Below are 61,081 nucleotides of genomic sequence, written 5' to 3' on the forward strand. Positions count from 1 at the left end.
AGAAAAGAAGGTACAATCAAAAACACGTATGATATGTGATGTATCCTTGCTAGGAGTACCTACCATAAAAATGTCATTAAAAAACAAGTTACTTATAAGTGAGATATCACACTATTTATGTTTACAGTTTTGGTCCCCCTGGTGGCCAAGTCAAGAATCAGACCGGACCGAAATTCAGTGTCAAAGGTCATCCGACCAAGGGGGTCCTGAATACATAGTTTTGAGTTCATAGCCCAAGCAGTTAAGAAACGTGCCACTGTTTTTGAAATAGGATACGACGGACGACGACGATGACGATGACGGACCACGGACACTGCGGTGTTGTTAGACTCACCGTATCGGTGAGCCAAAAATCAGCATCGGTCGGAATGGTTCAACCAAATTCTTATGTCAGGAAAACATCAGGACAATGGCCAATATTACTGCAGTTCATCAAACGTTATCAGCAAGTTGGTATTTTAATATACTATGGAAATGTTAGTCTACATGTGCAAGTTGTGGCAATATTTAGATTTTTTAGCATGCGAAATGTCCCCAAACCTCTTCGGCACATGCAGCTTGTTTTTAAAGGAATGGGTTTATTTTTCTCCTGTTTCTGAGCAAACAATACTTCTGAATGTTTTTGACGATCTCCAAATTTTGTTTGTACTCTTAGTTATAAAAAACATGATTTTCATAAATGTTCCCCCTCAAACCTTCACCTCATTAACAGGGTCACTGAAGGCAGTGAAGGCAGTGTTGCTTTGCCGTGATTTGTTGGGCAGAAACCTTGCAAACTACGCCTTTTCTTTCCCACTTTTCTAATTGTTCGAAGCTAACTTAGGAAAAGATGACGAATGTACGCACTGCCAGTGTATTTTTATGTGTTCAATCAATTACAAGTTACGTCATCTGCCGCCGAGGTTGCAGAAATGAAACATCTATATCTACAGCAAGACGTCACAGCGTAGATCCATTGCTCCATGCAGCGCCTTACTAGTGCATCGGTCCTCATGGAGAGGATCGACGCATGGAGGGCTGACTCACTCGGTTCAAATCGGAGTCAACATCGGAATAGCATGATAATTCGAGCAGATTTGGAATTTGTCCTTTTTTTGTGAAATTGGTCGATGGAATCAACTTTATAGAGGTGACTGGGCAGCCGACAGCTTGGGAATACTGCCCTTCAATTACTAATACCAACGATTTTCCGAACAAGCATATTTCGGCTAAAATTTAAATATTAGCTTCTTGTCTCCTCCAATAATGAACATTTTGGAATAGCTTTATAGTACAATTAGAGAAATATTGGCATCTGTTCAACAAGATAGCTGCCGAAACATGAGCATTAGTTGCAGCGAACATATGCCGAACAGGTTATATCGAGGGGAAGTTGCTGAAAACAATGCATAGGCCTATTCGTGAATGTGGCAGTTGTCTTTATGTCTATAAACACCTCGAGAGCTTTTTCAAGTAATAAAAGCTTATCAGCTATCCAGATCAGAGTCCAATATATTTACAGTAATATAGTAATATGTCTATAGTAAGAATAGTTCCTTATATGTAAATTGTCGATCAGACGAATGCTAAGCCAGCTATGTGCCAAAGTACAAACCAGGCACAAGACCAATGATACTGGGTCAAGGAAGTTTTGTTAATGCTTTCGACTCTTCCGTAGCATTCTTGTTCACCAAACAAGGAACAGTGCACGAAACTTTACAAGAATTAGTAGTTGTGGACCATATTCGATCTAAGCTTGATTGTACCAGAGAATGCTTGAGACAATTCATGACTAGTGAGGCAGAAAGGTGTCTCGGGTTCCTTTACGAAGTCAGAAGGACCAGTTGTGCGGTTTACCAAGTATCTGTGTCGATCTCATCTTTAAATAATTATGGAGCGACAACAACCAGGTATCAACGACAGGAATTTGCATGCACCTAAAGTAATAGAGCTCGCTATTTAAGGAACAAAGCAAGATATTACATTTTCATTGAAAACAAGTTGTTGTAAATCATCCGACCCATCTTCTCTGAAAATGGCATGACGATAGCACTGATAATAAGTGAGCTGCGAGCTAACGACTGAGATAAACAAAAGACAAGGTAGCTCATCAATGTGGTACAAATTAGTTACGTGACTGAAAAATCGAACCCACTTGTACAACTTCACATATTACCTATTACCCCTGAAAGTAAAAGCTCTGCCATGCAGTTACGGGGAGTGGTCTAGAATTGATTTTTTGTCGTTTGATAATTACCTCAAACAAAAGAGCTATCTCATGAACGAAGCAAATATCAAAATTGTGCCTACAACGAAAGTTGTTGCAAAGCATTGAATCCGCCTTCCTTGGAAATTACATCACAATAGCATTAATGATTAGCGAGCTGCGTGCTAACGAGGTAAAAAACAATGAAGCTCGTTATTATGCAAATTAGTAAGATAACTGAGAAAATAATCAAACGCACATGCACAATTTCAAAATACATGCATCACTTATCATTCCTGAAAGTTGCAGTGCTCGCCGCCAAGCGGTTGCGGAGGATTTGTCCGGTACAAATGTTTTTAATTTGATAACTGTGGGATAAAGCAAAACGGGGAACTTCACTTCCACATTGGGTATCAGGAATTCCGGGGCCTTCTAGCACGTGGCCTGCATAAGTATATAAGACATGCAAACGCATCGTTACCGAAGGCTTGGTATTCGATCTAACTCTTATTTTATTGTAAAACAGCGTAGTAAGTATAAACACAACAAACATTTAAGGAAAGTGGATGATTATTGGTTAAGAGGTAAAGTGGTCGGAGTTCTCACTAGCCAGTGGCGACCAGGTCCGGCGGATTGTAACCAAAAAAACTAGTTCTTCAATCTTGAGTGATTACCATGGATACAGATGGGCCTACTCTATCCTTTATTGCTACTTGTTCAAATGTAAATGTCCGAGGAATTTTGTGAAGGGGTGTCTGTGACGATTAGTCGAGGAAAATACCAGCTTCTTCTGTGCACTTACGCAGTGAGCAGGCCCCGCGTGCTATTTATAGCTCAACAGGTTGTTGACATAGACTGTGAGATTACACATGTTCTCAAGGTAAAATTTCGAGGGCAAAAAACTCAAACAAAAGCCGCAACGATAGCCTATATTTTTATAAAAGATTGAAATACATGTAGTTGTCATTTGGCTTTCTCAAGGTGATGAATAGATGTGTATGAAAAAAATGTTTGAAGGCAAAAAAACGTTATGGATGATCAGGTGATAAAACAACTCTTAAAAATCGGGCACCCATCCACAACCAGTGCACAGTTTCTTGTTCTTGCTGTGACATTGTTTTTGATCACAGACGTCTTGTCTTTCTAAGACGTCACATGGTAGGTTGGTGTGTGTCGCGTCACAGTATGGTGGATCATTGGTGTATTTACACGCACAGATTTGGAATAACGATTGTGATTTCTCAACTGTCCACTTCAGAGGTCTGATGCCGGTTCCCGTGTGAGAGCCTGGAGTAAGAAATATGCAGTTAGATATTAAGGAAGTACAAATTACATAATTGTGTGGTGGCCCAACGAATCGGCTAGGGGGGCAGATACCTCTTTACCTTTTTGGGCTCACCACTTTTCACACCAGAAAACAAATATCACAGTTTTGCCATGTAGCTATTGTACACCCCCGACCCCCCCCCCCCCCCGCCCACACAGATTTGCAACATAACATGCACATGTTGCATCACAAATGCGTGTTTGGTAAAGTAAATGGATGCTTCAGAAGTAGGTCATTCCATGATCCATGTTGATAAGAAAAAATGTGAAATGACAAAGTCAAGAAGAAATGTACCTTTCACGTATACCTCATTTATTTACAACAATAATGCATTCTGTTTCTGTTTCTGCTAACAGAGGAGTAACGGCGCTGGCTGCTGCTCGGGCCCTCCTCCCTCTATGATGCCTCTCAAAGTTCCTGCGGTTAGGACACCTAGCTCACGTTGGTTAAATAACCACTTGTCCCGTCCTCTTTCGTGTCTCCTCCGTCCGTCTCCATACGTCCATCCTCTCTCGACGAGTCGCTCTGTCGACCAGTAGGTGGTGGCTTCAGCTATCTCTTCCTCAATGAGGAGCGATTCCACGGTGGCGATGACGTCCGCCGGTGTCCGCGTTAGTTCGCCCAAGGTTTCTGCCATCCCTGCAAGCTTGTCGGCCCTCTCGTTATACATGTACTTGATTCCAGCGTGACCTGGGATGTAGGTTACCGTAATCGCAGCAGTGATGGTGTCCAGGCAGTCCTTCCATTCGACTTGTACCTGGCCCTTTTCCACGCGGCTGACCAGGCTCAGGGAGTCAGTGAGGATCGCAACCTTCTCACCAGGAGTAGAGTTGCGCTTCAGCCATACGAAAGCGTCACCGAATGCCTCACACTCCGATCGATAGCTGCTGGAACGTCCCTCCCTGGCAGTGGACCACTCGAAGTGTAGCTTATTGTCCCTCCAGACAGATCCAGCCCAGGCAGTGGTGTTGCCCCTCACGGAGCCGTCTGTGGCAATGATGGTCGTGAAGCCTTCCTCCTCTAGCCATGCCCTGACAAAACTGTGGTTGCAGTCACCAGTACTGTCGCGCCAGCTCCTGTCCCCAATCCTCATCACGCTGACGTTGTTGCCTCTGTGGCCTGTCCAGTTGATGAAATATACGTTCTCGATAGGGCATACATCCTCTGTGATTTCCCTGCCCGTGATGACCCAGGATTTTACAGTTTTAAGCCTCTGCCGGACGCGGATGTCTTCTCCGTCTTCAAGCTGTCTCCGTAGCGGGTGGGTTCCCGGGGCTATTGCTCGCAGGAACTCCCTTGCTGTTCGAGTTTTTTTGCTGCGTATCTAACTATTTACATTATCACTAGGACAGGGAGGACTTGCATAGAAAATACTAATGATTATTGATGATGATGATGATTCCACAGTATGGCCAAACAAATAATACATACGGGAAACTCTCACTTACCACATCGTTTTGTACAGGCCTAAAATTTTCTAAGTTTTTCTAAATGACCACAGACTCCTTCATGAGGACAGCCAGCGAAGGAGGCGTATGAGGCGGTCCCTGCAACTTGGAAACGGACTTTGGCCAGAGGTTGAAGGTACAATGGACGAATGGTTCAGGGACAGAGGGAACAAAGGATTTCCAGTGAGCGTACTCGACCTGAAGGACACCGGGAGAAGTGCATTCAGACAGTGGATTGACGATATGCCGGCAAATGATCGAACGAGAAGATCTGGAGAGGACGCGACCGCAACGACTCGATTTAAGGGCTACGGAACATTGGATGCAGCGATTCATGGAAAGGCACGTCAGATCGTTTCGCCGGTCAACACGAGATAAGAAGAAAATCCCAGACAATGCCGCCCAACTCGTCGCCCAGTTTCAGGCACTAATTCGCCATCAGATGCTTGAAAGGGACATTCCTCAATACCGCTTCCTCAATATGAATCAAACATTTGTGCGATATGACTTTCCTCCGACTTACACCATGGGACAAAAAGGCACACGTGATACTGACATCAGGACATCTAGGGGAAATCCGAAAGAAGGTTGCACCGTCACCCTGCTGATATCAAGTGATGGAAGGAAAGGCCTAGCGGAGGTGAACTTCCCAAGATTTGTGAGAGATGGAGCGGATATGGCAGAACCGAGGGAACACGCGCTGGCAAACGTACTGAAATACGAAAGAGTTAGTGGTTGAATGGGCTGAAACAGTGGTGACTGACTTCGTGCCTGATGGTGAAAACTTCTTGCTCGTCGTGGACCGATACCCTGGCAACCGTAACGAACGTTTTCTGGAAGCTGTTCAGGCCATCGGAGGAGAACATGAATTCGTTCCTGGTGGTTGTACGCCCCTTGCTGAAGCTCTTGACCTGACAATAATGTATGCGTTCAAATGCAGGCTAAGAGCCATCTGGAAAGCCTGGAAAATTGGTAACACTGATGAGAACGGACAATGTCCATTGATAACCCACGGTGAAGTTTTACGATTGGTTGGCCTTGCATGGGAGCGCATCGAGCCATAACCTATGAGTTTTTGTCAGAGCCTGAAGATGATGACTGAATTGACATGCACGAAGTAGAAATGCATTACAATCTATCGCGATTCAATCGGTGTTGTTCGTTTTGTAATGTTGATTCTACCCAATGCCCAACTAAAAAGAAGTGCAATATAGAATGTTCTCAATTAAGTTGCATTTAATTAAGGACATTCTTTATTGTTCTTTACGGATTTCCCTTCAGGAACAACTCAGTGAGTCATAGGGCCAGTATGATGACTGCATGATACAATCATTGCGTTCCTGAACATGATCTACGCAATGGACATGCCGTATAGAAGAGGCCACAACACCTTTCAACATGTTCAATAGAAAATTATTGCAAACGACCTGATGAGCATAATAAAGGCATATTGAAATGGTTATGGTTATCTCACTTTCAAAGGCACAAATTCGAACCTATGACAATAATCGTGGCAGTACATTACTTAGCAAGTTGTGTCACATTCGTGATATGACAGTAACAGCTCATCCACCAGAACATGGCTATTATGTCCTGTTTAATTCATCAGCATTCAAATGACTACACATATACAGAAATCGGGAAAAATCGGACTCAGAAAATTTGGCCTACGCGCATGAAACGATGTAGCAAGTGGGAGTTTCCCGTAAGAGCAAAATTTGATAATGATGATATTACAGTTATAACAAACAAATGTGTTCACGACTATGGCAAGCGAAGTGTCCAGTTATTTTAACAACTTATAGTTCTTCAATAAAACTTGGTTTTATGGCTGATAAACTAAGTTTATTTTGAAAACAACCTATATTTTCTCCTAATAAAACAGGTTGTTTTAATAAAACCTATGTTCTTTCCTAATTAACTAGGTTTATGTCCATAAAAGTGAAGTTTCGGAAAGAAACCAGGTTTTATGCCCTAAAAGTTTTTCACCCATCTGTAATAAACCTGGTTGTTTGAAAAAAATATTGGTTGGAATTCACCAAGGTGTCTTATCTGTCGTTTAAGTGCTGTACGCGAACAAATGTGGTAAAACGCACGATCATCGCGCTCTGAAAGTTAAACAGCTAGGCCAAAACATTTCTCACAGGCATACTTCGGTCATTTCCGAGAGCGTCATTGCCTATGATGGATGGAACACTCGCGTTATTTGAGCTTGTACAGGAAGGGGCAGCTGCAGAAGAGTAGTTGCCCCACCCTCGTGCAGAGAGGATTTACGAGGAACGGCTGGACCATGTGACAAAATTTAGCGACAAGAAATTCGTAAAACGGTACAGGATCTCGAAAGAAACTTTCAACTGGTTGCTTGGTGTGATAGAAAAGGACCTAATGCTGCAACAGAGAAGAATCATGCGCTAATCCCAGTCCAGCAATTATCAGTGGCGTTACGGTTCTATGCAAGAGCATCGTTCCAAATAGACATAGGCGACATGTGTGGAGTATCGCAGGCTACCGTCTGCCGGGCTATTCATCGTGTCACGGTTGCAATTTGTACCAGGAGAAGAGACTTCATGCACTTTCCAGTCACCCCTGAGGAACGGAGAGCTGCTGAAAGCGTCAATCAAATTGCTGGATTCCCTAGTGTTGTAGGTGCTATAGATGGAAGTCACATCGTAATCGCACATACTCGTGGCGACCGTGCATTACGTTACATGTGCCGAAAAGGCTGCTACAGCATCAACACTCAACTTACAGTTGACCATCAGCTGCTGTTCACCAACATTGTCGCTAGATAGTATTGCTCAGACCATGACTCGAGGATATTAGAAGAATCTGAGATATTTAGCAAATTTCGAACAGGAGAGTATCAAGGGATTTTGCTTGGTGATCCAGCTTACACGTGCCGGACATTCATGCTAACCCCAGTTCGCAACCCAAGGACACCAGCAGAACATCGTTGCATCAATGCTCGGAGGCGTACCAGGGGAGTTAGCGAGTGGGCATTTGGGATTTGGAAGAAGAGGTTCCCATGTGTGTCAAAGGGGATGTACATTTATATGCTGCGAGTTACGTATTTCCATTGCGCGGCTGAACGAACAATGGTTCGACATGCATTTATTGACCGATTAAACCAGCCTTGTCCACATGCGGATAAAAAATCGATCATCGTGTCTTCCGAATAGCTGTTCAGACGATCGTTTATCCGTCCGCGGACAACACTGTTGTATCCTCCGTGTATCAGATAGTCGGTCTTTAATTGCACGCACGGTAAATGCCTTGGTAAATTCCAACCATTTTTTTAAACAACCTAAATTTTCTTCTAATAAACTAAGTTTTATTGAATAAATGGACGTTGAGGTGAGAAAACTTACATTTCAGGTGATATAATACAGGTTTTGTGTTCAAAAACCAGTATTTTTATCATAAAATATAGGTTTATGGAAAAAAAATTTCTTTATGCGGAAAGAATATTGTGTTTTTTTAATAACTGGACAAACGGTGTGCGTATGGCAATCGGACTGTCCAGGTATTCAGACAGAAGGATGTTCTCGTCTCTAATCATCAGCCTTTCGTTTTGCCTGCGTATTGGATACAGGCAATGTGTGGCGTGACTTGGCCGGTGCTTCCTTGTTTTTTCTATCAAGTATTTCTTGCCTGGGGGAGCCGTGGAGGCGGGAGTTCCCAACCCTGAAACAAAGTGAAATTATTTTGAATATGTGTAATATGTGGGCATGAATTACAAAATGTAATTAGGAGGAAGAAGTAAAAATAGAGTGTTCTAAATGTCAATTTTAACTTACCGTCAGAGGACTTGCTCTTTCCTCAACAGCAGTCAGTATTGACACCGGCCGGAGTGGCCGAGCCTGTGATTACCAGCAGCAGCAGCAGCCCCTGTAACGAAGTATAATTAGATTGATTATTTATCAAAATAATGATGGCATGAATTACATAATGCAATAGAGAGGAGGAAGTAAAAATGGGAGTGTTCTAAATGTAAATTTCAACCTACCAGTCAGAGGAGGCAATCTTTCCTCAACAGCAGTTGGGGGAGCCCCCAGCGCAGCCAGTTTCATTGACACCGGCTGCCGTGGGCAAGCCGGAGAAGTAGCAGCAACACCTGAAATAAAGAACAATCAGATTAAATATGTGCCAAAATAATGCTGGCATAAGTTGACAAATTTAATTGTGATCGTAATTGAAAAGTAGGAAGGTTTTAAAAGTAAATGTTAACTCACCAGTGCTGGGGAGATTAGGGAGTGCTAGACTCCCAAACTTCTCGGGCAAAGTGCATTGCATCGGTATGGGCAACAGGGGTATCTGTCCAGGCCTTGGGTCTGCCCTGAGTTTCCGTGATTTGGGAATCTGCCCTCAACAAAATATAGGAACCAATACGTTGACATTGAAGATAAGAGCATAGAATTGAAAAGCTGCCCTCACCAGTCCTGCTTTTGTAATGCAGGGTCGAAAAGATCATTTGTTGGGGCAACTACCTTGTTGCCGGTTGAGCAGGGGTTGCCTTGGCAGTTGGTGTTTCCTGATTAACAGGCCCAATGGCCTTTGGTGTAGACCCTGCAAAAAAGTTATGTTGAGTAAAAAAAATTCAAGGGAAAAGCAGAATCAAGGTCACTGTGATTAGACAGCAAAGTCTAAATTTGATCAAAAATAATCGGTAAAAGAAATATAGACAAATATTTACTAATCTCTTGGAGGTGAGGCAGCAACGGACGAATATGTCATTTGTCTAAAAACCTCTTTGTTTTTCTCTCTCCGTTCTTAAAGATTGAAAAGATGTGAGAAATGGGTTTTATTTACTCTGGGCCTAATGTTGTGTCTGCAAAAAAGGCTTTGGGGTTTGAGGGTTTGAAGACACCTGAGTGCTCGTGGCAAGGATTCTGATCTGGTGATTAGGGCAAAATATATTCAAAATAGGTGCTCCTATGATGTGTAGGCCTATTATGTTCATCTATGATAAGCAGCGGAAATATGCCACTTGTTCATCAATGGTATGGCAGCCCTAGTGGTTCACCATTATATCTAATAGATGCTGCCCCCTGGCAATAAGTGGTGGAACTAACCAGTTGTTACACGTATGGTAATAGGCCTATAGGACATACTATAGTGGCGAGTGAAGGGAAGGGGATTAAGGGGCGAACAATAGTGAAAACAACAATGGACACTTTACCTTGGTGGTCTGCAGTGTGATGAAGTCGACTTACTGAATCCGATTACCAAACTGATGCCTTCTCCTTCGGTGGTTGGATATTTATACTGCGTGTGTAAAAAAACGTGTCACACTTCAAGGGTTAATAATTCCTTTATTGCACTGCACTAAAATAAAGTTTATACTCTCAACTCGGCTCTTTAAGACCAGGCCAGACACCTCTTGCCCGCCCATTACATATCAATATTCATTGGGATATTGTATGAAGAAGAACCAATGACAGGTCAGAGACAGCATAGGCCTGTAATGAGCAGTCATAACTGTGAGTCGCCATTGGTGTGTCATCAGGCCTAGCTCTTTGTTGTGTTTGTTAAGTTTCGTGTTAATTTCACCTACCTGTATGTGGTTAGGTCATACTGTTGACTATGAATTTTGATTTTGCTGTAATACAATAAATCCTCACTGGGTCTTTTTATTCCCCTTTATTAATGGTAGTCATAATGCATGAATTAGGAGATAGGCATAGTACAACATGGATGCAAATGACGAGGAAGTCGGTATTGCTGCACCTTTGCCGAAAAGGCGCAGGAGTTACAGTATCAAGGAGAAAATTGCGTATCTTCGTGATTTCTACACTGCATTAGATAATGGTACAGTAGCCGACCGACGGGAATTTGTGGAACACTACAGGATCCCTGAAGAGACATTCCGTAAATGGAATTTAGAGGAATTGGAACTTGCTCAGCGACCAAACAACGGCAATGCACGGAAGAAAAGAGCAAGGAATATCGGAACCTGGACAGAAGTTGAGGAACAAGTCCATGAATGGGTTTTGGACCAGAGGGAGAAACGCCTCCCTGTTGCTGTGCAGGACATTCAGGAGAAAGCGTTGGAGTTGTATGTAGCCTGGTGGGACGATCTCACCGAAGAGAGACAAAATGAAATTGTCCATTCAAAGCCTATTCTTCATGATTTCCGAGCCTCATCTGGATGGGTTAATGACTTCATGAAGAGAAAGAACATTTCATTTCGAAAGGCTAATAAGAACACCACAACTCTTCCCGCTGATGCTGCGGCTCGAGTCGAAATGTTTCGGAATGAAGCCACAGACACCATTGAAAGGATGGATATTGAATTTCGTTTCGTGTTCAATATGGATGAAACATTCTTTCTTTTTGACTGTCGCCCTCTTTATACATGTAACACCAAAGGTGCCCGGTCTGTTGATGTCAGGACGTCCAGGTCAAACACAAAGTTAGGCTGCACGGTTTCACTTTGCATCTCTGCCAGTGGGGGCAAGATGCCAGCTCATGTGACATTCCCTCGCCGAGGATTCGTTCGGAAGATTGCTGAACTGGAGAACCAGAACATCCCCGCTAATGTTAAAGTTACATCCTCCCAAACTGGATGGGTGAAAGAAGAGACGATTGGACACTGGTTAGATGAGGTATTTCAGTCTGATATTGATGCCGAACACTGCGATCTTTTTTTGCTTCTGGTCGACACATATCGGGTGCACAGAACCGAATACTTTGGATTGCGCACCACTGAGATGGGAGGTATCATTGACTTCATCCCAGCTGGCTGCACGTCACTCGTACAACCACTTGACGTTGCAGTCATGAAATCCTTCAAGAGTAACGCCAAAACGCAATGGAAGATGTGGAAAATAGAACACACAGATGACGATGGTGCGTGTCTACCAGTGCAACTACTGGATGTGGTGAACATTGTTAGCTATGCCTGGGAAGCCGTGGAACCCCGCGTAATTCTAAGCGGATTTGAAGCGTCATTCCGACCACGGGATATTGAGAACGGGCCTGCAGCACCAATGGGCGATGATAACGACGAGGAGGCGGAGGAAGAGGATGGACTTGACTTTGTAGACGTTGAAAACGAACTTGTGCAGGAGTAATTGCAACAGACCAACGTGCATTACTACATGTGTGAATTTCGAATAGAATAAAGCATATCATAAAGTTATACCAAGTCATTGTTATCTGTAAGCTCAATTTTTAACGAAACAAACTTTTCTGAAAAGAATACCATCAAACATTCATTTTGCAACACCCTGTCTAAACAAGTCAAACCCTGAGGTCAGCACATCCCAGGACACAGAAAGGTGATCATGTAGCGATGAATGGTCACAATAATGCATGTTGATTTCATGAAAGCCAAACCATGAAGTCGGTGACAGGCCTACTTGCCAATCATAACATTACCCATGCAAAAGCACAACTCCAGTTCTCTCAACCAATAAGGTCTGACACGGATTTCTATAGGCCTAATACCCCTGGCTGCGAATGAATAACCATGAAACTTGGTATTTGGTGGTATTTACCGGCCTGGTCTTATAGAGCCGAGTTGAGAGTATATAGGTCTGGTATTTATGTGCATATTCAGAACATTTTGTACAAAAAGCTTTGTTTTGTTTCTTTGTAATTTGTAATCTTCATTGTAAACTCATTTTATTGTAAACTCACAAAAATGTTTTGAACACAAATAAGTTTCAATAACAATTTCTTTTTGTTTACAATCTTTTCCTTTTCTAAAGTGCAGTGTGCAAAGTGCAGAGGTGCAAAGTGCAGAGGTGCAAAGTGCAGAGGTGCAAAGGTGCGAAAGTCAAGACACTGGTGATAAATCCTGTAGATGGCGCAGTGAGGTTAGGTGCTTTTTAGGCTGTACATAGCTGATGATGTCGTATCATGTGTTGTGAATTTAAAACGACCTCACATGACATCATACAGGATGCTTCACTAGCGTCAATTAACTGATTCAGTCAATGAAGGTATGGATCTCGCGAAACGAATGGCGGTGTCGTAGTCAATTCAAATCGTTGGTTTCTTTTCTGGTAAATCAGTTATGGACAAGTTTCCGAATTAAGGGGGGGGGGGGTACTGAGCGTTACAACAGATCTGAACAGATCTGGACAATAGATGGCATTTTCACAAACCGCGTCACAGGTCAATAATGGAATATATGAAATCATGAAACAAATTTGTGTGATGACGCAGTGAATCAGGCTCTGTTAATTTCCTACTGCTGCCACGTGCTTGCAAAGTGCACCATGATAGGCCTCTGCCAACCTACTATGACCCTCTGGTGCAAGGCAATGAACCGGTTTTTAAAATCAGCGCAAATGGCAGCGTATCTTCAGAGTGCCCTGCCCATTGGTATCACATCTATAGAGTAAGTCCCCTCCCACAATCACCACCAAGTCCCTGGAAATGATATCCCCTCGTTCTGCGTCTGACTCACCATCGCACCATGGTTGATTCTTGCTTAGGCCACACGCACACCACAATTTTGTTTCACCCTTTACCACACCTTTTACGGTACAGGGACCATACTGAAACGGGAAAAAAAACACCTGTTTCATGTCTTGATCACTGTTAAGTGTTTGTCTTCAGAACACACAGGACTCACCTTTTTTTGCTTGGTGCAGGGATGAACCTTCTATGTGTATGTCAAATTTCCGCCAGATCTGAATTCAAATATGGCCATATTTGCAATTTTGTTTTTTTCTAAGGGCAATCGGACCGACGACGAGATCAATTAAGGTTGATGGAAACCTCCCCCAATTACGAACAATTCGACCAATTTGACGACAGCTGCATCAGTACTGACTGCTTGAAGCTCAGACCTCAGAATGTGCGAATGTTTTCTCCAGGGATATCTGAAAGAGTTGGCGTGTGTCCAATTGCCCTTTGCACTAGAATGTAGACAAACTGCAAAAAACTATCGAGGATGTCTGCAATGACATTCAGGTAATCCAGACATTCTTGACAAGCTATCATCTGCATCAAGAGCCTTCGGTCACCGCCTTGAACACTGTATAGCAATCGGTCGAGACCACACGTTTTAAGAGACAGGTAAACCACAATGACCCCAAAATATAATACTCGGTAGTCATAACTCATTTTGCAATCAAACCATTACCAGAAAATTGGATGGATGTCAGTTACATGCTTCTAAAATTTGGTCCCTATCAGAGTAGCAGTTTAGAAGTAATTGGAAATAAAAAGTGGCAAAGGTTTTTTTAACACCTGGTATTTTTCATGCAATGCATGGTCAATAATAATGCTGCATAAAAAGCAACTTACCATTGCAACGGCAGGAAATAAATGGGTGTCATTCACATTTACTTCTTCTTTATCATCTGATGACATATTTGACCATATATGAGACAAATCGAAGAATCAGTTGATGCATAAAACTAGATTATTGCAGAGAAACAGAGCCAAAAATGGTTAACACACGCAACGTGGTCCTTCGAATGTCAATACGCATGCGCACAACGTCAACAAGTATGGCGTCCGCCGGCGACTGGTGTTTGATTGAGAGCGATCCAGGAGTATTTACAGAACTAATAAAAGGATTTGGTAAATAAAATTCATAAATTCACAATACACTGAACACAAGGGTTCCTAAAATATGCATGTTGATAGGGTTTCTTGTATCTTGTGGTTGGCAACCGTCGTTATACCCAATTTTCTTGAGTTGTCATCATTTTTCGCCATGTCCCCAAACTAACGTAGGCCTACTGATGCATGATGATCATGATGAACTATAGGCCTATCAACTATTAAGTCAACTATACCACAGAATGTTGTATCGTAGATTTGAGGCCAAAGGCCCTTTATAGATGGATATCTGCATACGTCACAGCTAATTTGTAAACATCATGTGCGTGCACTTTCGTATCTCTTCAACATCATGCATGGTTTACATGAAGAAAAGTTGTGACGTCTTGATGAGATTTCACTCGATGCTTAACCGATGATCAACGGCTGTTATTGTGACAAAATCTCGTCCAAGTTCTATTTTAAAATATCATGCATGTCACGAGATAGTGGGGAAAAACTCCTCGTATCCAAGTGAAACGAACAACGTCAACGATCGTGGACGCTGATATTGTTACGTCACACCATCCCCTCTGTTGAGATACGAGTATGTGCGCGCAGCCAATGGTAATGACGTCATTTATGTAAACAAAGATATCCATCATTAGGGACGATCGATGAAAATAACATGTAAATTTGGTTAAAAAAAGGTGATTTCTAACAAAAAAGTCCCCGAAAATGAGGTGTTCAATATAGATTAGGCACCCTTAGAAAGCCGAAAGGGGAGGTCATTGAGGATTGGTACGAGCACTGGCCCCCCTTAATTTTGCTGAGTGGGGGGGGGGGGGGGAGGATGTGATCTTTTTGAATCAACTCTTTTCTATCACTATCAGTAACTACAGGTCAGGTCGAACTCGCGAACCCAGGTGCACTCTCAATATCGAGTGTAAGGTACCAAGATGCAATTCGTGAAAAATACTCGGAAAAGCAAGTGTACTCGCTTTCTCGAGTGTGATATCCCGTGAGTCACTGCGCCGATCGTACTTGAAATACCAGGTATACTCGCGTTATCGAGTTGTTATTAAAGAACACCTGCGGGGCTAATCGTGCACTTGACTGATCGAGTTTGGAAAACCTTGCGATTTCGAGTATTTTATCCCACCATGCTTTGCAAGAGATAGTTACTTCCGCTCGATTCTCTTAGCAGACGACAAGCTCCGGTTAATTGGCGTGCCAACACTAACAGTGACTGGGGCCTGATGGGACGTTTTTAAGTTTCCGTTTCGAGTGTTTTTAATGCCTCAAACGTCTCAGGAGTTTGTTTTTTTAGCTCACCTCTTAGCAGAGGTGAGCTTATCCCATACCGTGGCGTCCGTCGTCCGTCGTCGTCGTCGTCGTCGTCGTCGTCGTCGTCGTCGTCGTCGTCGTCGTCGTCGTCGTCGTCGTCGTCGTCGTCGTCGTCGTCGTCCGTCGTCCGTTAGCAGGGCACGTTTCGTAACTGTTAGAGCTATTGAGTTGAAACTTAGTACACATGTACCCTTATGTAATGACACCTTGGAGACCAAGTTTCAGTCCGATTCGTTTCATTGTTTGGCCACCAGGGGGCCAAATGTTAAAAGTGAAAATATGCAATATCTCCCTTAATAGTAGTCGGGAAATTTTGAAAAAAATATGGTAGGTACTTCTAGCAAAGGTGCATCATATATCCTCCGGGTTTTTGATTTGACCTCCTTTTCAAGGTCACAGAGGTCAAATGGTGTAAATTGGCCGTTAGGATGTAATGATGGCACGTTTCTAAACTGCAATGACTATTGATACCAAATTTGGTACACATTTACCCCTTAGTCAGGTGATCTCAGGGACCGAAGTTTGGTCCAATATGATTCACCACTTGACCACCAGGGGGCAAAATCCAAAAACCTTAAAAATGTGATTATTCCTTAACTTCTTGCCCGATTGCCACCAATTTGATATCATGGGTACATCTAACCACCATACAGTATATGTCACACAGGTTTTTAATTTGACCTTCTTGTCAAGGTCACAGAGGTCAAATGACGTAAATTCACCGTCAGGACGTAACTATGGCACGTTTCTTAACTGCAATGACTATTGATCACAAATTAAGTACACATGTACCCCTTGGTCAGGTGATCTCAGGTACCGAAGTTTGGTGCGATCTGATTTGCCGTTTGGCCTCCAGGGAGGGGGCCAAATCCTAAATTCATCAAAATGCCATTATTCCTAGTAATGACTTGCCCGATTGGCACCAATTTTATATCATAGGTACATCTAATTCTAACAACCATTCAATGTATCACCCGGGTCTTCTTTAATTTGACCTACTTTTCAAGGTCACAGAGGTCGAATGTACTGTAAATTGGCCATTTTGGGGAAATTGTAATTGCTTGGACCTACATCAAACCTAACACTACATGACACAATACCATGCTCTTTATCCATCTTTCCTCCACATGAGGTGAGCACAATGGCCCTGGCCATTTCATTTCAATCAAAGACAACTATTGAACAACAATGTGTAACTTAATCTATTCATTTACTTGTATCATATATCTATACAGGATAAGTTATATTGTTAACCTGCTCCTCACCGGACTTAATCTCATTCAGTATCAACAAGTCATTACCGACTGCCCATTGTCTCGGCACCTGAAAGAAATAAACAACTGACTGAGACTCGAACCCGAAAATGCCTGAACATACATTTATTTCTGTACCGGTATGACACCATTTTTTTTCTGATGATTGCATGTGAAACACAGACTTAATTTTCAGCCTGCGAGTAATTCTATGATTGGAAACGTACTTTACTTCATGTTCTTGGTGGATGTGTTTTACACAAGATGACATCGTGATTCGAGAATCATCAAAGGAATAGTCAATTATGGTGCCGACAAAATGCACAGGGAATGCACGTCAGTGCATAATGCATTATCACATGTCCTTTGATGTCCGAACACGGTGCAAAAACAAACCATGTATCAAAATCTTCAACAAAGCCCACTCAAAACACTTTGTCCTTCTACTTTATACACACACAATGATTCGTATGCTAATAGACAACTTATTTGATATACTTTGTAGCCGTAAAAACACCTAAATATGGCGAAAAGACACGTTCTTCAAAGCAAAATATCTCGAGATTCCCACCGTCAATCCGAAATTCCCACGGTCAAAATTTCGCGTTCTGCGTCTTCTTTGTGCAGGTGGAAGTACGTCATCGGGGAATAAACCAATGAAAAGGGGGTTCACAAAGAAGATTCGGCGGCAAAACTTGCAAACCCAAGTGCAAATAATCAAACTGCGCATGCGCGAACTCGGAAAGTCGAGTGTAGATGGCGCCACCGCACAAGACCTGGGTTCTCGAGTTCGACCTGACCTGAACTAAGCAGTGCCATCAAAACTTGGGTGCAAAATTATGAATACCCCCAATAGGAATGATGCTGTGTGTACATTTACATATACATTGACAATGTTGGCTATTGTATGGGTTATCTCAAATCTATGCTACCTACAATGAAATCATATCAGGCCTATACAGTAGAACCTCTCTATTAAGGACACCCTTGGGACTGACAAGTGCTGTCCTTAATAGAGAGGTGTCCTGATTTAGAGGTCAAATTGAATGGAAACAACCAAATTCAGACCAAAACTAGTGTCCTTAATAGAGAGATTGTCCTTAATAGAGAGGTGTCAGCTAAGAGAGGTTCTACTGTATTTCTTAAATAATTCCAGGTGTGAAAGGTGTTCAAGTGGAGGAGCTGTGGAGTCTTGATTTGGACAACCTGAAAAACCTAAAGTGAGTTTTAAAATGAATTAAAATTTGGCTTTTCGTTGCACTGTCTTTGTGATGAAATCCTGGCAATTGAGGTTGGACAAGGCCTCAGTTTTTAAATACATGTACCTTGTTCTTGAATGTTGCATTTGCACTGCAAGCCTGGAGTGGAACATTGTCAAAATTAGTTTCAAAAGGGTATACAGCAATTTCTTCACAAAAATTGACTCTTTTGCTAGTTTTGTGAAAAGGGACCCACACCAAATTGAAATTTATTGCATTGCGGCTGTAAATTTCGAGCCTTGCATTTGATAATTTGTGACCCGTTCTAGCAAAACCAGTCGCATGTCGCACATAAGATGAGCCTAGATGACACCAGGCGATAATAGAAGAAATTTATGTCGTCAGATTTCACAAAAGGCAGACAATAGTGAAATGAACAAACAGTCCGTCTCAACCTGCCAAGCTCAGAGCGACATGTGACTGGTTTTGCTGGAACGGGTCACATTTTATACCATCATAATGATTGATCCCAACCGAGTGTATTCCGAAAATCCTCGAAAATAAATAATTCAAATTAAATCAAAAAATTTCACATTTTTGCTACAAACTGCAAAGGCCGATAAAAATAATTCTAGTCTTTTCACCTTCTCATCCCTGCAGACCTGTCCACGGTTTGATCTTCTTGTTCAAATGGAAAGCAGACGATGAGCCGCAGGGATCGATCGTACAGGACAGCCGTCTGGAAAAACTATTTTTTGCGAAACAGGTAGTGATCATCTCTGGTACCTTAAAATTTAAACCTCAGTCTTAAAGGCGGCCTACAGGCAAAACCTTGGGGAGCAAATTTGTGCTCTTCAGGTGACTTACATGTAAATGAAATCAGTACAAAAATAAAAAGGGACTTATGCATCAATTGCCTTGATACCGAGTGAGTGGAGGGAAGGGCATTTGTATTGCTCGTACGAGATTTGCTTTATGCGAGATAGACTTCACCAGAGATTGTTCTAAATTCCAGGTGATCAACAACGCGTGCGCAACACAGGCAATCCTCAGTATTTTGCTCAACTGTCAGCATCCAGACATCGAAATAGGGAAAACGCTATCGTCTTTTAAGGATTTCACACAGTCATTTGACCCTGCGGTAGGTACTGCTACTATAAATGTTAGTTTTTCCTCGGTGGCTTGTTTATTGTATTTATCAACATGCACAACTCCTGGGGCACGAAACGTTTGGTATTTATGCCCCTGATAAGAGCTCTGCTGGTCCTTTAGAATTTTTTTTTTTTTCCATTTCAGACTAAAGGGTTAACATTGAGTAATTCTGACACAATCAAAGAAGTTCATAACAGTTTTTCAAGGTTTGTAATGTTCTCAATTCATACATGTTGTATGTTAACCTTAAAACTGGGTCGCTCACAAGTGCTGTCCTTGAAAGAGAGGTGTTCGGATTACAGAGGTCATATTGTATAGAAGCTGGGTTGCCGCCAGGGTTCGTTTTGAGGTCGGGTCAAAGAAACCTGTTTTTCAAAATAATGTTATTGGCTTTTTTTTCACGTAAGACCTTATAAGCATTTCCAGCTGATTTTTATCACATAAGTCGTACGTAGTATTCATTTTTGTATTCATCAATGTGTAAATCATTTGATTAACCTCTTGACTACCGCCAACCGCTATCAAGCACACATGTTTACCCCCGACTGATTGAGCGATCGCTGTGATAAACCTTTTTTGTGTATTGTTTGGTATGATCTGGCTCGGCTCTACTGGTGTATAGTGACTCGGGCATGTCGTCTGCTACCCACCAACCTGAACTGAGTCGTATAGATGGGGCTGCGGTGACGGCCAAGACAGAGGTCACGTGGCTGCACAGTAATACCAAAAAGGCCCCGGTAAGGGATGGTTCGAACGGTTTTCATGATACGTTTCAGTGTCCTCAACTTCTTTCACTTAGTTTTAGCGGAGACTCTGACGTAGCAACCCTTTTGGGACCACAACTGCTCTTTCGAGTAGAGAAGCATCCGCTTAACCTCTAGACTACCAGGCAGTTCGAACCGTTCCATACCGGGGCCTTTCTTGGTATTATTGTGCAGTCACGTGCATCTTGCAAAACCTCTGTCTTGGCCGCCACCGCAGCCCCATCTATACGACTTGGTTCATGTTGGTGGGTAGCAGACGACATGCCCGAGTCACTATACACCAGTAGAGCCGCGCCAGATCACCAAACAATACACACAAAGGTCTATTATAGCTACCGCTGAAGCGGTCGGTGGTGAACACGTGTATTTGATTGTGACCTCTATAGCAGTCGGCGATAGTCAATAGGTTAAAAGAGGTTCCCCTTTATTAAGAAGATCGCTTATCATTTCAGACAGCAGATGTTTGAGTTCGATCAGAAACAGTCGGGAAAAGATGACGATGTGTTCCACTTTATCGGGTATATACCTATTGACGGGCGGTTATACGAGTTGGATGGTCTGAAGGATGGACCAGTCGACTTGGGTGCCATTGGTGACAAAGACTGGTTAGAGTTGATCAAGCCGATTATAGAACAGAGGATTCAAAAGTAAGTACCATACACAGAAATATGTAAGCCGATAGTTATTTTAATCGTGATATTTAAAGGCCTACTCCATTTGTTAAAAATTTTGAATTTGTAATTGAATTTAAAAATGTCCAATTGCTAAAATGCATACTGAATATAAATTTCAACATTGCCGTTGTGTAGGCTGATATACAAATACTATGAATACCAAGTTTAAACAAATTTGTATTCACAATAACTGCACTACGGCATTGTGTATTAGTGGATTTCTATTCAACTGGACCACAAGTAATTACGAACGGCGTACCCCTTTAACGGTGTCGTTTTTTTAGTTCCTACCTCGCCCTTAGATGGCGATGGTGTGGTTCCTTCATTAAGTGCAGGAGACTCGCCTGCCTAACGGGGGAGTATCAAAGCCACATAGATCTACACGGTTTGGCCATGAAGTTGCTGAAAATTTTCTAATTCTTTCAGATATAATGTAGATGAAATTCACTTCAACCTGATGGCGATAGTGTCGGATAGAAAGACAACGTACCAGAAACGCCTTGATTTGCTTAGTAAACAAGTTCAGGATAGCGGCATGGATACGAATGATGTCCATGCGGAGGTGACGCATCTCAAGATGATGATTCTGGAGGAGGAAAAGAAAATGCTCAGATATAAGGTGGGCAAGAATGATTTTATGATACAAAATTATCAACAATATCATCGACATTCCTGATGATATCGAGAACTAAAGATTAAAGGACATTTTCAGCTCTTGCGATGATACTTATGAACGGTATGCAAATGATGTCACAGTGGAAATGGCGGCGTTTGTAATTTGTGCAAGTTGCCTGGCAGGACATTGTCACCCGGGAAAATAACGTCGTGCCTATTTCATTTGCGGCCAAATGTTGCACCTGGTAAACATGGTTGAAAAACATCGATTTAACATAGTGTCAAACCCATTTGTGTACTTTTTATTACGGCCTTATTAGAGATAATCGTAAGAATATGTGGCCGCAAAACAAATTCAAGGTACAGGCCTGCCATTCAAAAATTATTAAAAACCCATTTTAAAGCCATTTTGGCCTTGGGTACTTGAAGAGTGAAGGAAGATTGTTGAGAGGGCTTGAAGGCCATTTGGAGGGCATCGACTGCCATGCCATTTGTTCGTAATTACTTGTGGTAAAGTTAAAAATAGAAATCAACCAATACACAATGCTGTAGTGCAGTTATCATGAATACGAATTTGTGGAAAATTGGTATTTATAGTATTTGTATATCAGCCTACACAACGGCAATGTTGAAAATTATAGTCAGCATGCATTAACGCAATTAAATGTATTCAAATTCAAATTTTTTTACGAACAGCGTAGGCCTATAATTCAAGCCCTGAATCTACTGTTACATATTGGTCACGAGACTAAATGAAAACTATAACAAAACTGTGAAAAGAAATGGCCACGGATATTTCTGTGTTTACGTATTTTTTCTTATTCTCACTCCAGACAGAGAATGTCCGGCGGCGACATAATTATCTTCCGTTCATCATGGAGCTACTAAAGATACTGGCCAAGGAAGAGAAGTTGGTTCCTCTCGTTGAAAAGGTAAGTCCGAGCATGTATGTACCAATCCAATTTATTCTCACTCTGTAGATTAGATATGTCCATTACTCGGTCCAAGGCAAACAGTGTCCTACAATGAAATAGTGCTGACAGTCACACTAAACATACATCATCTTTGTATCGCTCTTTTCAGCCTCCTGAAATCTCTTAAAGCGGTACGCCGTTCGTAATTACTTGTGGTCCAGTTGAATAGAAACCCACTAATACACAATGCCGTGGTGGAGTTGAATAGAAATCCACTAATACACAATGCCGTGGTGGAGTTATTATGAATATGAATGTGGTTAAACTTGGTATTCATAGTATTTGTATATTAGCCTACACAACGGCAATGTTGAAATTTATATTTTGTACGTATTTCCGCAATTGGACATTTTTAAATTTAATTACAAATTCAAAATATTTAACAAATGACGTAGGCCTTTAAGCCAGGGTGTGTGTGTTTGCGTGCCATACCAACTGGGTGCCAATTTTTTTTTTGTCTCAGTGACTCCATCTCTGGCCAGAGGTAGAGTCCATGCACTTGCAAGTGACTTCTTATGCTTGCTCTGGCATGGCCACTAGATGTTCTAAGTGTCATTCAAAGGACTTTTAAGTGCCAGGAATTTCCTTGAAAGCCACTCCAGTTCATCCAGAAATACTATCTTGCCTGCTCTGACGTTGTCCCCAGGATCGAACCTGGGCCCTATTGCATGGTAACCAGCATTGTTAACCACTAGGCTTTTAGGCTTCTTGAAAAACCTGTGGAAACCTGAATATCCTTTCTGTTTTGTTTGCAGTGCATAGAGAAGACAGAGGAAAAGAAGCAGAAGGAGGGGTCGACGGTGAAGTGATTGTAAGAGATGTAGCTGCTTCATTGGTCTGAGTGATATTTGTACGAGCTGGGTAGTGTGCTATAAGTCTGACTGTGTTCAGGGCCTATTGTTCGACTCGGCAGCTGATTATCACTTCTAAAAGCTCTACCGTACGGTAACAACCGCGAGAAGTGTAAAAAAGCTCAGATTTCAAATAAAACATCCCTACTTGCCGTTTTAATTTAGCACCATCACTGGGCAGATTACCCTCAAGAATAACCCTCAACAATCCCTGATTATCACCCTGACTAAAAGGGGTGTTTATTGCAGGTGGAATTTAAGTTGTTTGAGACTAATTGCAAAAAAAATTGGTGACAATCCAGTTCACTACTTTGGCTGGTATGTCTAATACTCAACGACGTATGGGCCTAAGGCCACACCAATTTAATTGTTAGTTTAACGGATGTTTTGTAATGAAAAGGTGGATGATGAGGGCAGAATGAAAATAAAAATAGAATTTTTTTCTGTTGCTATTTTGCTGGTGAACATTCAACAGTCCTCATGAAAACACCATATTAGGAATTATTATAGTTTTGAAAAGCAGAATTTAAGACATCATTTTCCTCCAATTGCAGTTGCTTCAACATAACAGTCTGTGTTAGTTGCATTTTCTTGTTATATTCTGATGGGATCACCTCATGCAAAAATAATTTTATTTGAAGAATGCACTTTGGGGCATGAGGGAGGATTAAAAAAATTATTGGTTTTCAGATTTTTATGCACGAGGGAAATCCGTTAAACTAACTATTTAATTGGTGTGGCCTAAGGAGTAAAGACAGTACCATTTCAAGCGATGTTATTGATATGAACGATTTTGGTAAATAAATGTACATTGTATAGCGTAAGAATTGTAGTATCGACGTATGACTATGAGAGCCAATGAGGAACCTGTGGAACTAAAAATCCAGATGGCAGCACCAGTACCAAAAGGTACACTTCCAGTGCATTTTCCATTAAAATCAAGTTTTGTTGATTTTCTCCCTAAAACTCCTCAAAATAGAATTAAGGACCAATAAAACAACATTTTTGGTGCCATTTCCCCATGTAGAGTAATTAAGGGATGACATACTCAATAATCATTGACTCGGGAAATGACTTTTTCATTACAACCATGGTCCACTTGCCTGCAGGGCCCCCTATTGGCAGGTTTTGTTGTGCAGGTTCCTCATTATTGTGCCAGACTTCCATTCTACAGCCCACGGATGTTGGTTGTATGTTGGAGGCTGGACGTCTTTAGGATGTGCAGTTCACGCAGATACAAGGGACAGCCACGTCCACTTATACAGTCGTGAAGAAACTCGCAGTGGATGGCCAACAACATTGTATTAATGTTTGGCGGTACTCTTCTGGCGGGTTGTAGCTGCCGCTCCCTGATTTGCCCCCTTGAGATCCCAAAACGGAAAAGTTCCAATACGAAATTGTTTTTAGTGACGTTTTATTTCGGTCAAACCACTTGGAATCTATAAAAGAGAGATGGTACAACATCACCGTGGAGAATCAACTGCACCCTCGCCGAACATAGTACAAATGGCATTATGATAAAAAGCCTTGATAAACTGTAGGCTTGATGGTGGCGCTATCTTGAAACACCTCATGTACAGGTCACGTGACCGCGCACCCTCGAACGTGTGTGGGGATTCCCATATGAATTCAGGGGGGCCACACACCTTAAAATACACATTTTGCCTAGAATAACGCTCTCAGAAGCAAGGGCCTCTATATACGTCATTAATACATCTTATAGCTCAGTTGGAGCTCATGCAAGTCGCTAAAAGGGAGAGTTTTACTATATACCCCCCCCCCCCCCACCACCACCACCGCCACCACCACCACCACTTCTCGCTCACCAACCCTATTAACAAAGAGCTCCCTATCCAGGCCTGAGCCAATCTCATATCGGCACAGTTGGAGCTCATGCAAGTCGCTAAATGGGAGAGTTTTACAACTTTTATTTGACCGAGACGACAGAACGGAACCTCGCCAAGACACATTCTTGAGACTCATTTGCAGGTCTGCACAAAAGGGCTGAATTTCTCATAAAATTAACAATGACATCATCATTGGACGGAGTAAACATGATCTGGGCAATATATTCTTCGGTTTGATTTAGTCTTTTTTTAATAGCGAACTTACCACTTTGGGGGCTATTATTCGACTTCTTCTTTTGGACAAATCGGAAAGCGACAGCCTTGTTCTAAATCTCAAATGGCGAAAGCACTGCGCATGCCCAGGCCAGCTTCCTCATTAGCCATCATCAGCCTCACTAGTTGCGACCCTCGAAGCCAACGGGCTTGTAATATTTAATAGTTGTATTGTATTGTATATGTACTGAGAAGTTTGTATTTGCACCTTGCACTGTATCCCGCCGAGCACTAGATCCGTAGATGGGGTTTATCGGGGCATATCAGTGGCGGTGGATTTGAACTCGGCTGGGCTTCTAGTGGGTTGTGCAGTGTGATCTATTGGAAATGCTGAGCAGATTATCTCGTACTTGCTCCCTTTAGTCTGGTGTAGGGTCACCAAAGAAGTTTTCTGAGTGACACCATGTGTAGCTCCATCATCCCAGCAAGTACCGACAATAATAAGAAGAGACCACAATTTCACTTTCTACAGAAGTATATTCAAAATATATCTCGACATTTCTATGTAAAATGGCTGACAGTGAGTTTTAACTAAAAAAAGTCCGGCCAGAAAACACAATCATACATAATACATAGCAAGGTATTTCATTTCACGCCTACATGCAACAACCCTTGACATGACAACAATACCCTTTCATGAAAGTCAACTATACAATGCAGGCAAATTCATAGTTTTAAAGGGGGGCTATAGGCAGGGGCAGTTGGGTTAAATTGGCCATCTTCGGGTGACTAATAATTATGCACAGTAAGGACACTGGGTCATGTTTGATTCAGCTCTTAATATATTCGTTGTACAAGCGTGAATAGTTTTGACGTAATGTGAGATGGGAACGACCCCTATTGCTGACATTGTGTACCTTTATCTTGCCTACCTAGCAGCTGCCTATAGTGTCCCTTAAAGAAGTTTTACTGAACACTGTTCCCTTTCTGCCAAACATATAGACTGCCAAAATTTCTTAAGAAAATCTTCTTCAGCATTTGCTGTACACTTGGGAGTGTTCTTCTTTGGAGTGTATCCTCCTCGTCAAGTACATCCATTATTTATAAACACAGACCTTCAACAGCCAGAGAGATCTATCTGTACATTGATAATTTACATCCAAAAATATATACAAATGTTTCAGTACAGATCTAAATATACATCAGCCAGGTTCAGAAACTCCAAAGTCTCAAGTCGAGCCCAGCTAATGCAAGTAATGGGGGAATTGCGGGTGTTCCTTACCCGATATCGACCGGGAACATACACTGCGTACTATTGACAATCCGTACTGCTCAATTTTCCACACATTCTTTCGCTCATTGCTGTCCCTACGGGTTTTTGCATGATTACACCAGAAAAACACGATGGCAGCACTTTACTCGATTCAGTAAAGATTTGGTGCATGTAATGCCAGCTATTTTACAATGAAACTTTTCCGAGGCCAAGTTGGGATCCAGGCTTCTCGGTCTATACCGGTTGCGGACCAGGGCAATGAATACACTGCCAAAACCCTGCGGTATCGAACGAGATAACTGAGGTTCATTCACACATAACAATTATTGGTATGCCCTTGTGTTTCTTCAGCCAAAGACCAGAGCGGTGATATCCCAATATTTCATCTCATGGCTGTGGATGTTTTAGAAAATCTGACTACTTATTGTTTAGGGGAAACTTCCTTTGCCGACATTATTTGTCACTATTTTTTGTATTATGGATTATGATTCCCAAAGTCGGACACATAATCTCGGGATCTAAACCTCTCTATTTGATCGACACTCAAACTATAAATGCTTTGCTATGAACACAATATTTCAGAAACCAAGGTTAAAATAAAAACCCTCTATGTAAAGTCTGACTAAAAGTTACTAAAGATGTCAAAAACAAAATTTTCAATTTAGAGCAACATCCTAAACTGACTTTCCTGCACCTGCATGCAATTAACAACATTTTAGATCATAACAAGTAAACCGAAAAGAATTTCAAAAGAGATTCGAATCTCAAGTAAAAACAACATCAAACTGCACCAAGAAGCACCATAGTCCAAATAAATCAATTAATCAAACAGACATGACAAATACGATTCAGGCCATAACAATTTGATATGTTGGATAACAGGCCCGCCAACGAACACGAACAGCCACCGACCAGCACCTAAAGTAACCTTTTGGCACGAAAAATTGAAATGTATTGAACAAACTAGCATGGCAAAGGGAGCATAACCCCTCAGCCTGTGGACGTTGAAAGGGAAGTGAGCTTAGTGGACTTTGAACAGCGTCGGTGAGACATTGCGGAGAGTACTTCGTGAGAAAACGCAACCTACATGTATTTGGCTAATAACAGAAAGTGCCAAAGAACACAATTTTGGTATTATGCGATGTAGTGTCATGAAAAAATGTCATGATTTTAGCTAGCAGCGTTCATGAGATGCAGTCAAAAGTACTTTTTCACATGACTGGGACCGAGTGCACAATTAAGTTCGAAAATCATCAAAACAGCCAAAAGGCAAAATGGCACCACAAGACCACCATATACCACCCTACAAGATGAAATGCTTAGCATCAATGGTTACGGAGATATGCTCTGCATAAGAGTACAATGAAAACAGACGGCGCCCGCCTCGACAATATCCCTCTAGTCTTCAGGGGCTGAGGGGTTAACACACTTGCATCGCTTGATTTCATTTGTCAATTTCAACATGTACAACCGACAGCTACAAGTCATCTGTGGTGAAACCTAGATACCACGATTAGGTCATAATATAAAAATTTGACAAGGTCACCAAAAGTAGAGTGTGCTGTAATGATGTTGGCGCAGAGAAATGAGTATTTTATAGTCTAGCGAAGTCATCCAACATGTCAAAGGCATTAAATCGGTGTGACCTAAAAATGCACAGTTTATAACATAAATGTTTAATAAACAACGAACATGGATTACATCATTAAATACAGAACCATATAGTTGCCATTTTTACTCTGAAATAAAATCCCTTAGCTTGCTGATGATTAAGCAGGCCTTTCAACTCACCAAGCTGGCCAATCATTGGACAGTAGAAAGATTTTCAATGCGTACACCGTTCGTAATTACTTGTGGTCCAGTTGAATAGAAATCCACTAATACACAATGCCGTAGTGCAGTTATTATGAATACAAATTTGTTTAAACTTGGTATTCATAGTATTTGTATATCAGTCTACACAACGGCAATGTTGAAATTCATGTATTTTGGCAATTGCATATAGGCCCTTAAATCTTAGTGTTCAATTGCGTGAATATGCACTGAATATTGGTTTCAACATTTCCATTTTGGAGACAGATATGCAAATACTGAATATAAAGAGTTTCAGCGAAGTTGCACACGTGTAAACTGCGCTACGGCATTGTTTAAGTGAACAGCATTTCTTTTTTTCCTGACCCCAACTTGATATGAATGGTGTACTCCTTTAAGATACAATTCTCAGTCAGTTGGGGGAAGTGATCTCCAGGGTGTGCAGCTGTTTTTCTCAAAGAAGAGAAGGCAAAGGTTAAAGGGGTACGCCGTTCGTAATTACTTTTGGTCCGGCTTAATAGAAATCCACTAATACACAATGCCATAGTGCAGTTATTGTGAATACAAATTTATTTAAACTTGGTATTCATAGTATTTGTATATCAGTCTACACAATGGCAATGTTGAAATTTATATTTAGTATGTATTTTCCCAATTTGACATTTTAAAATCCAATTACAAATTCAATTTTTTAATGAATGGCGTAGGCCTCCAAAGGGATATGCCCTTCGTATTTACCTGTGGTCTAGTCCACGAATACACAATGCCGTAGTGGAGTTATTACGAATACAAATTTGTTTAAACTTGGTGTTCATAGTATTTGTATATCAGTCTACACAACGGCAATGTTGAAATTTATATTTTGTATGTATTTTCGCTATTTGACATTTTTAAATTCAATTACAAATTCGAAATGTTTAACGAACGGCGCAGGCCTTTAAGTGATGCTCATAGTCAAATAAGGCGTTATATGCCACCTGGGATCCAGAATGCTCCACTTTATTCAATGCATCACACGACTATTCAATTTTGAAGACATAGGGATTATGTTTCCATCAATCATATTTTTTTGCATCTGTTATTCATCTGTGAAAATGTAATACCTACGCTTGGCAGATTTATTCATGTGAAAATTTCATGCCTTTGTCTCCAGAAGAAAGGGTCTAAATTCACCGAGAATAATATTCTGTATGTTAAATTTCACGGAGGAGTTTTGCACTTGGCCGAGTCGCGTAACGTCAAAAACAGGTGCGAGATTAGCGGACAGTCACCACATGTAAATTAGTCGTGAAATTCGTCCAACATTTTTTGAACCATTAGTAGTCGTTCAAAGGCTACATGTACAGTACATGAAGTGTCATGGTTTTCGAGGACTATAATACATTTTGTACACACTAACTGACTAGAAACCTGTAGTTAAAACCTGGTCCCATTCCGCAAACCCAGCATGCAGACAAGGTTGGTTTTTGGTACTCCCGCATTAACACTTTTACATTCAGAACATGTTCTATTCTGCATAAAACACCACATAAGTCACACTTACTTCACATGTATAAACACGCATAAGGTACATTATCTTATTAAACGCCGTTCGTAATTTCATAAGTATGTACTTGTGGTCAAGTTCAATGGACATCCACTAATACACAATGCCGTAGTGCAGTTATTGTGAATACAAATTTGTTTAACCTTGGGTATTCATAGTATTTGTATATCAGCCTACACAACGGCAATGTTGAAATTTATATTTAGTACGTATTTCTGCAATTGGACGTTTTTAAACTCAATTACAAATTCAAAATTTTTAACGAACGGCGTAGGCCTTTAATATACTACATCATTCAGATCTAGACTGATAAAATTGCCGGCAATTTTTCTCATAATATATTACAACCCGCTGGCATAAAGGAGCTTAACGAAAAGAATTGTCGATTTTTGCCGCCAAATCACCAGGAATGAAATACTGATGATTTTGCTGCAAATATCTGGAGATATTTAACAGCCGATTGTCAGAGAATTTAAGGAAAATCACCACTGTCTAAGCTGCTGAAATTTAGCTCAAATTGTTCTGCAAGTTCCTGAAGCTGCAATTCATGTATCGATCAAAATCGGTGGGTGAAAAAAGGAATTATGCCATCGTCCAATAACCATTATAAAAAAAAATTAATTTTTGATACACCCTGTATGAGGGAATGTGCTTTTGATACCAGGAAGCTGTGCCTCATTGCTTGGACATTAACATTTTTGTTACATTTATCATCACATTTATCATAACATTTTATTACACTTATAATAATAACATTCACAATCCAACACGCACAGAAATACTTTTATGTACAATTGATAAAATACTATGTAACAAGCACCGCATGGAAAACAAACACTCGACAAATCGAAATTTAACCGACTCACTGACACTATTTCGCAAGTGATTCCAGCGCCAAAACCTCCTATCAAATATATAACTAAATTGTACCAAACAAGTGTCGTGGCTTGTTTTGCTAGCATAAAATACTGTCTTCCCGTCACTTTGCACTCAGCAATTCTCCATCGTCCAATAAGTGCTACCGATGGCACCATAATTCCTTGCTACCATAATTCAGCGCTCCAATCATTCAGTACCATAATTCAGTTCTACTGTAGTTTTCATGATATGGCTTTATTTTGGATTTGCTGGAGAGGTATACAGGTTTTTATCCATCACCTGGTGCGTGATACGTCAGAACACACGACCCGTCAATATCGCCATCAGCAGCCGGCACCTTGCACCTACGATGATTCGTGTAACACATCTTCATCGACCTTGACCTCTGACCTGTTTGACCTCTGCTGGTTCCCGGCGCGGCGTGGTCTTCGATCCCGTCATTACGGCACGAGAAGTACGTTAGTACAACGAAGGTTAGGCTGACTATTTTTAGACCGAGCGCCATGCCGAAGACGGCGAACGGCAACCACGTACGGTTGTACTCGAGACAGGCGCCGGACCCATCGCACGCCATCTGCCAGAGGAGACATTGCGAGTCAAATATGTAACCAAAGTAAATCGGTGCTGGAATGAACGCTGAAAGCAGACAACATATCGTCACATAAGGCAGAAAAGTTCAGTTCATAGTTCAAGCCCCCGTGATGTACGACCTGCGATCATGATTGCATGCGATAAAAATTGCTTGTTTGCGATGGTCATCGCCGATGCTCGTGACAAGAATTGGTGATCGCAGTGACCTGTGACCAATATCAAACCCAGCGATTACCAGCTTTACCTGCAGACGAGAGAGATTTTTGTTGCATAAAGTAGCGATTCTAATCGCACGTCGCAGCTAATTAAATTGCTAGTTTGCGTGGCTTTTCTGTTTTTTGCAGTTTGGTGTTTGGTTTACACTTTCCGGCCATTTGCGATTCAGCTGTAATCCATGTACAGAGAGCCTCTCTATTAAGGACACCGTCGGGACTGATAAGTCCTGTCCTCTATAGAGAGGTGTCCTGATTAGAGAGGTCAATTTGAATGGAAACCACCAATTTGCGACCAAAACTAGTGTCCTTGATAGAGAGGTGTCTGCAAATGGAGGTTCTACTGTAATTGTTATTTCCGATTCAACCGTAACGTGTAATCCATGATTGTAATCGCAACAGTGATGCACGCAAATTGTACTTAAAAATGCATCAAAGTACCATCGTCCATTACATTATCGTAACGTGATCATGACGAGACGACAACCCAATGTCCATTAAAAATGTAGCGCTATCAATTAAGCAAATGTGCATTTGTTATGGCCTTTAGATATTGAAAACAAAGTTTTGCCAAAGTCACCAACTGCATGGCAGTTGGTGCCCACCGATTACCTCAAGCCCACTCAGATCTTCTTTTACGTTTTTCAATATCCAAGACCAAAATGGCACAGAAATGGGTCCCAAAACATTTAAAGCGGTAATTACTAGTGGTCCAGTTAAATAGACATCCACTAATACACAATGCCGTAGTGTAGTTATTGTGAATTCAAATTTGTTTAAACTTGGTATTCATAGTATTTGTATATCACAGCCTACACAACGGAAATGTTGAAATTAATATTGCGTGTGCGTATTTCCGCAATTGGATTTTTTTTGATTCAATTACAAATTCTAAACTTTTAATGAACGGCGTTGGTCTTTAATGAATTGGAGGCCTGTTATTCTTTGAACATGAAGTTGTATTCTTACCCATAGCTCTTGCCAGAAACGACTGCATGCCAAGAGCGAAGGAGCGTTCCTCCACATCTACACACCTGAAACAGAAACACAGCAATTTTGGCCCATAACTAAGTTAGACATGCAAGAAGAGAAACATACATGTACTCTAGACCCTCTCATATGACACAGTTTGAGAATATGCAAGCCAAGCCCCCACAGATACAATGCCTATTGTCGTTCGATGCCATTCAACATTGTTCAATCGAGATAGCCAACAGTTGATCCTACGAAATAAAGCTACCCTGTTGATCGAAGCTGGCTGCAGCAATTTCTAGGGGGACCCTCAGCGCTCACAGCAGAACCAGAGGAATTCTGACAAACAAACAACATAAACTACAGTACAGTAGAACATCTCTATTAAGGACACCCTCAGGACTGAAAAGTGCTGTCCTTAATATTCCTTCTATTGTACATACCCGAGCGTGATGAGGAGGCAAGGATTGTGGCCAAGGGAGGTGATCAACACGATCAAAAATAACATGATCAAAAACGGGTAGAAATTCTCGCATCCGTTGTCGCATGCGCCAGCCACTGCCACCTGGTGGTGGACTACCTTACTGACACACGAACACGAAGAGTAGTTCTGAAAAGACAAAAAGAAAAAATTACAAAATCTATCAATGCCACGGTTTTTTTTAAATTCCGTGATTAGTGTGACTGCGATGTTTTCGTAACGTGCCTCTACGGTTGGATGCCAATAGATTATCGGCATCCCATTATAGGCGTCATTGGTTGTCACTGAGGATGATAATTCTGTCATGTGCAGTGGTGTACAAATGTACATGTAAATGTATGCCTCATTTCCAATGTAAAGAGGCATGAATCAAATCAGGCAACATGAATTTTCAACAAGGGCTCTGATGTTACACCTGTAGTAACACAACGTTAGACATAATAGGTGCCAAACAGCGTTAAAGGGGTATGACATTTGTAATTATTTGTGGTCCAGTTAAATAGGAATCCACTAATACACAATGCCGTAGTGAAGTTACTATGAGTACAAATTTGTTTAAACTTGGTATTCATAGTATTTGTATATCAGACTACACAACGGCAATGTTGACATTTATATTTAGTATGTACATGTATTTCCGCAATTGGACATTTTTAAATTCAATTACAAATTCAGAATTTTTAACGAACGGCGTAGGCCTTTAAGGCGCTGTTGGACATTGAAGGGGGTGTCCAGTCTTCTTGCATTATTGAAAGAAGAAAACAATGCTTGATGACAACATTTACTGCAGTTGATGACAGACACTTTCACTTAAAGAAGCGAACACGCAGGTGTGTGTCTGCACGGCTTAAGGGGGACTATAGGCAGGAGCAGAGAGGCTAATTTGGCCATCTTCAGGTAACTAATATACACAGTAAGGGCCCTGGGTCATGTCAGATTCAGCACTAAATATATTTCTCGTACAAGCACGAATCATTTTGACGTACTGTGAGATGTGAGAGACCCCTATTGGCGACTTCGTATCACTTCATATTGCCTGCCTAGCTGCTGCCTATATTGTCCCTCTAAAGGCCTACGCCGTTCGTTAAAAATGTTGAATTTGTATTTCAATTCAAAAATGTCCAATTGCAGAAATACATTCTAAATATAAATTTCAACATTGCCGTTGTGTAGGCTGATATACAAATACTATGAATACCAAGTTTTAACAAATTCGTTTTTTAAGACAACTGCACTATGGCATTGTGTATTGGTGGAATTCTCTTTAACTGGACCACAAGTAATTACGAACAGCGTACCCCCTTAAGGCAGAAATTGGTTTCAAAAGCTCTTGTTATTAGCAGCTCAACAAAATCAACGAAATTGGCCCTCGCCCCTAACTTACCCTGATCTTGTGTCCCATGGTGCCAACATAGGCATTCACCTTGGAGCAACCCGCATAACAAGGGTTGAAGTAAGTGTTTTGATTGAGGCCGCACACAGGCTGATAAGTCTCCTGATTACACACGCACTGCTCATTGCAACGAGACGTCAAATTCTCTGGGTATTTTATCACATCAAACGTGTCACTGAAGAGAAAAATATTTTAAACTGTACAAGTTCATGAACGTAACCCTTTTAAAGGTACACTATAGGCAGCCGCTAGGTAGGCAAGATAAAGTTACACAATGTTGCCAATAGGGGTCTCTCCCATCTCACAGTACATAAAAAATTTCAGGCTTGATATATTGAGTGCTGAATCTAACATGACCCAGTGCTCTGCTGTGCATATTATTATTAGTCACCCGGAGATGGCCAATTTAACCCTGCTGCTCCTGCCTATGGTCCCCCTTTAACACTTCCAGCGCTATCATTGAACGTATATATAAGTCACTTTACCAGCTTCAACGGTTAAACCGCTCAAAAGCCATCTTCAGGATGATGAAGAAACTGACTCAGTCAATGCGTTAAAAAAATCAGATATCAAGCTGAAACTTGATGTATTTGTATATCTGTCTAAAACATGGTAATGTTGACATTTATATTTATACTTATATTTGGCAAATGGAAATTTTCAAATTCAATTACAAATTTCGAATTTTCAGTAAATGATGTAGGCCTTTAAACCTAACCTTACATGAGAACCTACCCTTTTGTATATGAAGCGGTTATCCCAGCCAAATCAATGTTACCACAACCCAGGAATAGAATCGTCCCAAAGCACACAACAGACGCACTACAAATAGCGATGAGTAGTTTCGCCATGCCGGATAGGGGGAGCTGCAGTCTCTTCATCATATATCCACCCGTCATTATCCCGATGCAAGAGCCTGGTATGATCACAATTCCTAAAAAACAAAGAACATTTTTGGTAACTTTCTAAATACACTTGGACACCTCTGTAGTGTTAGCTGACACTCTCCACATGAAAATGACACGTTTGGGTGCTTCAGGCAATAATTTATGCCATTTTGGAGCAGAATTGAGCATATTGAGGTGCAGAAAAGGCTTCAGGGAGGGTCATTTATCCCTAAAAAACCTTCCTTAAATTTATTTTTTTTTGGTAATTTTTTTGCTAGTATGGGGACCTGTGGCCCCCTCTTACACCGTTCAACGGTGTGAAAGCCATGCAATTCAAAGGCCTGGACTTACCTGCGAGAATATTGGCCTTGGAAGCCGGTGTGCCGTACGTGGCTTGAAAGAACTTGGCAATGAAAGCGGTGAACCCTGACGTGATCGACTGCTCCATGACCACCACCATACTGATACCCAGGAAGGTGGAGTTCTTGAACAGCTTCATGAAGCGCACTGGAAGCTCTGGAATGAGAACGGATTGGTCGAGAGGGGAGGCTATAGCCATGGCATGGTGGTTGGGGCATCGTCACTGGTCCACGGAGGCCGCCATTTACATGGTGTGATGAAATAGTATATTATGAACTCTAGGTGGGTCGTTTTCGCAGGTGCCCGACTGAGTCAGCGACTAATTGATGTCTTCCTTGGGTTTTACATGGTACATGTATATGACGTCCTTTTCAGCAACTTGGCCGACGTATGTTTTTTTGCAAAAAGACATTTGACACCTTAAAGGCCTACACCGTTCGGTTTTTCAGAGTTCACTGGGTATACAGTATTTAATTAGGGTCGCAACTTCAAATTGTGGAATAACTCTTCCTTACCTTTGAAACCCTCTCCGAGATCACCCATCGCAAAATCCTCATTGCGTTGTTCGACTGTTTCACGACATGCCCCGTGCTGACTACTGCTGAACCGTCTGGGTAGCTGCGACGGGAACGTCAAGAGGGGCAAGGCGGATATGAACGCCAGTAATGAACACAAGAGGAAGCCCGCCCACCAGGCCCCGACCCAGCCGGTGTCCTGCTCTGTGAAGCCTCCCGGCTGGAGCCCGGGGTCAACATAAAAGGAGAGGAAGAGGGCTCCCATTAGGAACCCCATAGCTGGTCCAACTGCTGATATGGAGTAGAATACACCTGAAGAATAGAATTGAATAGAATTGTACTATCTGGAAACAGCTTATTGCTTTTTATGAAATACACGTTTTTTTTAACTTAAGTCACTACAGCTACATGTATATAAAATCAAGCTCTTTTATCCCATTCGAACAAATTTGATTCTAAAATAATGGCAAGACTTATTCATTGGAATGAACGTCTCCAAGTGGTACTCGTGACAGTGTGCAACCTCTCAATGGACGTTTTCGACAAAGATGAACCAGAGCCCAAACAAAACAAATGGCCACATTCGAACACGTCAGAAGGCCTGAGCCAACTTCGGACTATGCCATACATGGTCATGTGAGCCACTGTGATGTTTTGTTCCAGGTTAAACGCATAACTGGTCAGTGCCCAAACGAGCTTAGTCAAAATAGTCCATTAACTCACCAATGTAAATGGAGAACACAGTCCTCTTGACGTTATCGTAGAGATATGTTGGACCCAAGGTGTAGACGGGCGACGCCCCCAGCCCGATGATCATCTGTCCGACAATGATCAAACTGAAGGCGCCAACTTCTTGTGAGCCAATAGAGCAGAGTTTCTGCTCGAGGACATTCGGTGCCTTCACCTGGGATCGGTTACAAAGGTTTTTCGTTTCACCATTTGAGTCATTCTTGACGACGTCGTCCAGGTTATAATTCCCGCCGGTAAACTGTGGAAGCATGAATACTAGAGCACCAACCGACACTATGAAGGAACCGTACGCCAACCAGTGCGCACGGTTTCGCTGGCTTCCAAAATAACTCGAGAAGACAACGGCGAACATGCACGTGAATTCATAACTGCTTATCACGAGACCCGACTCCGTGCTCCACAGATTGTAACGGCGCTCGATCGTCGTCAGGATGCTGCTGGTGTAACCTGATACAAGCATCGACTGAGTAAAAGTCACGGCACACAGCGCCAGTAGGAAAGCGACAGGGTGTGCGCAGTGTTGCATACACTCAGGCTGGCAATCACCCACCCCACATGTTGTCGATATATTTTTTCTGTCGTCCGGTGAGTCCTGGGTGTAGGTCATGAACCCACTATTGTACCATGGGAAACTTTTTGGGTCAGTGTGAGTCGGGGACCAGCTTGCGGTCCGTCGGTGCCCATGGGATTCTCTCGCCGTGTTTGCAGCCGTGGTTTGGGATGACGCTCCCCCAGCGTGACTGGCTGTGCGCCGATGTCCCTTCACATGCTGCTGCGTGACTTTCAGGATGACGGCAGCCTCCTGGTTACCCTGCTCACTCTGATAGACAGCTTCAGCCATCACAAGAACACACTCAAAATCCGCTGCTCAAATCTGAAAAGGAGAATATTGTTTTTAAAAATAATGTAAACTGTGTCTCCTTAAAGGGGACTATAGGCAAGAGCAGAGAGGCCAATTGGGCCATCTTCAAGTGACTAATAATAATACTAATATACACATTAAGGGCCCTTGGTCATTGTTAATGAATGAACAACTCTGTGATTGGGAGTCCATTTGAAAGCGTCTGCTTTATTACTCATGCGCAGTAGTGCGCTAGATAGTACAATTAACAATATAGGTGGCAGCACCTGACGGTAGTGCTGGACATACTATGATATCTCCCTTTGGTTTGCCGTATAGCATTTAAAATCAGTTAAAACTAGTAAACTTGAACTGGTTAAATTTAGTCAAACTGTCCTCAACTGTATGTGACAATACTGACAACTTATTAACTTTCAAACTTGGTGACTGAACACTGTCTTGTAGTATCACAGTCCTGTGACCTATTATATACATAGTCCTGACACTTCAAATAGTTGGGTGAGCATTTGAACAATAAACTTGACTGTCTACTTCACATAGTCTTTGTATCTACTATTTGGTTTAACTACCCGACCTGACGAAGTTACAACTGGTCGTCTTGTTTCAACATGAACAACTGGTGGAATATGAATGTTCTGGTTGTCGGTCTGATCGTGACCACTCTCCTCAATTGGTATTGAAAACTGTTCATCTGCAGTTCTAACACTGTTGTCTGGAATCTTCTTGAGGTGGCTCCTGTTCCTTCTGAGGACGTTTCCATTCGTTGTCTTGACGTTGTAGGATCTGGGTTGGTCTGTTCTGTCAACTACTTCTGCTGGTTCCCAAACTTTTCCGTTGTGGATGCGTACGTTGTCTCTCGGCAATAGAGGTTGGTATGGCGTGCGTCTGGAGTGCTTGTTATGCATTGACTTAGCTACAGCTTTGCGTCCTAGCAGTTTTTCATGCACTAAATTGCTGTTCGGATGATTTGGTTTGAGTTCATCAGCGACTACAGGTATTTGCGACCTTAGTCTGCGACCGAGGAGTAACTGCGCTGGCGACTCAAAGTCGTTGCTTCGCGGCGTGTCGCGGTATGTTAGCAAGGCTAGGTATGGGTCTTGTACTGCCTCCTTTGCTTTCTTTAACAAGTTTTTCACGGTTTGAACTGTTATCTCGGCTAAACTGTTTGATCGAGGGTAATGCGGACTCGAAGTCTTGTGGCAGAATCCCAACTTGTCGCTAAATTCTTGAAATTTGCGACTGGTATATTGCGGACCATTGTCAGTTAGTAGCGATACCGGAATGCCATGTTGCGCGAATGATTGTTTGTGATGTTTGATAACAGTTTCTGAACGCGTGTCTTCGAGCATATCAATCTCAAAGAATCCGGAATAAGCGTCGACGATTAGCAAATAGTCCTTGCAGTGAAAATAGAATAGATCACTGGCTGTTTGTGGCCGGCCATGGTCTAGTTGGAGTGTCTTGCGGTTTCAATGCTTCCTGTTGCTGTTTTCGCGAGTGTCTCTGACAAGTACCACATTTCGAAATATTGTCGGTAAGATTCGAAGACATGTTTGGCCAAAATAGCAATTGTCTAGCTCTGCGCTTGCACAATTCTATGCCTAAATGTCCTTGTTGAATGATTTCTATCATTTCCGGTCGGAGTGTTCGCGGTACGACTATGAGGTTTTCTTTGAATATTAGTCCATCTGATTCACAATACTCATCCTGGTCCTGCCAGTAAGGACCTAGCGATTTATCAAGGTTTTGTCTGTGCGCAGGAAAACCAGTTCTGATCACTTCCTTGAGTTTCTGAAGTTCAGAGTCCTGTGCGGTTGCATTTTGTAACTGCTGAGTTTCTCATCGGATACAGCGAGTGTGCTAATAAGCAAGTGGACCTGTAAGTTCACTTCTTTCTCCATGTCACCTTCCTCCTGACCAGGAAGATTTGCTCTCGACAATGTATCGGCAACGACAAGTTGTTTCCCTGGCACATGAATTAGATTGTATCTATAATTCTGGAGTCGAAGTAAGAAGCGTTGGATTCGCGGCAGTGCTTTGAATAGCGGTTTCCTGACTAGGATTTCAAGCGGTTTATGATCGGATTCGTTTGTGCATAGTTCTGTTCACAAGAAGTTAAGGCTCTGGACGCGAATGCAATCGGGTGACGTTCCTGTAGCGCGGTTCCTATCCTGCTTTTGATGCGTCTGCTGTGACGGTCAACTCTTTCTTAGGGTCGTAATAACTGAGCACTGGTGCCTAAGTTAGCTTTCTTCTTGAGAACCTCCGTTGCATTTTTCTACGGTTCGTCCCAGTGCCAACTAGTGTCTTTCTGTAATTACCCACGTAGCGGCGTGCTTATCATTGATAAGTTGGGTATGAATTTGCCGAAATATTGGACCATGCCAATGAATCTCATCAATGCGTGTTTGTCCTGTTTGTGAGGCATCTTGATGATAGCCTCAACCTTGGCTGGGTTGGGTTTTACTCCCTGTTGCGTTAAGAGTAACCCTACATAGATCATTTCGGTAACACCTACGATGTATTTGCTTCGTTTAAGTCTCAATCCTGCCTCGCGTAGACGATCTAGAACTTTGCGAAGTCTTATATCATGTTCTGCTTTGGTGTCGGCGTACACCAAATTATCATCCACTGAATTACAACAGCCTTCTAGACCTTCAGGATTTTCTGAAGTACTTCAGAAGCACTGGAAATTCCGAATGGTAAACGCTTGAAACGGAATCTTCCGAAGCAGGTATTGAACGTAGTCAGCTTCGAACTAGCTAGATCAACTTTGATCTGCCAAAACGATCTAGATGAGTCGAGCACTGAAAAATACTTTGCTCCTGTGAGCTTAGCACTAATTTCGTCAGCGGTTGGTAGTTCATAATGTTCGCGTCGGATCGAACGATTTAGTTCTTTTGGGTCTAGACAAATTCGTAGTCTACCATCTGGTTTCTCCACGCATACGATTGGATTTACCCAGTCTGTGGGCTCATCCACATTTGTGAATCTTGACCATGCATTTTGGACAGTTCAGCTTTAAGACGCGGTTTGAGCTCTTCTGGCATCTTCCTCGGCGGATAGATCACAGGCGTCGCATCCTCCTTCAAGCTGATATGATGTTCTGGCACCTTGAGGTATCCGATCCCGTGAAACAAATCTTTGAACTCGTTTAGAATTGCTTGAGATGTTCTATCGGATTTTGCGATGCGCTTTGATTGACTTTCAGATTCGGCACTGACTTTAGCATTTTTGCGTTGACTCACGTCGTAGATTCGTTTCAGTAGGCCTAAATCGACACTAGACTTTGCTCCATGAATAGCTTCGGTTTCACATCGGCTTTTATGAATTCGATCTGATAATCATGCGATTTGTTCTACACTTGCTACGCACTTTGATTTCAGACCCGTCGTACGTCGACACTTTGACGTTAACTTTGGACAACGGAGGGGGCATTTCGTATTTTACGAAACAGATAGTAAGGAATGACGTTTGTCTGGGCCCCAGTATCGATTTTGAATTCCATCTTATTGCGTTTAGGCCCGACAGGTACAACTACATACCATTGCGAATCTCCTTCGTAATGAACTACGTCGAGAGATTTCGAGTGAACGGCTCCTATGAATAACTCCTCGAATTCGTTGATCCCATAGTCACCCCTGACATGATTTCCCGTAAGCAGGACACTGTTTCGGCAGCCAGAACTTTTCCACAGTTACCAGTTGCTTTGACCATGATAACTTGGCGTTTTCGATTCTTTGGGCTTGGCTCCTGTCGATTTCTTCGGCCACGTGCTGACTTTGTTTACGCTTGAAGTACCCGGATGTGCGATGTTTTCGCACGCGCTGCTGTTGCTAGCAGTCGACGATTTCAGGTTTTCTAAATATGATTTTGACTGTTCTGATGCCCGGCAAATGTCTATAGCCTAGGCTGCCTGTTTAACTTTCATTCCCTCAACAATCTTTTACAAACTTGGTTTGAAAGAATGCTGTAAACAATCCGATCTTTGATGAGCGAATCGGCAAGCGTACCAAATTCACAGGTTTTGACCTTGTTCTTCAGGTCCGTCAAAAAATTGTCAAAAGTCTCACCTTCCAGCTGAATTCTGGAGTTAAAAACATGTCTCTCAAATGTCACATTCTTTTCTGAGGTACAGTAGTCTTCAAACTTCTTTACAAGTGGAGCATATTTGTCCGTCACAGCTTCGGAGAACGTAAAACTCGAGAAAACTTCCACGGCCTCCTCACCTATGCCATGTATGCAGTGCAGGAGTGTCGCGCACTGAAGATCTTGACTTCAAATCTGTGGCAGTTTGATACCGTTCAACTTGCTGTCTCCACTTACGCCAGCTCTCTGCAATATTTCCATCCAACCTGGTTTTGGCGGACGGAGGCCTTCCATTGTCGTTATAAATCAGTTTTATTCTGACACCATGGTAATGAATGAACAACTCTGTGATCGGGAGTCCATTCGAAAGCGTCTGCTTTATAACTCATGCGCAGTAGTGCGCTAGATAGTACGATTAACAATATAGGTGGCAGCACCTGACGGTGGTGCTGGGCACACTATGACAGTCATGTCAGACTCAGCCCTAAATATATTCCTCGTGCAAGCGTGAATCATGTACTGTGAGATGTGAGAGACCCCTATCGGCGACTTTGTGTAACTTTATCTAGCCTGCATAGCTGCTGCCTAGATATTGTCCCTTTGAAATAGATGTGACCGACCATTTCAATTTTTCATGACATCACCTGGCGTTGGAAATACATGTATAAGTACAGTTGTACCAACATTAAATACATGTGATTTGTGCGAATGAACGGCGTACCCCTTTAATTAATACTGGTGAATCCTGTTCAGGATCAATCAAACCACTGTACTTTAATCATGAATGGGAAGGCAATTTTATGCAAGCTAGCTATTTGGTTGAAATTGACAATCTCTCACATAGAAACTAGTTTGATTGCATTCAACTATAAATCCATTGAACAATGGTCAGTCTGAAATCTAGGCCATATTATATCCTTATCGGCTAAAACTCAGCCTCGTTGCTAAAACTCAGCCTCGTTTTGGTACCAATGCATGATAGTGCATTGGTACTGCAATGTACTACCTGTCTGATAGAGAGTAGCCAAATGATTATGTGCCACTAAAAGTGTCCCCTGTGACCATACAGTTACCCACATCTGTTTCAATCTTGCTGATATTGGAGAATAGGTCACTCACTGACTGTTTATAATGTTTATCCTCAAACATATTATCCTATTTAGCTCCAGTAGACAGATTAATAATCCTAAATAATCCTGAAGGGTGTGGCTGCCCTTTTTGGGCGTGTTCTGGGAGGCTTAAAGAGCCTTGAGGGTGAAAAATCCACTAGGCCTCTCTCTTGATATCTTGACTAATGGTATGCAAAATGTTGATTTCATATCTCAACTGGTCTCTGCTATATTATTGGTTATAGTCATGAGGGGCAGGGTTCTAAAATGCCAATCAACAGAAAAAAGCTGTTGTCTTAGCCTGGTCTCAGCCAATTAGCTCATGCACATTTTGGCACATAATGATGCCTTCTTTCAGATGCAAGCGGTCTGATGGCTTGAAATTAAAATAGTTCTGAGAAATCTTCAAATAAACAGTGTCTTGATAGATGGGGTCAAACATGCTGAGAGACACATGTTGGATGCCATGTTCTGTGAGGCTTAGAGTTCAAGACAGTTGATGTATGATATCCATAGGTACATAATGTCCTAACGTATCAAAATATAGTCATCTTAAACTGAAATATACCACACATGATGTAAAATCAGTACTTTTTTGGTGCTCATTTTGCAAATCAGAGTTAAAAATCCAGGACATGACCTACTTCCTTGATGCACATTCTGTATACCCTGCACTAGTATGCATGTGTCAGTTAGGCGTTGGTGTCATAGTGGTTGCTATGGCTAAGGGCATTTTCACCATTAGTTAAGTTAGTTCATTGTAGAGTTTGAAGTAACTGTACATATACCTAATTGATAATATATCCCAAATGTCCACTTAGATTAGTTAGCATAGCCCCATAGGTTTATAATATTCATGAAATTTTTTATCTTTCACCCATGGGTGGATGGAGCCCATGTGGTCAACATGAGCTAGTAGCTAGTTAGTTGTCCAACAGACAACATGCTTGGGGTTGTTTCTTTTGGATTGCTATGAGTCAATCACGGATGCCTCTCAATCACGGAATGGCTATATTGAGCGTGTCCTAATTAGAGTCTGGCCTGCTTGCAGCTGATATGCCACTCAGCGTAAACCAAACCGAGGCCATCAGATTACGCGGGAACTGATATCAATTACATATTCCTGGTCTGGATCGGTGACTGGGTACTTATTTCATCAAATAATGCAACCTATTGACTTTTTCTGTCATCCAAATGATGATTGATTGTAAACTTGTCCTGGCTGTTGTTCACCAACCACACCTACCTACAGAGATTAACAGAGATAGAAATCAAGACCCTAACGCATCCGCTGAATTTTCTTTTTATCAGAAATAATGAGAAGCCTTTGCACCTTGAAATCAACTGATGAGGCAGAGATGTGGAGCAGGTCAGCTGATCAATGATATGATTGAATGAAAATATTTTACGAAGAAATTCTAAAATACCTTGGTACCGTAAAGTCAACTTTTAAATGGAAAATGCATAAGCCTCGTTCTGAGAGCGGAGTGTTTTGGACACGCAACCAAGATGCTCTACCAAAGTTCCCTCGGGTTGCACTAAAATGTGGAACCATGCACACGTCACGTCAATGGAATTTCAGCTCACTTCAGAAGTTTGAGGCTCTCAAAACACTGCTTCAAACACAAATCAGTCAAGGAGGCATCAACCACCCTAAGTTTTTTAATGAGCACTACACATATTTGCCGAGAAAAACGCTCCAAATAGCCCATTTGCGCGGATTTTAGCATCACTTGAGCGAGCCGATGCGGACTTCCTATGCGCGCTGTACAAAATGTACATGTCTCATTTTCTGTAACGTTGCCGTAACATAATGTAAACAATGGCGTTACCGGCGCTCCGGCCGGGCCGGCGATGGATGGAATTTGCCAAATTCGCACATATTCAAGTTATTTTCGTGGCCTATCTTTTTAAGTTTGAGGTATTTTAGAATAGAAATTGAACCCTCGGCTTCGGACCTTGGTTGAGTTACCAAGACACTCTCGGGTGGAGCTAAAATTTCGTCCAAACCCTCGCCTGACCTTGGTTGAGTTACCAAGACACTCTCGGGTGGAGCTAAAATTTCGTCCAAACCCTCGCCGACAGGCGAGGGTTTGGACTGTATTTTAGCTCCACCCTCGAGTGTCTTGGTAACTCAACCAAGGTCCTCCGCCTCGGGTTCAATTCCTTAAACCTCACTCAGCTCAGCTGTCAGCAAAGAAAGTCCAAAATGGCTGTGAATGAGCGCACAAGACACAAAATAGAGCGACTATTTACATCTTGACTTATAAAACCTTACCTTTATCACTTCATATTCACAATTTATGATCCACAACGTCTCAAAAACTGAGATTTTTATGAACAAAATCAAGACGAAATAGTGAAATTTATGTTTACAGCTCAGTTTCTTAATTGTCTCATAGGCGGCGTGGTTCAAATATTCTAGATTTGATGTAATACATTTATAGATTAAAATATTCTTTTCATCTAAAACATTCACACAAAATATAACTTTTCGTTGAAATCTTATTAGGAATATAAAATCGACATATTTTAAAATCATTGATGTTCAAAAAAATAATAGCTATTTGCCAAATTTTGAGGTGACAAAAATATAAAAAATTACCTCATATCAGGAACAACTCAGAATTTGGCTTAAACCCAATTTTCAGGAATGGGCATGTAAAACATCAGTTTTAACCATTATACTGCAGCGAGAAGTAACTTTGGTCGTAGGGTCCTGAAGACCAGTTCAGTAAGTATTGATTACAGTAAAAGATAATGACATGGCAAGCATCATTAGCTCAAATTATCGATGTTATCTGATATCTGATTTCTTGTGCGAGTGTTGTACAGTACACTCTACAGGACTACAGTGTGTCTCATAAAAAAGGCAATCAGGCACAACGAGAACAATGTTGTGTGCGACCATACAGTCTTTTGTTTCCTGCTTGTTTGTTGTGGCCAGCAGTGGCTTCCCTCGCCTGGTAATATGTAAAGTCAAGGACTTGGTGAGCCCCCTTTAGGTCGGGGGAGCACCCCCGAACCCCCCTACGATAGCGTAACATTTTTACCCAGTACAATGGAGGGGAAACCCCCCAAACCCCCCATGTTGGGACCATCCATAGTTCCTTCCGACACATTTTTGTTTTGGTAATGTAATACATTGTGATTGTCCTTATTCACGGGAATCGGGCGTTTCCAGTGATATACGACACAAATGGGTTGTCCTCATGCATTCACTTTGGAAACGCATTTTGAAATAGATGTTACGTCCTGTTAATCGGGCACATCATCATCGCGTACATTGGGAAAAACTCCCTAACGAGACCGGAGCAGCCGGCTGAAAGTAGTTTAATTATTGGCCGCTAGGGTGCAGTATGTCGCTCACCCGAATTTTTCACGCAACTTTTGCTAAATAGAGCTAGTTCTAGTTTGTGATTCATTTTGATACTTCAGATTTGGGTAGTAGACCAAATTAACTTAGTCGTCAGTGTGGTTTTAAGCAGGAAAAACGTATTTGTTTTTCTTAAAGTGCCTTTTTTGGACGGGTATGTGCGATTGTTTTGTTTATGTCACGTGACCTCGACCATGTCGACACAAAATTGAAATAAACCACCCTTTTCTGTCATTATTAAGGACGGATATTTCTCTAATAAAAATATTAATATAATTGGCCAATTTCTTAGGCATATGTAGCGAATTCCCATGAAGATTTAAATTAGATGTTCTCGTAACTTGTTACAACTGGTCTGATTTATTAATTCAGCGCTACAACTGGTCTGATTTATTAATTGAACGCCATTTTGAAAAACCAAAAAAAATTGTTTGTAGGATATACAATAGTTACTCTCTTTATTTCTCATTATCATTCATTATATACTCCCGCACACACGTGTATCTTAAGAGCCCCTCCTAAAGGGGGGCTTATGACTAAGTGTATCTTTTAAATCTAGGTTCAAATATTGATCTGGCATGTATGTATGTATGTAGGCCTATGTCTGGCTGGGGGTTATACGTTGTACGTCATGATGTGTTGTGAAGAGGCAAAAATTTAAGTACCTTGAAAGCCACACCCGCTCGTCCATAAAAATCATCCTGGGTGCACTTGAGATCGGACCCGGGCTCTAATGCATGGTAGCTAGGTAACCGCGCGATTTATGCCGCACCATCAATAAACGATTGCCACTTTTTGATCCGAATTACTTCCGTCCTCCATAAATTACACTTCTGTCCACAATTCCGATTGATGCCGTGGCATTCTGAATTCTGTTCACTCGTGCCAGCCATAACCGAGGGTTTCCTTCGTTGGCGACCCGTCTCGCGCGAGCACGGGACTTGCCTCCTCGCTTGCCTCTCGGGCGGTTCGCCCGGCCTGTGCTGATTGACGAGTTGCGACAGAGTACGGGGCATTGTACTCTCTGTCTCTCATCGGATCCGCCGCGGGTCACGCACCTGTAATCAAAGGTCCGGTCAAGGTTGTACGAAAATAGTCCCTTTAAAATAATTTAATTCCCTTAGAATGCAGTGGTAAAAAAAGTAGGTCAACGGTAAAAATGATTGAAAAAAGCGCCCCCTATGTTCAGACCCCCCAAACTTTGAATTTATCATGCATAACGTACAACGAAAATTTCATGGTTTAACAGGCTAGGATAGGTCTATTTACCTGTGAAAGCGTTCCTCCCAGATTATGTCTGGGAAAAAGTGATGAGCTGATGGATATTGCCTATTTAACTGGAAAATGGCTTAAAACTTCATTACAGGTACGTGGCCCGCTGCTTTTTCGACGGAGCTTTCCCATCGCCGGCGACCCGTCTCGAGCGAACACGGGCCTCTCCAATTCGCCTAGGCCTACCTCTCGGGCGGGTCGCCTGGCCGGTGCTGATTAAGGAGTTGCGACAGAGTACGGGGCCCCGTACTCTTGGCCTCTCGCCGGATCCGCCGCGGCTTTTCTGACAGAGGGTTTCCTTCATTGGCGAGCCTCTCGCACGGGCACAGGCCTTGCCCACTCGCCTGCCTCTCCGGCGGGTCGCCCAGCCTGTGCCGATTCAGGAGTTGCGACATAGTACGGGGCACCGAACTCGCGGCCTTTAGCCAGATTCTGCCACGGCTTTTCCGCCCGAGTGTCTCCAGCGTTGGCGACCCCCTCGCCTTTTTTATGGTTTCATGCCTATATTTTTAAATTGTACATACATGTACATGTACATGTTCACTAAAACCTCATACCAGTCCTGTGGGAAGGTAATCAAAATATAGGCCTGAGCTGAAGCATGAAACTATCAAAACTTTATTTCAGTACAGCACATTCTACATCATCAATTTCTTTTTCATGCACCATCTGGAATGTTTTAATTACAAACTGCCATAACTTTAAGATGAGTACCGGTAGTTTGATTTTTATGCGGTTTTCGCACTTGTGTTCCTTATGTTATGCCCTATTATTTATACCCAAAGTTCAAATTTTGATAAAAGCGTTGCAGGTCACCTTTGAAAACACACCTGTCGCAGCTGTGCAACCGCAGACACTGGGAATGCATCCGATCAATATGAATTATGATTATATTCGGCAGCACTTTGATATTGTCCTACAGGCATGTGGGGCCTCGTATAGCTTTAGAATTATTGTCGTTGTCAAGCTCGGGTCGTTGTACAGGGTGTAAAAGAATAGTCCTGCTACTTTAACATTTGAATAACTTTTTTTTTAAATATGTTTTAAAGGATCATCTATATGATTAATACTAGAACTGGTAAAAATATCTTTATGTCTACCACTGCCTTAACCGCTGGATGAAATCTCCTAATTTTTTGTATGGCATGTAGATTTTACCCGTAAAGCCATTCAGCTACGTCTCTAATCCATATTTTCAGCGAAAAATGTGTTTTTTTCATATGAACATCCTGAGATCATGTGCTTTTTCGTATGAATAGCTGGCCAGGCTAATCGTACGAATTTGTCGCAGGGATTTGATCAGACATAGGCCTACCCCAAAACAATCGCCAACATACGACTTGATCCTCAAAATCAACGACATGCTCATAAGCAAGTTGGAGGGATCCACCAAAACGTATTCGAGTGTATACAGGCCAATTTCTAATGATGAAACATAATAGGACAACTATTCCATTGGATTTCTTCATCGGATTTAATTACTCTGACGGCATGCCAACCGTTTGTTCTTGAAATTGGGTGCACTTGTTATGCTTTTCCGAACCTTGACATCCCAAAAGGACTCTAGGAACACGCTCTTAAACTTTTAGTTAAATTTTTAGGGAAATGTTGTTTCAGTAAAAAAAAGAATCTGATCAGCATAAATTGTAACTAGCCAGTCTATATTATTCTTTGGAAGGAGCAAATAATGGTCAAATTATAATCAATATGAAATGTAAATGTTTCTCTCTGTTGGTTATTCCAATCCTTCCACCCCCCCCCCCCCCCCCACACACACACACACACAACACTCCATGCCCCAAACTCCGCGCAGAGCTCGGGTAATTACTAGTTATTATTATTAAAGGGTGATAGATAAAGTTTCCGGAATAAACACTTAAACAAATTTTATTCAACTTCAAATTTAGCAAGACGATTTTTTTACACCCTGTAGTTTGCTTGATTCTGGCTGAATAAACATTGAGCTGCACACCACATTCAGGACATTCTGAAATCCAGTTCATTCTGTTGTGTGACCTCATCCAGTCGTTTTCAACTTACTTTGCGCCATATTTGCAAACGTTCATCAGGTGCTCGCAGCAACTGTTGGTCGTTCCGTGTTCAGGTAGGCCTTCTTGAAAAATAATTTTTTGAATGTGAATGTTCATGTGCTCTTGTTTGTCTTTAAAGGGGTACACCGTTCATCAGTACTGGTGGTCCAGTTTAATCCACTAATACACAATGCTGTAGTGCAGTTATTGTGAATACAAATTTGTTTAAACTTGGTATTCATAGTATTTGTATATCAGGCTACACAACGGCAATGTTGAAATTTATATTTACTGTGTATTTTCGCAATTGGGCATTTTTGAATTCAATTACAAATACAACATTTTTAACAAACGGCGTAGGCTAAAAGGAGTGGCGGATCAGTGGTGGAAACTATTAATGTGCTGCGGAATTAGGTGACTGGGCAGTGGGCAGCTTGGTTATAATGCATGGCCATACTGATGCCATTGGTACTCCAAAAGCAAAGGGATCATGCACTTACCAATTTATACTATACATCCCAATCAGGAATTATGGACTCATCATTTCATCCTGCAGACTCAACAGACAGTTCCTGTTCAAACTTTCATTGCCGTTTATTCCATATTTGTGACTTTTGATTATTTTTAGGCGAGGCTTTTAGCATGGCATCCGAAACAGCTGATGTAACTCCTGAGATGGAGCAAGGGCGTCCCTCCACGCCCAGCCGGGCACAACCAGCCTCCGTACCAAGACGAGAGCCAACCACCGTTGGCCAGCAGTTGTCATCGGGAGGAGAGGGTAGTGGCTTCCGTTCAAGCGTCACTAGGGACGAGGTATGAAAAAAGTCAAATCGCGAGCAAGAATCTGGTTCTTCCAGAAATACAATCCTGGGATCGGACCCGGGCCCTTTTGCGTGGTAGCAGGCAGTGTTTACCACTAGGCTGTGAGGCTCCTCATTGATCGTCATCATTGATCTGCCATGTTTTTATTTCAGGGAGACGGAGCACCAGTCAGTGAAACGACCCTGCCCACTGACCCCTCGACCGCTCGGCATATCCCTTATGTCAAGGAACGTCCCAGGCCGTTTTCTGTCCAGGTGGAGTTTGACATGGTCCAGTTCATCTTGTTTATCATTGCACTGTGTACGCGGATGTGGAGGCTTGAGCATCCTAATGGGATCGTGTGAGTACTACTGCCGTTTCTGACTGATGCCAGTTATGCCCAGCTCCAAATTGAAGAATGAACACTGCACTGCCGCCAAATTAGGCACAGGGCATGTATTCAAGGTTTCACCATATTACATGTGTTGAAATATCAATCTGTGTCACAAGACAATTGTGGCCTAGTCTCACAGATAGCATCATAAAAAATCACCCATATAGCTCTGAAAATAATTTTAGTACACTTAGATATTTGTTAATTTTTTTGGGCTATCATATTCGTGCATGAACAAACAGTGATTTGTTTGAGAATAATAGAAGCTGATTTTTACATTTTTATAAATAAGTTTTTTGAATTGAGGTAAAACTGGTAGTTTTTGGCGCCAAATATGTCATCAATGGTGGATTTGCACTGAAGTTTGGGTTGATTGTTTGGAATGGATAAGAAGTTGCAGGTAGTGAGTGTCTATAAATGCATAGTTTCACAGCACAGTGGAATCTCCCTTTGCGGACACTTCCCATTAAAGAATAGCCTCTCTATTAGGGACAATAGTGTTTGAGGTCCCTGGTTGTGGTTGTTTCCATTCAATTTGACCATTCTAATAAGGACACCTCTCTAGTAAGGACGACACCTGTCAGTCCCGAGTGTGTCCTTAACAGATAGGTTCAACTGTACATTGTAATCACTGTACATTGCATGTCCAGCTGTTGAATTTCAGTTTTGATGAACTCCACTACTTGCACTTCACACATCTCTACCTCAACGGGACATTCTTCTTCGACCATCATCCTCCGCTTGCCAAGATGTTATTCGCATTCGCTGGCTACCTCAGTGGTTATACGCCGACGAAGAACTACGATAACATTGGCCTTGGTGAGTGTTTCATTGCATATTGCATGACAGATGTTTAAACGCATTGCCAGACGTCGTTCAAATCCTGCCTAATTTCGTGTTTTTGAATTTTGGTCGTTTTCACACAAACTCTACTCGCAGACACCATGTGGCAGAGTTGTTTGAATACTGCCTATAATCGAAATAGCCATACGGTCCAAATCACAATTGACCGCCCGTGAATCACGTCAGTGGTGCATGTTACCCACTGCGTAGGTCGCAGGTAAGTCGTGCGTTGGTCGCATGTAAATTACACAAAATAAAGAGCGATTCATGTAAGTGTGTCACTGGTGCGTTTTTGGCGCACAACTCGCGCGCCACTGACACGAAGCAGGACGGATGTCAATTGTGATTTTGACTGTAAAGATCATATTTTTGGGCAAAAACAGACTGAAATGCATTTGTTTTCATGAATTATGATGGCATCATTAGATGCATCATTAGATGCCATGATTTTCGTTGAAATAGACTTTATAATCTTAGAAGGATCTATTTGATGTATCACTACAACACTGTGATCAGGTTCAACATTACATTACATCCAATTTGGGACCAAACCTAGTGCCCTTACAAAAGGGGTACGCCGTTCGTCATTACATGTGGTCCAGTTATATAGAAATCTAGAAATACACAATGCCGTAGTGCACTTGGTATTCATGGTATTTGTATATCAGCCTACACAACGGCAATGTTAAAATTTATATTTAGTATGTATTTTCGCAATTGGACATTTTTAAATTCAATTACAAATTCTTTTTACAAACGGCGTAGGCCTTTAATAGAGAAGTTGTCCTTGATATAGAGGTGTCCGCTAAGCGAGGTTCCGCTGTAGTTGCATTGTTTTTGTCATTTCAGAATTCAGCCCGGATGTGCCCATCTGGTACCTGAGGTTCGTGCCCGCCTTCCTTGGGAGTCTCCTGGTGCCCGCGGTCTATCAGATCATGGTCGAGATGAAAATGAGTCGGTGGACTGCTGCCATCGCCGCCATTCTGGTCATCGCTGGTAGGTAGTGATGAATAATCGTGGTGCTTACCAAGTGGCGTTTGTCAGCTACATCACTTACCTTGACATTTTTTACATGCCCAAGTACCCTACTAGGGAACTACATGTACAATGCATAAAATGTACGCAATGTATTACAAAATAACTAATTCATAAGGACAAAGGGGGCCATCAATAAAGTATGTACGCATCGAAATGGTGATTTTGATACCCCCTCCCCTCCCCCTGTACGCACACTTTGGGCAAAAGTTCAGGTGTATGCATTTCCCCCAAAAATCCTAGACCCACCCTCCCCCTTCAGTGCGTACATACTAAATGGATGGCCCCTAGGCCACTGGGAATTTTTTTCGACAATCAATGATTCATTAAGTCATCTCTGAAGATGTCATGCCTACATGTATTTCTCCACAAGAAAGGGTTAAACCCATCGTGAATGAAATTCTGTATGTAAAAATTCTCATAACGTCAAATGCTTACACAAGTAGGAGGCCATAGTGTGTCACAGCCATGACATAATTAGGCCCCAAATGTTAATTCATCCCAGAAAGATGAAATTAATGCGAGCCAATCAAATATATTTTTCTCACGAGAAACTTTCTATTTCAGAAAACTCGTTTCTGGTGCAGTCTCGTCTGATGATGGCGGAGAGTCTGGTCTTATTCCTGAGCGCAGCCGCCCTCCTCACATTATTGAAGTTTAGGAATCTCTCACATCGGCCGTTTACGCCGCCCTGGTGGACATGTTTAGTGTTGCTGGGAGTTTGCATGGCCTGTTGTATTGCGTGAGTATGAAGTGGTTCTAGTCAGTTTCGTCAACAACCTCAGCTTCCTTTTCCGTCCTGAGGTACGTCACCAGAGAACTACTAGGCCTATCTGTACAAAATTGAAGTTAAAGCACTTGCTAGTCTTTATTCGTCACGTTCAAAGCGATTTCTTATTTTCAGCACGAAGTATATTGGTTCCATGACCGCTTTACTGGTGTTGATTATCATCTCCCGAGATCTCTGGTCCATGCTCGCAGACGTGACAATCTCAGACGTAAGTTCATGCAAATGAAGCAAATTTGACAAAAAAATGTGAGGTCTAGCAAGACGGGCAACTTCACTTCCACGTTGGATATCAAGAAAATGAGAGACCGGGGCCTTCTTGCACGGGGCTTGTAGTATGATTGCATGGAAACACATAGATGTTGTCGAGATGGGGTTTGTTGCAATTGGTGCCATCTGGCTTTTTCAAAAGTTCTCTATAACTCGCCGGCAGGCTACGGCATGGTTTGTCAATGCTGATGCTTTTACTTCTACGAGTCTTTTACAAATCTTTCTTCTGTTTTCAGATGACCTTATTTAAACACACAGCTTCCCGAATCTTGTGTCTCCTAGTCTTACCGTTCACTATCTATATTGGAATCTTCTATGCGCATCTTAGCATTCTAACGAAAGCCGGGCCTAACAACCAGATGATGACGAGTCAGTTTCAAGCCAGCTTGGAGGTAAGGAGGTTTTGATAAAACTACAGTGTGTATCAATAAAGAGCTTCCTAGTCTGGCTGCAACGCAAGAGGGCCTGGGTTCTATCCCAGAAAAAATCTAAAAGCCTGCGGTAGCGTAAGAGTTAATACGCATCATGATGTTACCAAGAGCAATATGAACAAGACATCGCTCTGTCACAACTTATCTCGGCAAAAACCATGTTTAAGATTATCTCTGGTGCAAGCGCATTGCAATGGGATATTTTCGTTACGTCATCAGATGTTCATCAGCAGTTGGTCATAATTTTGCATGTGTTGTGTTCTCTAGGGTGGCCTCGCCGCCATCACCATGGGCCAGCCCCTGTACATCTCATACGGCTCCCAGATCACGCTGCGACACACGTTCGGCCCGCCATGCTGGTTACATTCCCACAATGCCGTCTACCCGATCCGCTATGAGGACGGCCGCGGCAGCAGTCACCAGCAACAGGTCACGTGTTACAGCTACAAAGACGTTAATAACTGGTGGCTCGTAAAACATCCGGGAAAAAATGTTACAGTGGTTCAAGACCCACCGCCTAAGATTAAACATGGCGATGTTGTCGAACTTCTTCATGGTATAACGGGTAGGCTCCTTAACAGGTAAGAAGGATGGTTTGTTCATTGAGGAGTTTGGTGTGACAACTTCAATGATTACGTCCAGTTTTGTATCATTTCCTGAAAGGGGTACGCCGTTCGTAATCACCTGTGGTCCAGTTAAATAGAAATCCACTAATACACAATGCCGTAGTACAGTTATTGTGAATACAAATTTGTTTAAACTTGGTATTCATGGTATTTGTATATCAGCCTACACAACGGCAATGTTCAAATTTATATTTATATTTGCGCCGCAGTTAAGTTCCACTATTTTATGTAGCACTTTGCGTGCATTAAATCTGCTCATCGCTACTGCGATATACATAAACAAGAATTCTGCTTGACTGTCAACATGGTATATTTTACCTTTGGCTTAAGACTTGGGAGGTTTTTGTTTAACAGATTCTGTCCCCCCGAAGAATTAATAAAGTGAATAACGAATTTAGAAATTGAGTCCTATTTTTACCCCGAAGATGGCAATGATGTTGTTCCAAAGATAAATCGACGAAACCTCTTGGGAGAGAAGCCACTTAGATCAATGTACGTTGGGCCGTAAACGTGGAGATCAGCGTGGTTTGTCTGCTAAAGTGCTCATGGCGTTCATTCCAATGTCTTGTGTCATATTGTCTCCAGCCACGACGTTGCCGCGCCAATCTCGCCCATGAACCAGGAAGTGAGCTGCTACGTCGACTACAATGTGTCAATGACGCCACAGAATCTCTGGCGCGTTGAGATTATGAATAAGGACACGGAGGGCGAATATTGGCAGACAATTCGATCACATGTGCGTTTGGTCCACGTCAAGACTGAACAGGCTCTCAAGGTAACATGGGCCTGCAAAATGTTTCCAAAATATTTAGGCGAAGATCATCTTGTGTAGTTGAACGGATAAATACAGTAGAACCTCTCTATTAAGTACTGTCATTGATAGAGAGGTGTCCTGATAACAGAGGTCAAATTGAATGGAACCTTGGACGAAGTTTTCATCAACCTCACCAGCACTCTGAAACATCAGAAACCTAAATTGGTTGTTTTGTCAGTCCTGAGGTTGTCCGTTATAGAGAAGTTCTACTGCATAATTCCAGTGCAGTGCAGCCATCTATGCTGCTCACTGGGAATTACTCCGAAGACCTGAGGATGTCAACCGGTGAGGTTGATGAAAACTTCGTCTAAGGTAAATCATAAGGATCGAGTACAAAATGAAATGTACAATGTATATCCAAGTTATTAATATGTGTTTTTTTAATCCTCGTAGCTCACTGGCATGCATCTGCCTGAATGGGGTTTCAACCAACTCGAGGTCGCCACGGATAAAGACACCGGTCAGGAGTCAGTCGTTTGGAACGTGGAGGAGCATAAGTATACCTTAGGTAAGATTCGAATCATCTCTAAACTAGAGTTTTCTTGCATTTTGCGCAATGGAGACAGGTTTCATTTGACAGCAGTTACGTCGAAGCAGTGTTCAACTGCTCTATACCTGCAGAACAGAACCTTGTATGACACCATAGTGCCCTGGCATGGACACCGTTTTTGTTTCCAATAAATAAAATATAATTTCGCACTTCGTCACAATACATGCTCGCGAAAAATCTGTCGGTTTAAAGGGGTACGTTCGTAATTACTTGTGGTCCAGTTGAATAGAAATACACAATGCCGCTAGTGCATTTATTGCGAATACAAATTTGTTTAAACTTGGTATTCATAGTATTTGTATATCAGCCTACACAACGGCAATGTTGAAATTTATATTTTGTGCGTATTTCCGCAGTTGGACATTTTTTAATTCAATGACACATACAACATTTTCAACGAACGGCGTATGCCTTAACAGTTATACTTTTTTGCTTTCTAGCTGAGAATGACAAAACGGAACAGGAAGTGTTAAAATCCTCGGAGTTCATCCCGACTGAACCGATGCATCTGACGTTCTGGCAGAAGTTCTCTGAGCTGCAGATGAAGATGTGGATGGTGCGTGTTGACGAGGAGATGGACCATCGCTTCAGCTCGACGCCCTTCGACTGGCTCGTTGACGATCGCAACATTGGATACTGGTTGAGTCCCAGTGGAAATGTGAGCGGAGATGTCTTTTAGGCATTTGGAAATGCTTTGGGTGACACCTGCTTGAAAAGAGATAAATTAGAACTGTCAATTCCCCTCAAAATCATCATCTTCTTCTAATTCTTCTTCAGCGTTCGCTCTGCACTTGGATTGGAGGTTTTATTCTCCAGGGAGTATTCTTCTTCTCCAAGGCGGGATGAGCGTTTTTACGTTCCACTACTGTTCGGTGCCAATTGAATTTATTGGCCTGGTATAAACTCCTTCTTAGGCCAAAAATAGAGTACATATAGAGTACATATAAACTCCTTCTTAGGCCAGAAATAGAGTACATGCAAGCTTCTCATGTTTCTCACTTGGTGGGGTCTTTTACTTAGTACCCTGGCATGGACACCAGATACACGGAACCTTGGTTTTACGTCTCATTCAAAGGACTGCACTCCCCATACCTTGATCTACATGTACTGATGTTTCACTGACCCTTACAACCAAAACGTGCTCCATTCCAGGCACAGATTCACCTCATTGGTAACGTCGTCTCTTGGTACTCTGCACTCCCTGGCTTCATTCTCTTTGTCTTGGCGTTTGTCAGCATCGTCTTGGCGAGGAAGAGAGCTTTAACTTTCGTACCAGAAGGTGAGCTATCACATAGATTTTCTTGATTTTCTAGGTAGCAAAATATGTGATGTCATGATTTGTATTTAGGGGTAGGCCATTTGTAATTACTTGTGGTGCAGTTAGATAGAAATCCACTAATACACAATGCCGTAGTGCAGGTATTGTGAATACAAATGTGTATAAACTTGGTATTCATAGTATTTGTATATCAGCCTACACAACGGCAATGTTGACATTTATATTTAGTATATATTACCGCAATTGGAAATTTTTTAATTCAATTACAAATTCAAAATTTTTAACGAACGGCGTAGGCCTTCAAAGGAGCTGCACGACAGTCCCAAAATCTCGTCCCAAGTAGACCTTCTAATGTTAGAATGGAAAGCATTCCGTTTGTTTATATGTTGACGTGAGTGTTTATTTTCTTGTAGATTACCTGGAGCACATGCAGTTTATAGCAGAGCTGCTCATCGGGGGCTACCTCCTGCACTACATTCCATTCCATCTGGTCGAGTCGACCTACTTCCTGTATCACTATCTCCCGGCTGTCTTATTCAAGCTCATGTTTGTGGCGGTGCTGATGGAGCAGGCGTACCTTCTCATTGCGTAAGTTAACTCTTCAACGGCGTTGGTCAGTTAACCTTTCAGTGACGCTGAAGGGGTTATTGTCGTCCTGGGTGATGCATAACATCACCCTGGGTGATATTGTTCATTCGTTTCGCGATTGGTGACGAGGTTGTCGAATCGTAGCATGGTACTTCTGCTATATACCGTAGACGACCGCGCACGGCACGTTTTTTGTGCAGTTCACGGCACTTTTCATTCTTTTTCATCGATTATTTTGATGTTCCACGAATAATTTCGAATTGATTTCCCGTCCTTTGGCAACTAAAGATGCCCTTTAGACTTCGGGAATAGCTGCCAAATGATGTTGGCAAGTCGCGCTGGCGAACCAGATGAACGGCCGCCATTTTTTTTTTGGCCGTGAACATTTCCACGTCCGCCGATTCGACAACCCCGTCACCAATAGCGAAACGAATGCACAAGATCACCCAGGGTGATGTTGTGCATGCACAATGTCACCCAGGGTGATGTTATGCATCACCCAGATAGAGGCTGGGTGATATTGTGCATCACCCAGGACGACAATAACCCTTTTGGCTTCAGTGACGGGCATGGCATGACATGCGCACGTCCCCATAAAAATATTGAGTGAGTTGAGAGCTGAGCGTCAACAAGGACATTGTTAGACCAGATGAAGATAGACCTTTTCTGATATTGCCTTCAACTGCTTTTCCATTTTATTCCAGATCTAATCCGAGGCTGCATCACCTGGCTGTTGGCCTCATCGGTTTATGGCTGTTTGCAGTCGTCATGGTCTTCTATAGATTCCTCGGTGTAACCTATGGACTTGTCAACTACACCAAAGAGCAACTGATGGCCTTAGCACTTAAGTCCACATGGGACTTTGTCCTGAGATCCTAGACTTGATTTAACACCTAATCTACAGGAATGGAGGACCTATGGCTACAGACTTCAGACAAATGTCTCTAACACACACTTAAGAAAAATCCACTAATACACAATGCCGTAGTGTAGTTGTTATGAATACAAATTTGTTTGAACTTGGTATTCATAGTATTTGTATATCGGGCTACACAACGGCAATGTTTAAATTTGTATTTAGGATGTGTTTCCGCAATTGGAAATTTTTTAATTCAATTACAAATTCAAATTTTAACAAACGGCGTAAGCCTTTAAGGTAATAAAGGCCAGTGAAGTACGTATTTGCCGTAATAAATTCTAGTCTTCATTGTTTACAAAAATAGCCAAATCATTCTGGTGCCACATTTCCAACGAGATTTTTTGCTCATCTTGAGGCCGTTTTATAACAAGATTTTATTTGAAAATGTCAAATCTTATTTAAGTTATTAAAGAGGGATAACAGGCAGAAGCTAGTTGGTCAATTTAGTCATCTTAAAATTTGTAACATTCGGATTCGGCAGAATCAAGCAGCAAGTGCAGGCAACCAACCCTGTTACGGAAGTAGCTGCGACTCTCCGGGTACTTCTCATCTCTCCGAGGCATGGCCAACCACCTTTCCGAGCTAATCCAGCCACGAACTGAAGACCACCTCTTAACAAAGCTGTTCTATGGACTGTACGTCTCACTGACGGTTTTTTCACTGTGGCGAGGCTATGCCACGACACCCAAGGAGCTATGATCAGGTTTTCAACACAATGTGCATCTCTGGTTCCGAACGGAAGAAATCAAAGCATGTATTTCAACTGTAACGGCTCAAACGCTAAAGCCAGAGGTTTGAAAGTCGAGCTGGCTCCTTGATGGTCCTCGCATGGGCTCGCCACAGTGAGGAAGCTGTATAAAGTAGGCTGAACGGTTCATATGAGGTCATTTTCAGTTTGAGGCTCGATTTGCTCAGAGAGCTGGTTGGCTACAACTCGGAGAGGCAGGAGATGCTCGGAGAAGTTGCAGCTGATTCCACAGGGTGACCACGGCAAAAGAAGTGCTACATTTCCCTCATCAGGACAGGTGGCTGTGAAAGATTGAGCTGGCACCCGGGACTTCAGTTCAAAGGACTATCTATTATACTACACTGCAATGTATACCAATGTACATGTACTGCCATTATACAGAAGTACGCAATCATGACAATGTGGGATGACGGTGGAGGTACCAGAACTAATTTGGTCTGATTGTGGCCGTCTCCTCTCTCAGAGTTTTGGTAAGACCGTCAACATACCAGTCTCAATTCAGCGTGGTTGTGACTGTCTCATCCCTTTCAATGTGTTGGCAAGACGAAAGACGCATCCAGTCCAATTTGGTTTGATTGTGACTGTCTTATCTCTCTCGTAGTTTTTGCAAGACGGCATTTAGAGGTTCCAGACAAAACGGCGGAGGTATCGGAACAAATTCGGCCGGGTTGTGCTTGTCTCCTCCTTTTCGAATTGTTGGCAAGATGGTGGGTACCGGGCCTAATTCGGTCTGGTCGTGACTGTCTTGTCTCTCGGAGTTGTGGAAAGACTGTGAACATACCAGTCTCATTTCAGCCTGGTTGCGACTGTCTCATCCGTTTCAAAGTGTTGGCAAGAAAAGGATGCACCCGGTCTAATTGATCTTATTGCACTCTCAAAGTTTCAGAGTGTCTGATTGTGACTGTTTCATCTCGCTGAGAGAGTACGCAAGACGGTGGCCACAGGATGTACTTGATGTTGCCGCCATTGTACATAAGTACGCAATCATGACAATGTGGGATGACGGTGGAGGTACCAGAACTAATTTGGTCTGATGGTGACCGTCTCATCTCTCAGAGTTTCGGCAAGACCGTCTACATACCAGTCTCAATTCAGCGTGGTTGTGACTGTCTCATCCCTTTCAATGTGTTGGCAAGACGAAAGACGCATCCAGTCCAATTTGGTTTGATTGTGACTGTCTTATCTCTCTCGTAGTTTTGGCAAGACGGCATTTGGAGGTACCAGACAAAACGGTGGA

General features: G+C 42.2%; 4 protein-coding genes across 6 annotated transcripts; 2 read left to right on the forward strand and 2 right to left on the reverse strand.

Moving 5' to 3' along the window:
- The first annotated feature begins 14,268 nt into the window (after nt 1-14,268).
- Nucleotides 14,269-24,122, forward strand: LOC135501484 (ubiquitin carboxyl-terminal hydrolase isozyme L5-like). 2 transcript variants are annotated; one of them, XM_064793624.1, is made up of 9 exons: nt 14,269-14,500; nt 18,218-18,281; nt 18,921-19,026; nt 19,276-19,401; nt 19,557-19,618; nt 20,629-20,823; nt 21,277-21,469; nt 22,299-22,411; nt 23,195-24,122. In XM_064793624.1, the coding sequence occupies exons 1-9, from the start codon at nt 14,365-14,367 to the stop codon at nt 23,199-23,201; spliced, it is 1,002 nt and encodes a 333-aa protein (XP_064649694.1). In that variant the 5' UTR covers nt 14,269-14,364; the 3' UTR covers nt 23,202-24,122. The 2 variants fall into 2 exon arrangements, with proteins under 2 accessions (XP_064649694.1, XP_064649693.1); XM_064793623.1 differs by having other exon boundaries at nt 22,299-22,397.
- Nucleotides 24,123-25,876: 1,754 nt separating this feature from the next.
- Nucleotides 25,877-45,470, reverse strand: LOC135501323 (solute carrier organic anion transporter family member 5A1-like). The gene is made up of 9 exons (XM_064793379.1): nt 45,360-45,470; nt 36,995-37,895; nt 36,272-36,583; nt 35,748-35,912; nt 35,245-35,443; nt 34,501-34,684; nt 33,079-33,245; nt 32,633-32,697; nt 25,877-31,496 (listed from the first exon to the last, which is right to left on the reverse strand). Exons 2-9 carry the CDS (start codon nt 37,860-37,862, stop codon nt 31,129-31,131), a joined length of 2,328 nt encoding a protein of 775 aa, XP_064649449.1. The 5' UTR covers nt 37,863-37,895; nt 45,360-45,470; the 3' UTR covers nt 25,877-31,128.
- Nucleotides 38,411-39,232, reverse strand: LOC135500985 (uncharacterized protein K02A2.6-like). Its single transcript, XM_064792703.1, has one exon. It carries the CDS (start codon nt 39,230-39,232, stop codon nt 38,411-38,413), a length of 822 nt encoding a protein of 273 aa, XP_064648773.1.
- Nucleotides 45,471-45,702: 232 nt separating the features above from the next.
- LOC135501181 (protein O-mannosyl-transferase 1-like) lies at nt 45,703-59,538 on the forward strand. Of its 2 annotated transcripts, none has more exons than XM_064793085.1 (15): nt 45,703-45,815; nt 50,388-50,572; nt 50,734-50,921; nt 51,619-51,773; nt 52,647-52,793; nt 53,400-53,574; nt 53,737-53,830; nt 54,126-54,281; nt 54,588-54,901; nt 55,532-55,721; nt 56,154-56,268; nt 56,751-56,968; nt 57,463-57,589; nt 58,003-58,177; nt 58,882-59,538. In XM_064793085.1, exons 2-15 carry the CDS (start codon nt 50,402-50,404, stop codon nt 59,054-59,056), a joined length of 2,400 nt encoding a protein of 799 aa, XP_064649155.1. In that variant the 5' UTR covers nt 45,703-45,815; nt 50,388-50,401; the 3' UTR covers nt 59,057-59,538. The 2 variants fall into 2 exon arrangements, with proteins under 2 accessions (XP_064649155.1, XP_064649156.1); XM_064793086.1 differs by lacking the exon at nt 45,703-45,815 and adding an exon at nt 49,750-49,833.
- The last annotated feature ends 1,543 nt before the right edge of the window (nt 59,539-61,081 follow it).

This window comes from Lineus longissimus, chromosome 17 (genome assembly GCF_910592395.1).
Source record: "Lineus longissimus chromosome 17, tnLinLong1.2, whole genome shotgun sequence".
Classification (NCBI taxonomy): domain Eukaryota; kingdom Metazoa; phylum Nemertea; class Pilidiophora; order Heteronemertea; family Lineidae; genus Lineus; species Lineus longissimus.

Excerpts from the sequence above, each read along its gene's own strand:
- LOC135501484 (XM_064793623.1), top strand. The coding sequence starts at position 14,365 with ATGGTTAACACACGCAACGTGGTCCTTCGAATGTCAATACGCATGCGC. Across the intron at positions 14,501-18,217 it reads AGAACTAATAAAAGGATTTG|GTGTGAAAGGTGTTCAAGTG; the intron begins GTAAATAAAATT and ends AAATAATTCCAG. Across the intron at positions 20,824-21,276 it reads ATAGAACAGAGGATTCAAAA|ATATAATGTAGATGAAATTC; the intron begins GTAAGTACCATA and ends TAATTCTTTCAG.
- LOC135501323 (XM_064793379.1), bottom strand. The coding sequence starts at position 37,862 with ATGGCTGAAGCTGTCTATCAGAGTGAGCAGGGTAACCAGGAGGCTGCC. Across the intron at positions 36,584-36,994 it reads TGTGTTCTCCATTTACATTG|GTGTATTCTACTCCATATCA; the intron begins GTGAGTTAATGG and ends TCTATTCTTCAG. Across the intron at positions 32,698-33,078 it reads TGCCTCCTCATCACGCTCGG|GTGTGTAGATGTGGAGGAAC; the intron begins GTATGTACAATA and ends TTTCTGTTTCAG.
- LOC135500985 (XM_064792703.1), bottom strand. The coding sequence starts at position 39,232 with ATGCTCGAAGACACGCGTTCAGAAACTGTTATCAAACATCACAAACAA.
- LOC135501181 (XM_064793085.1), top strand. The coding sequence starts at position 50,402 with ATGGCATCCGAAACAGCTGATGTAACTCCTGAGATGGAGCAAGGGCGT. Across the intron at positions 54,902-55,531 it reads ACGGGTAGGCTCCTTAACAG|CCACGACGTTGCCGCGCCAA; the intron begins GTAAGAAGGATG and ends TATTGTCTCCAG. Across the intron at positions 57,590-58,002 it reads TTTAACTTTCGTACCAGAAG|ATTACCTGGAGCACATGCAG; the intron begins GTGAGCTATCAC and ends ATTTTCTTGTAG.